General features: G+C 42.6%; 1 protein-coding gene across 4 annotated transcripts; it reads left to right on the top strand.

The window, feature by feature from the left end:
- Positions 1-25,178: 25,178 nt before the first annotated feature.
- SPTSSA (serine palmitoyltransferase small subunit A) lies at positions 25,179-67,857 on the top strand. Of its 4 annotated transcripts, none has more exons than XR_003795859.1 (3): positions 25,179-25,386; positions 25,989-26,167; positions 67,797-67,857. XR_003795859.1 is itself a non-coding variant. In XM_029237641.1 (2 exons), the coding sequence occupies exons 1-2, from the start codon at positions 26,986-26,988 to the stop codon at positions 46,123-46,125; spliced, it is 207 nt and encodes a 68-aa protein (XP_029093474.1). In that variant the 5' UTR covers positions 26,940-26,985; the 3' UTR covers positions 46,126-47,171. The 4 variants fall into 4 exon arrangements, 1 of the variants encoding a protein (XP_029093474.1); XR_003795857.1 differs by lacking the exon at positions 67,797-67,857 and adding an exon at positions 46,022-47,171; XR_003795858.1 differs by lacking the exon at positions 67,797-67,857 and adding an exon at positions 26,325-26,462.
- Positions 67,858-71,884: the final 4,027 nt, after the last annotated feature.

Here is a 71,884-nt window from a genome sequence, read left to right as displayed (position 1 = left end):
CCTGTTGTGGTATCCACTTCCTAGCTGTGTAGGCTTAAAATTGAAAATTGTTCTTTGTTTCCCACTTCCACTTAGTTATCGAGTCTTTTTTGTTTTTTTTCCATCTTCCTTTCAAATGTCCCCTACTTATCTATCATTTTCCTCTAGTCACACTGAGTCCAGGTCATTTCCATCCCTTTTGGACCATTACAACCACCTGCCAACTGGTTTTCTTGCTGCCAGTCTCCCCTTCATTCATTAGTTCATCAACATTAACTGAGCTCCTCTCTGCCTGGGATTGTGTCAGGTGTTAGGAATTTACAGGCAGGGGCCTGCTCTCAACGAATTGAAATGAGTGGCGAAAACAGGTAAACAATCACAATGTTGTGTGGTGTCGGCCATGGCACAAATGTAACACCAGGTGCCACCAGAGTATAGAAAAGGAAGGACTCGGGACAGCTCTGGAGAGGAGGAAATTTTTGAGCTGAGTCTTACACGATTGGTATGAATTGGCCGGGAGTTCAGCCCTCTGAGGTTTTAACTCTTTGTGAGATCAAACTCTTCTTTGGGAAAGTTTTTTCTCTGAATGCAAATTTTCCATATATCTTATTTATTTATTTATTTATTTGTAGTAGACTTTAAGACTCTTTAAGTGCAGTTATCACATTTCAATCTTTGTAATTCAAGCGTGGAATCAAATTTCAAGCTAACAAATGGGTAGATGTACTAAGAAACTAAACCTCAGGTACAAATCCTTCCCTCTGCCACAGCTGTATAGTCATATCCCAAATACTATCTAGATTGTTACTATAGGATTCTGGAAATCAAAAAGACTCTCATAGATTATGATGCTGTCTTGGCCCATCCACAGACCGGTCATGTGACAAAGTCAGGTTTATTAACCCATTACAATGAGGGAGGCTACTCACCAGAGGACCAAACAAAGTATAGAGTTAATACAGGACCTGAGGGACCTCCCTGGTGGTCCAGTGGTTAAGACTCCACGCTCCAAATGCAGGGGGCCGGGGTTCGATCCCTGGTCAGGGAACTAGATTCCGCATATCACAACCAAGACCCCTCGTGCCACAACTAAGACCTGGAGCAGATAAATAAATTTAAAAAATTTAAAAAATACAAGATTTGAGGGAATGGTGGAGATAAAATTTCAAAGAAGCAGTGACAGGCTGAAAGCAAAGCAGGGCTCACGTGGTCAGTGTCAGGCTTAAACTGTTGAACTGAGCTCAGAGTGATGTTTCCTTGGAAAGTAAAAGTTTAGGTGTGGAATGTTGTGTCCACAACTCCTTTTCTGAAGCTTTACACCTGGGTTGTAAATCAAGGCTCCTGCTCTATGTCAAAGTGGCTTGGATTCTCAATCAGGAATGGAATGTTTCATTTTTATGGATATAATTTCAAATAGGAAAGTTTCTGATAATCTATGATTTTAGAGAACAAATGCTTTCAGTGAGTTAGGAAAGCAGGAGTCATGCAAAGAAGGGTGTGATTTTGATACTTTACAGCTGTAATGTGTCACGGGGAGAGAGGTTTTTCTTGTTATTTTGCAGCTGCCTTTAACTGTGTCTGTTATCCTAGCCTGGGTAATGCCAAGGCAGATTTTAAATTTTCTCAGTCCTACCAAATTTTGACTTTTTCAGTGCTCACATCACAGTAAGGCAGGATCTGTCGACAAAAGGCAGAGAGGGGTCTGATAAAGACGGGTGCTCCTCTGTGAAGCCTGTGATTAATAGGCCTCCATGCTCCCGGCCTCAGCTGCTTACCTCTGTAAAAGACTGGTATGTAATCATGTGTTATGAATCTGGGCTGTGAGCTTCTTGAGTACCGGGCCTTTCAAAGATTCCCTTTGTCCTCCCAGTTCTGGCACACAATGTTGAATGGACTCACAGATGAGTCATCAGGGTTGCTCACCCCTAAGTTTTTACTGATCTGCCACTCTTTCAACACATCCAAGGTGGAGGTAGTAAGCACCAGCAGTCACCTAAGCGGTGTGTCCTTAGAGTCCCAAGGACTGTAAAAGTGCTTTTGACTCCCAGTGTTGCTTGATCAGTGAAGGATGGCAGGGGAAGTTATTTGCATATGTATCAAAATCCGATGACTTCACACAGATGCTTAAGTCATGTTCTGAGCTTCTTGCAGAATCCCTGGCCCAGCCTTTACGAACAAGGCCTCTTCTTTAGCTGTGCAGGTGTAGTACCAAACCTCTCTCCAGGCATAGGCTGTCATGGGAAAGTGAGATGATCCTCTTCTGGAAGATCCTTAAAAAAAAAAAATGCAAACAGGTACGCAACAGTCATGGATTTTTCAACTCACAGAGTTTAAAAGGAGCCGTCTCATATTTAAATGAACTCTTAGCCTCAAACTAACTTCATTGGTGTGTAATCCATCTGTGTTGTCATAGGAGTAGCTCACATGAATTTCTTTAAAGGCGTTCAAGTTAAATCACTTTTTCTTGGGTTTTCAGTTGCCCGGTGTTTGACCTGGGATTCCTATGCATGCGCAGAAATGTCAGCTTTTACAGGGTCTCTAGGTGCTAGGGCCACAGTGATTTCCTTTCTCCTTTTACTGTAGTAAGCTGCTTTCTAAAGTAACTTCAGCTTCTGGTTTAGAATTATTTTATTGAGTCAAATATAGCAGTCCCTGCTTATTAACCATCTGTATCCACAATGTAACCATGATATACCAGTTGCCAGGTAGTTTTCCACTATATAAAAATATGATAAATAATTCATAGGGAGAATCATTATCAAAATATAGCTTGTGCCTTCGGTAGCTTTTACCTGGAGATCTCAAGAGAACTCTACACAGATGATCCAGACTAGCACAGAAGGTACCTTTTGCCATGTGTCTTGAATAAAAGAATGGTCTTCGGGGTTCCCTGGTGGCACAGTGGTTGAGAGTCCTCCTGCCGATGTAGGGGACACGGGTTCGTGCCCCGGTCCGGGAGGATCCCACATGCCGCGGAGCGGCTAGGCCCGTAGGCCATGGCCGACTGGGCCTGCGCGACCGGAGCCTGTGCTCTGCAACGGGAGAGGCCACAACAGTGAGAGGCCCACTTACCGCAAAAAAAAAAAAAGAATGGTCTTCATCTTTAGGTAATGCATAAAGCTTTGCTCTTTATCACTGCAAATCTTGGAATTTTTTAATTTTAATCAAGTTATTTTTATATAACTTTTTTTTTTTTTGCGGTACGCGGCATGCCGCGGCATGTCTTGGAATTTTTTAATTTTAATTTTTATCAAGTTATTTTTGTATAACTTTTTTTTTTTTTTTTTGCGGTATGCGGCATGCCGCGGCATGTGGGATCTTTCTGAACCGGGTCACGAACCCGTGTCCCCTGCATCGGCAGGCAGACTCTCAACCACTGCGCCACCAGGGAAGCCCTCTACATTGTATTTTTACTGGAGGTATAATTTGCCTTTACTTCCTGTTTCCTGCAGGGTTGGGAGAAAGGGAAAGTCGCTTGGCTTTCTGGGGTGGTGATGACACCTGGTGTCAAACAGCTTCTTTTTTTTTTTTTTTATAAATTTATTTATTTATTTTTGGCTTCGCGGGGTCTTTATTGCTGTGCGTGGGCTTTCTCTAGTTGCGGCAAGCGGGGGCTACTCTTCCTGGCGGTCCGCAGGCTTCTCACTGTGGTGGCTTCTCTTGTTGTGGAGCACGAGCTCTAGGCGCACGGCTTCAGTCGTTGTGGCACGTGGGCTTCAGTAGTTGTGGCTCGCGGGCTCTAGAGCGCAGGCTCAGTAGTTGCGGCATGTGGGCTCAGTAGTTGTGGCTCGCGGGCTCTAGAGCTCAGGCTCAGTATTTGTGGCACACGGGCTTAGTTGCTCCACGGCATGTGGGATCTTCCTGGACCAGAGATAGAACCCATGTCCCCTGCACTGGCAGGCGGATTCTTAACCACTGCGCCACCAGGGAAGCCCCCCCAACAGCTTCTTAACCAGCCTTTTAACCAATTCTCTTGTCCCCAGCCTCTCCCGTCACTCCCTCAGCCCTCCAGCAGAACCCAAGATTCCCAGTTCCTGACGTGGCCCCAAATTCTCATCTTTGGCTTTTCCTGTGTACAGGATTCAAAGAGAAATGACTGAACTGAGGAAATCATTGTATTAGAAATATTTCAAGATTTTAAATACTGAATACAGGACTGATTGCTATATCTTATATTGCTATATCCTAGTTCAGAACCTCATCATCTACTACCTGAACTACATTTCACAAGCTATACCCTGTTTAACGCTAGGGTCTTACTGAGTATTAATAGATGTTCTACAACCACCATCACAACAAAGATGCTTTGGTCAGATGAGTTTGGGATACACTGCGTTGTGCAAAGTTAGGTTTTTGCTGCAGGACATCTAAGAGCACCTAATATGCTAATATGCATTATGACTCCCCAGGAAGACTGTCCTCCCCCGCCTTTCTTTTGAGAATACCAGTGTTCCTTGGAACATGTTGGGCAACCCTGAACTTGGTCATTTCAATAACTGCCTAAGGGGTTTTTCCCTGTCTCCAGTCTCTTTCATCCTAAACCCGTGACTTACATTGTTGCCACACTTTTCTTTCTAACTCACAAAGCCAATCTTGGCACTTCAGTTCTCAGAAAGCTTCCCCATTTTCATGAAAAATACAGTCCATCCTCAAGATCCTTCATGTTTCAGCCCCAACAGATTTTCCTACCCACTCTTCCAACCCTTCCTCACGCACCTGCACGTTTCAGCCAAATCAATCAAGAGTTTTACCTCAGGCTCACAGAGTAACGGCAAAGTCCTGTTCCTGCTCTTCCTTCACCCAGAATGTTCTGTCGTTACTTTTTTTTTTTTTTACTTCTTTATTAGAGTATAATTGCTTTACAATGGTGTGTTAGTTTCTGCTTTATAAAAAAGTGAATCAGTTATACATATACATATGTTCCCATATCTCTTCCCTCTTGCGTCTCCCTCCCTCCCACCCTCCCTATCCCACCCCTCCAGGCGGTCACAAAGCACCGAGCTGATCTCCCTGTGCTATGCGGCTGCTTCCCACTAGCTATCTATTTTATGTTTGGTAGTGTATATATGTCCATGCCACTCTCTCACTTCGTCCCAGCTTACCCTTCCCCCTCCCCGTGTCCTCAAGTCCATTCTCTAGTAGGTCTGTGTCTTTATTCCTGTCTTACCTGTCGTTACTTCTCATCGTCCTCCACGAAGGCCTCCCTGATCCACTTCCTTCCCTGGGTGCCACACACATTGGAATGTAAGTCATTCCCTCCCCTGTGCTCCACCGTTTTGTCAGTGATTCTGTTAGACTTAGTGCATTCAGCCTTGTAGCTTGTTGTCTCACTGGTGGAATCTAAGACCCCTCAGGACAAGACAATGTCTTTTTCATTTCATAATTCTAGCATGTGTCTTGTACTGGGTAAATATTCAATGAAAGCTTGTTAAAAAAAATAAGAAACAGAAGCACTCTTTGGAGATCTAACCTGAAGCAGTAAGAGATGGCTATATTAATATTATTGAGGAGTTGATTTCTCAATTTCTAGGTTATCTGGCACGTTATCAATTCCCCCCCCCATCTTTTCAGTAGCTTCATCTCTTGAAGATCAGGGTAAAAGGAAACTGACAGTGAGATTACTGCAAGATTTTCTGTATTTATTTAGTAATTAAAAAAATAAATATTTAATTGGAAAAAAGGTTGAACTTGGGGTTTTAGGTTCCATTAATTTTATTCGTGTATTCTTACCCCTCACTGGCAAAAGTAATCAAGATCTAATTTCATGTTACTAGATCTTTTGTTTATTAAGCCACTGAAATCCTAGCTCCAGACTCTTTCCCTCTGATACTCTAAACTGGGAGAGCATTGTGACACTGAGGCCTAAAATGAAACTGAGATTAGGTAGAGTTTATCTTTTAAAATCTGAGTGTCATAAATGAAAACACCCACAAAATCAAACACTAATTGCTACTCAGATCAACCTGGTTAACTCTGAAGTAGAAAATTCGTTAGGAAGAAAGGTTTTATACTAATTCAAAATGAAAAAAACAGTAGTTTGTTTGTCCTATAGGAAGCTTGTGTAGTCAGTCCAGGCTGCTCACTTCCCAGCACTGAGGAGATGTGGGCGGCAAGAGGATGGGCCTCCTGGTCAGTCTTGGAAACTGACTGGCTTCTTCTTGAAAAGCTTTCTTCTATGACATATCCTTTCCTCATTTTCTGCCTGTGTCTCTGGCCTCCCCTTATTAGTCTTTCAATGGTTTTTCCTCCTCTTCCTGACTTACGTGTTGGAGTTGGAGGCCCCCTGGCTGTGGTCCCAGCCTTTCTTTCTGGGCTCCAGACACATACATTCAATGCACCACCTGGTTTCTCTATCTTGATGTCTCATTGGCACCTCAAACCCACCATGGCCACTCAGCTCCCCTGCTGTCCCCCTCTCACCTCTGCCTACTTTACCTGGATAACTTCTATTATTTTTTTTTGGCTGCACTGCTCAGCATGAGGGATTTTAGTTCCTTGACCAGGGGTCGAACCTGTGCCCCTTGCAGTGGAAGCATGGAGTCTTAACCACTGGAACGCCAGGCAAGTCCCTGAATAACTTCTATTTATCTTTCATGCTTCACTTCTATTTATTCAACAAATACTGACTGAATGTCTGATAGGTGCTTAAATGTCCCATCCTCAGGGAAGCCCTGTCTGATGTCACAGATCAGGTTGAGGAGCTCCTGTTATCAGGTAAACCATGTTCTTCCCATTAGAGCACTTATCACCATGGAAGTTACATAATTAAAAAATATGTCTATCCCACTAAAATTAATATCCATAAGAGCAGAGATAATGTCTAATTATCACTGTGTCCCCAGTGCCTAGAATAGTGCTTGGTATATAGTAGGTGCTCAATAAATGTTTGCAGAGTGCACAGACATAAAAGGATTTAATGGAATTGCTTATACTCTAGTTGAAGAAAGACAACATTTTCACATGCAACAGATGTTTACAAAGCAATGTTAACAAGGAAGTGGTTAGAATATAAGAGTTTTGAAGTCCTGTTCTGTCTGGATACTCTATGATTCTTTTTTTTTTTAATTTAAAAATTGATAAAAGTTTACTAAGTCTTTGCGTTACAAAAGATTTCATTGGTATTACAAAAGAATTCATTGAAGCATTTTTTTTTTTTTGAGTATAATTGCTTTACAATGGTGTGTTAGTTTCTGTTTTACTCTATGATTCTTAACCTCACATTCAAGTTACCATAGAGCACTCTGTACATTTTGGGGTAATGCAAAGCAAGGGCATGTTCAGAGTCGGGTATGGTTAATTTCAGGAATATTTCCTAATCCAAATTTAGTATATGTGCTGCCGAACATTTCCCTAATCCAAATAGATGAATTTAAAGCTCAACTTAAAGCAGAGTTTCTCAGTCTGGGTATACTGTTGACCTTTTGGGGCCAGGTAATTCTTTGTGTTGGGGGCTGTCCTATGCATTATAGGATATTTAGCAGCGTCCCTGGACTCTACCCATTAGATGCCAGTAGCAACTCTTAGGTTTTTTTTGTTTGTTCTTTTGTATTTTAATTAATTAATTTTTTTATACAGCAGGTTCTTATTAGTTATCTATTTTATACATATTATATACATATACATGTATATATGTCAATCCCAATCTCCCAGTTCATCCCTCCCCACACCCCGTTTTCCCCACTTTGTGTTCATATGTTTGTTCTCTACATCTGTGTCTCTATTTCTGCCTTGCAAACCGGTTCATCTGTACCATTTTTCTAGATTCCACATATAGCAACCCTTGGTTCTGAAAACGAAAATGTCTCCAGATATTGCCAAATATTCCCTGGGTGGCAAAATCACCCCTAGACGAGAACCACTGACTGATAGGAAGAGAATACATTGGATTGCCTGAGGGAAAAGATTTCTAGAGGATGGCATTCATGGAGGCTCTAAGTTGGGAATGAACAAATCATGCCTAGGAAAATGCCAAGATTCTCTTGGTTGGAATGGGAAGTACCAGGATAGAAAGTTGGTCAAGTTGAGGAAGAGAGCTGAATTCTGTTCATGAAGGGTTGTTTGGGGGCATCGATGTAAGTTTGAAAAATGCACGTTCTGTGGAAGTAATAAGTAATGAAAGTCAAGGGCAGCCTGAGCTCCTTGGGGAATGGGTGGTGTTCCTCACTGGGCTGGGTGCCTCCTGCCTGGGCCTTTTATCAGAGCAGTTACAGTTACATCCAGGGGATGTCTCTCAGACTAGAGTGAGTACTCCTCAGGGTCAGGGCATGGGGTGGGGGTAGCACTCACAGGGCCTGTGCAGCACATTGACGATGCTCATCGAATGAACTTTTTTTTTGTTTTGTTTTTTAATAAATTTATTTATTTATTATTTATTTTTGGCTGTGTTGGGTCTTCATTGCTGCACGCCGGCTTTCTCTAGTTGTGGCGAGCAGGGGCTACTCTTCGTTGCAGTGTGCAGCTTCTCATTGCTGTGGCTTCTCTTGCTGTGGAGCACGGGCTCTAGGCGCTCGGGCTTCAGTAGTTGTGGCACTCGGGCTCAGTAGTTGTGGTGCACGGGCTTAGTTGCTCCGTGGCATGTGGGATCTTCCCAGACCAGGGCTCGAACCCGTGTCCCCTGCATTGGCAGGCGGATTCTTAACCACTGCACCACCAGGGAAGTCCCTCGAATGAACTCTTAGCTGGGCTGACCTGAGAAGGAGGAAGGAAAAAGCCGACAGAGAAGGCAAAAGTCTTCTAGTTTGTTGGTTTGATGTATCTCTTATTAAGTACTTAGAATGATATCAGTACGTCAGACATTTGCTTTTTTTTGCTAGTCATCAAATTTTTATACCTTCTGATTTCTATCTTTACTTCAGGCTGGAACAAGAAGAGGAAGGTGATCATTTCTGTCTTAGTTAGTCATGGCTATTAGGTGTTTAAATATGACACATTTTAAATATCTTTCAACATCAGGAGATGATATCACTGAAACCTTTGTATTAAAAATAAAGTCAAAACATGACTTTCCTCCTGCAACATCCAATGTAATTATAACATGCCACTATATTTTTTAAAATAAATTAATTTATTTTATTTACTTATTTTTGGCTGTGTTGGGTCTTTGTTGCTGTGCACGGGCTTTCTCTAGTTGCAGTGAGCGGGGGCTACTCTTCGTTGGGTGTGTGGGCTTCTCATTGCAGCGGCTTCTCTTGCTGTGGAGCACGGGGTCTAGGCATGCGGGCTTCAGTAGTTGCGGCACATGGGCTCAGTAGTTGTGGCACATGGGCTTATTTGCTGCACGGCATGTGGGATCCTCCTGGACGAGAGATCGAACCCGTGTCCCCTGCACTGGCAGGCGGATTCTCAACCACTGCGCCACCAGGGAAGCCCCGCCACTATTTTTTAAAATAATTTTTTTTAACTTTTTTTTTTGGCCATGCCACACCATGCAGCTTGCAGGACCTTAGTTCCCCGACCAGGGATTGAACCCGGGCCCTCGGCAGTGAAAGTGCAGAGTCCAAACCACTGGACCACCAGGGAATTCCCTAAAAATAACTTTTAAAAATTAATTTTATTCTTAATAGCAGTGGCTTTGCAAAACTGTGTGCTTATTTTTCTGATGCTTTTGTTGCTAAAATGTTCTCGCAGCTCTTCATTCTTTTATTTATTCTTTTGACAAACATTTGTTGAGAATCTATTTTGTCTCAAGCACTGCTAGAGACATAAAGATGAAGAGGCCTAGGGCTGGTCCTCCAGGAGCTCACTGAATGGTGGGGCGACAGTTACAGTGCAGTGACAGTGACAATGCAGGTAGAAGGTGCTCTAGGGGAGGGGGTGTGAGGTGCTGGGTCCTTATGGGGGGAGGGAGGGAGCGCTGCTGGGGGTCTAAAGGAGACAGTGAGGGCACCTGCAGGAGGAAGCCGTGGAGCTGGTCCTTGAACGGTGAGCTGGAGTTCGCCAGGAGGGGCAGGAGTGGGGACTCAGGTGCTTCCTGGTAGAGGGAATAAAAGTTCTCTTATGGGCTTCCCTGGTGGCGCAGTGGTTGAGATTCCGCCTGCCGAGGCAGGGGATGCGGGTTCGTGCCCTGGTCCGGGAGGATCCCACATGCCGCGGAGCAGCTAGGCCCGTGAGCCATGGCCGCTGAGCCTGCGCGTCCGGAGCCTGTGCTCCGCAACGGGAGAGGCCACAGCAGTGAGAGGCCCGCGTACCGCAAAAAAAAAAAAAAAAAAGTTCTTTTATGTAGGCATGGGAGTGAGAAAGAGTGTGCCACAGAGAGAAGGAATAGCTCAGCATGCTTGGGGGAGAGAGGGCAGAGCAGAAGTGTGCAGAACTCTGCCCCCCATACTGAGGTGATGAAAAGTTGTGGAAAGATTCTTGGCAAGTTGACTCTGGCAGTAGTGAGGAAGGACTGGATTTGGGGGCAAGACAGGAAGATGGGGTATGAGGCTAATACTACTTATCTGCACAAATGGGGGGGGTAACCGAGGGAATATGCACCCTCCTCCCTGCATTCCTAGAGGCACCTGAAGTACTTTTTTTTTTAATTGAAGTATAGTTGATTTACAATGTTGTGTTAGTTTCAGGTGTACAGCACAGTGATTCAGTTCACATATGTATATATATATATATATATATATATATATATGTAAAATTCTTTTTCAGATTGTTTTCCATTGTAGGCTATTAGAAGGTATTGAATATAGTTCAATATATTGAACTATATATAATTCAATATATATATTGAACTGTGCTATACAATAGGAGCTTGGTGATCTGTTTTATATATAGTAGTATGTATCTTATACACTTCTATAACTCTCAGAAACGTGATAACTATCCAATTGGTGAACCGTACATGTACATGGTGAAATGTAGCCCACAGTTCCATGTGTTCTCCGGGAACAAAACAATTGAACATTTTTCTTCAAGATAGAAAATGACAGCTTGGTTTCCCCCATCCTCCTCCCAATCAAAAAACCTGTCAGTCATGCTGCACGTTTGGTCCATCCAGGTCAGAATCAATGGTTAACCTAAGGTAGGGACTGGGAAGGAAAGGAGGGAGATGGCCAGGACAATGGAGTCATTCAGTGGTTGGGCAAATGATTACAGATCTTGGCCAGTAATTTAAGGTGAAGGTAGGGGCTAAAGGAGTAGTCTAGGATAATTCCTATATTTCCAGCTTGGTCACTAACTTTTAAAATTGCCTTCTGAGTCCCTTTATGGGTCAAGATCAGTTTCATTACTTTTAAAAAAATTTTTACTGACCGTTTCTCATTTTGTTTTCTGGTTCAGAATCCCCATATTGGAATGCTAGTATGGGGTATGTGCACGTAGTTATAAGGATTCAGGTTCTTAGGACCTTTCTTAGAATTTGACTCATGATTTTTCTTCTATCCTTCTGCTGGCAGTTGCCCTAGGAATACCTGCCATTTAATCTTTTTTTCTTTTTAATATATCTTTACTGGAGTATAATTGCTTCACAATACTGTGTTAGTTTCTGTTGTACACCAAAGTGAATCAGCCATATGCATACATATGTCCCCATATCCCCTCCCTGTTGAGTCTCCCTCCCATCCTCCCTATCCCACCCCTCTAGGTCATCACAAAGCACTGAGCTGATTTCCCTGTGCTATGCAGCTGCTTCTCACTAGCTATTATACATTCATTAGTGTATATACGTCGATGCTACTCACACTTTGGCCCAGCTTCCTCCTCCCACCCCATGCCCTCAAGACCATTCTCTAGGTCTACATCTTTATTACTGCCCTGCAACTAGGTACATCAGTACCATTTTTTTTTTAATTCCATATATATGCGTCAGCATAAGGCATTTGTTTTTCTCTTTCTGACACACTTCATTCTGTATGACAGACTCTAATTCCATCCACCTCACTACAAATAACTCAATTTCATTTCTCTTTATGGCTGAGTAATATTCCATTGTATATATGTGCTGCATCTTTATCCATTCATCTGTCGATGGACATTTAGGTTGCTTCCATGTCCTGGCTATTGTACATAGTGCTTCAATGAACACTGTGGTACATGACTCTTTTTGAATTATGGTTTTCTCAAGGTATATGCCCAGGAGTGGGATTGCTGGGTCATATGGTAGTTCTATTTGTAGTTTTTCAAGGAACCTCCATACTGTTCTCCATAGTGGTTGTATCATTTACATTCCCACCAACAGTGCAGGAGGGTTTCCTTTCCACCACACCATTTCCAGAATTTATTGTTTCTAGATTTTTTGATAATGGTCATTCTGACCAGCGTGAGGTGATACCTCATTGTAGTTTTGATTTACATTTCTCTAATAATTAGTGATGTTGAGCATCTCTTCATGTGCCTCTTGGCCATCTGTATGTCTTCCTTGGTGAAATGTCTATTTAGGTCTTCTGCCCATTTTTTAACTGGATTGTTTGTTATTTTGATATTGAACTCCATGAGCCGTTTGTATATTTTGGAGATTAATCCTTTGTCAGTTATTTCATTTGCAAATATTTTCTCCCATTCTGAGGGTTGTCTTTTTGTCTTGTTTATGGTTTCCTTTGCTGTGCAAAAGCTTTTAAGTTTAATTAAGTCCCATTTGTTTATTTTTGTTTTTATTTCCATTACTCTAGGAGGTGGGTCAAAAAAGATCTAGCTGTGGTTTATGTCAAAGAGTGTTTTGCCTATGTTTTTCTCTAAGAGTTATAGTATCTGGTCTTACATTTAGGTCTTTAATCCATTTGGAGTTTATTTTTGTGTATGGTGTTAGGTAGTGTTCTAATTTCATTCTTTTACATGTAGCTGTCCAGTTTTCCCAGCACCACTTACTGAAGGGACTGTATTTTCTCCAGTGTATGTTCTTGCCTCCTTTGTCATAAATTAGGTGACCATATGTTCATGGGTTTATCTCTGGACATTCTATCCTGTACCATTGATCTATATTTCTGTTTTTGTGCCAGTACCATACTGTCTTGGTTACTGTAGCTTTGTGGTATAGTTTGAAGTCGGGAAGCCTGATTCCTCCAACTCTGTTTTGCTTTCTCAAAATTGCTTTGGCTATTCGGGGTCTTTTGTGTTTCCATACGAATTGTAAAACTTTTTGTTCTAATTCTGTGAAGAATTCCATTGATAGTTTGATAGGGATTGCATTGAATCTGTAGATTGCTTTGCATAGTATAGTCATTTTCACAATATTGGTTCTTCCAATCCAAGAACATGGTATATGTCTCCACCTGTTTATGTCATCTTTGATTTGTTTCATCAGTGTTTTTTAGTTTTCTGAGTACAAGCCTTTCGCCACCTTAGGCAGGTTCATTCCTAGATATTTTATTCTTTTTGTTGCAGTGGTATGTGGGGGTGTTTCCTTAATTGCACTTTCTGATTTTTTGTTGTTGGTGTATAGGAATTTCAGAGATTTCTCTGCATTAATTTTGTATCCTGCAACCTTACCAAATTCATTGCTTAGTTCTAGCAGTTTTCTGGTGGCATCTTTCGGATTTTCTATGTATAGTATCATGTCATCAGCAAACAGTGACAGTTTTACTTCTTTTCCAATTTGTATTCCTTTTTCTTCTTTGATTGCTGTGGCTAGGACTTCCAAAACTATGTTGAATAATAGTGGCGAGAGTGGACATCCTTGTCTTGGTCCTGATCTTAGTGGAAATGCTTTCAGTTTTTCACCATTGAGTATGATGCTTGCCGTGGGTTTGTCATATATGGCCTTTATTTTGTTGAGGTAGGTTCCCTCTATGCCCATTCTCTGGAGAGTTTTTATCATAAATGGGTGTTGAATTTTGTCATAAGCTTTTTCTGCATCTATTGAGATGATCATATGCTTTTTATTCCTTAATTTGTTAATGTGGTGTATCACATTGATTGATTTGCCTATACTGAAGAATCCTTGCATCCCTGGGATAAATCCCGTTTGATCATAATGCATGATCCTTTTAATGTGTTGTTGGATTCTGTTTGCTAGTATTTTGTTGAGGATTTTTGCATCTATGTTCATCAGTGATATTGGTCTATAATTTTCTTTTTTTGTGATATCTTTTTCTGGTTTTGGTATCAGGTTGATGGTGGCTTTGTAGAATGCATTTGGGAGTGTTTCTCCCTCTGCAATTTTTTGGAAGAGTTTCAGAAGGATCGGTGTTAGCTCTTCTCTAAATGTTTGATAGAATTCCCCTGTGAAGCTATCTGGCCCTGGACTTTTGTTTGCTGGAAGATTTTAAAAAATGGTTTCAATTTCATTACCTGTGATAGGTCTGTTTATACTTTCTAATTCTTCCTGGTTCAGTCTTGGAAAATTATACCTTTCCAAGATTTTGTCCATTTCTTTGTGGTTATCCATTTTATTGGCATATAGTTGTTTGTAGTAGTCTCATATAATCCTGTGTATTTCTGCACTGTCAGTTGTGAGTTTTCCTTTTTCATTTCCAATTTTATTGATTTGCATCCTCTCCCTTTTTTTTCTTGATGAGTATGGCTAAGGGTTTATCAGTTTTGTTTATCTTCTCAAAGAACCAGCTTTTAATTTTATTAATCTTTGCTATTGTTTTCTTCGTTTCTATTTCATTTATTTCAGCTCTGATCTTTATGATTTCTTTCCTTCTACTGACTTTGGGTTTTCTTTGTTCTTCTTTCTCTAGTTGTTTTAAGTGTAGGGTTAGATTGTTTATTTGAGATTTTTCTTGTTTCTTGAGGTGAGATTGAATGGCTATAAACATCCTTTTTAGAACTGCTTTTGCTGCATCCCATAGGTTTTGGGTCGTAGTGTTTTCATTGTCATTTTTTTCTATGTATTTTTTTAATTTCTTCTTTGATTTCTTCAGTGATCTCTTGGTTATTTAGTAGCACACTGTTTAGCCTCCATGTATTTGTGTTTTTTACAGGTTTTTTCCTGTAATTGATTTCCAATCTCATAATGTTGTGGTCAGAAAGATGCTTGATACGATTTCAATTTTTTTAAATTTTCCAAGGCTTGATTTGTGACCCAAGATGTGATATATCCTGGAGAATGTTCCATGTGCACTTGAGAAGAAAGTGTACTCTGCCACTTTGGGGTGTAGTGTACTATAAATATCAATTAGATCTCTCTGGTCTATTGTGTCATTTAAAGCTTGTGTTTTCTTATTTATTTTCTGTTTGGATGATCTGTCCATTGGTGTAAGTGGGGTGTTAAAGTCCCCTACTATTATTGTGTTACTGTCGATTTCTCCTTTCATGGTTGTTAGCATTTGCCTTATGTATTGAGGTCCTCCTGTGTTGGGTGCATAAACATTTACAGTTGTTATATCTTCTTCTTGGATTGATCCTTTGATCATTATGTAATGTTCCTCCTTATCTCTTGTAACAGTCTTTATTTTAAAGTCTGTTTTATCTGATACGAGTATTGCTACCCCAGCTTTCTTTTTTTTTTGCAGTACACGGGCCTCTCACTGTTGTGTCCTCTCCCGTTGCAGAGCACAGGCTCCGGACGCACAGGCTCAGCGGCCATGGCTCACGGGCCCAGCCGCTCTGCGGCATGTGGGATCTTCCCGGACCAGGGCAGGAACCTGTGTCCCCTGCATTGGCAGGCGGACTCTCAACCACTGTGCCACCAGGGAAGCCCTCCCCAGCTTTCTTTTGATTTCCATTTGCATGGAATATCTTTTTACATCCCTTCACTTTCAGCCTGTATGTGTCCCTAGGTTTGAAGTGGGTGTCTTGTGGACAGCATATATATGGATCTTGTTTTTGTACCCATTCAGCCAGTCTGTGTCTTTTGGTTGGGGCATTTAATCCATTTACATTAAGGTTGTTAGCGATATGTATGTTCCTCTTACTATTTTCTTAATTGTTTTGGGTTTGTTTTTGTGGGTCTTTTTCTTCTCTTGTGTTTCCTGCCTAGAGAAGTTTCTTTAGCATTTGTTGTAAAGCTGGTTTGGTGGTGCTGAATTCTCTTAGCTTTTGCTTGTCTGAAAAGCTTTTGATTTCTCCATCGAATCTGAATTAGATTCTTGCTGGGTAGAGGAATCTTGGTTGTAGGTTTTTCTCTTTCATCACTTTAAGTATATCCTGCCACTCCCTTCTGGCCTGAAGAGTTTCTGCTGAAAAATCAGATGATCACCTTATGGGAATTCCTCTGTATGTTAATTTTTGTTTTTCCCTTGCTGCTTTTAATATTTTTCTTTGAATTTAATTTTTGTTAATATGTGTCTTGGTGTGTTTCTGCTTGGATTTATCCTGTATGGGACTGTTTGAGCTTCCTGCACTTGATTGTTTCTTTTCCCATGTTAGGGAAGTTTTCAACTATAATCTCTTCAAATATTTTCTCAGACCCTTTCTTTTTCTCTTTTTCTTCTGGGACCCATATTATTCAAATGTTGATGTGTTTAGTGTTGTCCCAGTGGTCTCTGAGATTGTCTTCAATTCTTTTTTCTTTATTCTGTTCCTTGGAAGTTATTTCCACCATTTTGTCTTCCAGTACACTTATTCGTTCTTCTGCCTCTGTTATTCTGTTTTTGATTTCTTCTAGTGTATTTTTCATTTCAGTTATTGTGGCATTCATCTCTGTTTGTTTGTTCTTTAGTTCTTCTATATCTTTGTTAAACATTTCTTATATTTTCTCAATCCGTGCCTCCATTCTATTTCTGAGATTCTGGAGCATCTTTACTCTCATTACTCTGAAAACTTTTTCAGGTAGATTGCCTATTTTCTGTTCATTTATTTGGTCTTGTAGGTTTTTACCTTGCTCCTTCATCTGTGACATATCTTTTTGCCGTCTTATTTATTTATTTATTTTTATCAGTGGGATTGTTTTCCTGTCTTACTGGTTGTTTGGCCTGAGCCTTCCAACACTGGAGTTTGTAGGCTGTTGGGTAGAGCTGGGTGCTGAGATGAGGACCTCCGTGAGAACTCACTCTGACGAATATTCCTTGGGGTCTGAGGTTCTCTGTTAGTCCAGTGGGTCGGACTTGGCACTCCCACCACAGGAGCTTCAGCCTGACCCCCGGTTCGTGAGCCAAGATCCCACAAGTCACGTGGGGTGGCAAAAAAAAAAAAAAGAGAGAGAGAGAGAACAGTAACAAAGTAAAAAATAAAATTAGACTAGGAAACTAACATATATTTAGAAAGAATATAAAAATAAAAATATAGATGAATCAACAACTGGAAGGTACAGCAGTACCACAATAGTAAAAAAGTGGAGGAGCTAAAAGAAAAAACAAAAAAGGGGAAGGAAGGGCCTTGGCTGTGGGGGGTGGGGCCTAAGCAAGGGCGAGGTTTGGGTAGTGGGCAGGGCCAATGCTCAGGACCCACAGGGCTGGAAAAGGCCCTGGGGGTGTGGGGGGTGGTGCTTAGGCTCAACTGAACAGAAGGGGCCCAGGCGTGTCCCCCATCCCTGGTCTCAGAGGGTGGGGTCCTCAGCTGGGAGCCCAGCAGGCTTCCTGGGCTTGAGTGGGTGAGGCAAATTTCCCCCCACCCCACCCCATCCTCCCAGAGGGCCCCTGCTGTCTCCCTGGCTTCCCTCCTATGCCCTCAGGACCCACATGGCCTGGAGGGGGCTTTGGAGGGCAGAGGACCTGCCTGGGAGCTCAGCAGGCTCACTGGGCCCGAGTGGGTGGGGCAATCCCCCCCAACTCCTCTCCAGCTCCTCCGGAGGGCCCCTCCCACCTGCCTTTCCTGACCTTCCCCCAGGCTCAGGGGCACTGATCCTCTCTGGCCTCCACTTCTCCTCCCCACTCAGTTCCCGCATATCCTACTGGTTCACTTGGGGGTTCCTCCTTTCTCCTTGGGCATCAGGGTTCCCCGCCAGTGGCCGGCAGGAGCCCTAGTTACGGGGAGACGCTAACTCAGCGTCTTCCCACACCACCATCTTCCAGTTTCATTACTTTTTTACTCATTCTGCACAGCATGAAAGATAACTCATTTGGTCATCTTCTTTTACTTATTCCATAGAGCATGAACCAGTTTGATAATCCACATGAGTCACTGGGTTATCCTCTGATTGAAACTGACCTCGGGTTATTTACAAAAAGGATTTACTTTCAAAGGGTAAGGTGTACCCTCAGTAAGGATCTGCATGAGAACAAGCCCAAGTTCTGTCCTGTAAAATGTTTTCTTCTTTTATCTAAAATTGGGAAAACATTTCATAATTGGAAAAATTTGGTAAAAACTCCGTCTTTAACAGCATTGGTGTACTTGGTATTCTGAAGAGACTGCAGCCTTTCATGTCCTTAGTGCCTTTGGCTCAGGCAGTTTCCTGTCTGGAAAGTCTCCACATGTCACCCTCCTCCCCATTACTAACTGGGGAATCAGACACACACTTTGAGGCCCAGGTTGAATATCACCTCTTCTGCCTTCCTGACAGCCTCACATCCCAGGCAGGAAAAGCACTGCCTCTTCCAGACTGTCTTCTCCAGTTGACCATGCACTCTTAATGGAGGCCCCACATGCCCGTATTTGAGTCACCATCATTCACACATCTGGATTTAGCGTAAGTTTAATTTATTTGGTTAAGCTGTAGAGGATTCAGAAATGTGGTAACGAATGTTCCATCTGCCTGGGAAGGTTGGAACCCAGAGCCCACCATGAGGAGGCTATGTGAGGGTGCCCAGCCTGGGGGCAGAACCTCTTGGCACCTGGCAGTAGCAACAGGTGGGCACCAGGGAGAAGTGAAATGAAAGCAGGATGGGGGTGGGGTTCAGGGCCAGGATTACTGCCTCTGGAAGGCCTGGAGAGGCAAGGACTTGGTATTGATTTTGGGGGAGTGGGAGGAGGAAAGGGGCTACTGGGATGGTTTAGGGAGGGCACTTAAGGACCAGAGTGAAGACATTACCCAAAATGTGAGAAAAAATCATGTGATGGGACTTCCCTGGTGGCACAGTGGTTAAGAATCCACCTGCCAATGCAGGGGACACGGGTTTGAGCCCTGGTCCGGGAAGATCCCACATGCCCCAGAGCAACTAAGCCCGTGCGCCGCAACTACTGAGCCTGCGCTGTAGAGCCTGTGAGCCACAACTACTGAGCCCGTGTGCCGCAACTATTGAAGGCTGTGCGCCTAGAGCCCGTGCTCTGCAACAAGAGAAGCCACTGCAATGAGAAGCCCTCACACCGCAATGAAGAGTAGCCCCCACTCGCCACAACTGGAGAAAGCCCGCGACAGCAAACAAGATCCAACGCAGCCATAAATTAAATAAAAGAAAAAAAAGTCATGTGATGAGCCCAATGGCTGGCACAGACTGCAGCTGTTACTGCATTTTGAAAGAGCAGGGGATCATTATATTTGCGAAGGAAAACTTAAGCTGGGGCTGGAAAAACATGATTTGGATATTTATAGAGGCCAGTGGGAAAGAAATTCCAGGCATAAAGGTGGGAGCGAGCATGAAGTGTTTGTGAATGGAGAGGCCATTTGTGAGGGTGAGGCCACCAGCAGGTGTGGAGACTACAGTAACCAGGAGGGTGCAGTCCAGCTGTGGAGATTCTGGAAAGCAAGGCAAAGGAGCCAATATCAAATGCAGAAGGAAATAGGGGCCTCCTATGCTTTCTGAGCAGAAAGAAGAGGCCAGCCATGTGTTTAGGAGATGGTGTAAGTTGTTGATTGAAGCCTGCAGATCCTGGAATTCTGGAATTGCCAGACTTTGATAATCAAATCTGAGTTGAAGGTAAGGTGGGAGAGGCCTGTGGCCAGGTTTTCAAACTTGGATCTCAGTTGGTGTGTGTGCTGGGGATACTTGAAGCCACTATAGGTACAATTCCCATCTTCCTGAAACATTGGATTCATTGGGGAGATTTGTGGCGGGGGGGGGGGAAACAAGTGCAGATATATATTTCTGGAGTAGAATGCCAATTTAGAATGATGTTTCAAATAAATGTTGTGCCTGTTCTGGCTGGTCCCTTCAGCCTGTACCCAGCCCCCAGCCTCAGGGGAAGACTCATTCCCCTGCCTCTTGGGGTACCTCAGTGGTAATGGGTCAAAGGACCAGCTGAGATATTCTCCATGGTGGTGATGGGAGAGTTAAGGAGACTCACGGCCTTTTCATTTCTATCTACTATGGATAAACCACAGTTTGTTTTTCCACTCACCTATCGACAGACATTTGGGTTGTTTGCAGTTTGGGGCTATTACAAATAAAGCACCTGTAAAAGTCTTTGTGTGGACATATGCTTTCATTTCTCTTGGGAAAATACCTAAGAATAAAATGACTGAATCATACGGTAGGTGATTGTTTAACTTTTTAAGACACTGCCAAAATGTTTTCCTAAGTAGTTATATAATTTTACATTTTCATCATCAATGTATGGGGATGGCATTTATATCCTTGCCAACACTTGGTATGGTCAACCTTTTCAATTTTAGTCATTCTAAACGGTGTGTAGTAGTATCTCATTGTGGTTTTAATTTGCATTTCCCTAATGTGTAATGATGTTGAACATCTTTCACTTGCATCTTTTTAGATGAGGGTCTGTTTAGCTCCCATTTTTATTTCTTTTATATAGTTAATTTTTTATTGGAGTATAGTTGATTTACAATGTTGTGTTAGTTTCTGCTGTACAGCAAAGTGAGTCAGTTATACATATACATATATCCACTCTTTTTTAGATTCTATTACCATATAGGTCATTACAGAGTACTGAATAGAGTTCCCTGTGTTATTCAGTAGGTTCTTATTAGTTATATATTTTATATATAGTAGTGTGTATATGTCAATCACAATCTCCCAATTTATCCCTCCCCCCATTTCCCCCCTTGGTAACCATAAGTTTGTTTTCTACATCTTGACTCCATTTCTGTTTTGTTAATAGGTTCATTTGTACCATTTTTTTAGAGTCCACATATAAGCGATATCATATGATATTTGTCTTTCTCTGTCTGACTTACTTCACTCAGTATGACTCTAGGTCCATCCATGTCGCTGCAAATGGCATTATTTTGTTCGTTTTATGGCTGAGTAATATTCCATTGTATATATGTACCACATTTTCTTGATCTATTCATCTATCAATGCACATTTAGGTTGCTTTCATGTCCTGGCTATTGTAAATAGTGCTGCAATGAACATTGGGGTGCATGAATCCTTTCAAATTATGGTTTTCTCTGGATATATGCCCAGGAGTGGGATTGCTAGATCATGTGGTGCTCTATTTTTAGTGGGGTTTTTTGGCCACACTGTGGCAGCATGTGGAACTTCCCGTGCCCCCTGCAGTGGAAGTGCAGAGGCTTAACCACTGGACCACCAGGGGGGTCCTATTTTTAGTTTTTTAAGGAATCTCCATACTATGCTCCAGAGTGGCTTCTGAAGCCTTTCTTATTTTTGAATTTTGGGAGAAAGATTGATTGATTGATTTTTTTTTCTTGTCTTACTCTGCTTATCTAAAGACTTTGAGAGAATTCTGACAGGTCTTCAGAGTGTGTTGACACTGGTTGAATTTCAGTATTAGTACTGGGCCAGCATAAAGATTTGTTTTAGGAGAGTATCAGAGACACCAATTCCTAGAACTTGTTAGGGCAATGTCATGTAATCAATCCAGCTTTTATTATATATATAATTTATAAAATTATAGTGAGATAATGAGATAACATGTAAGGGCATTCAGGGCAGCTGCTCCTGAATCCCTGGCCTGTGTGATATATGTTCCAGATGGGATTGGAATTCAGCAGTAGGAAGCATAGAGTTCTAGCATTAATGACAGAAAACACTAATTAGTTTTAATGAGTAGATGTGCAATTTAAGCACATAGTTGGAAACCACCTCCACCTTAAGTTTTGGATGATCTCTTCCAGAACCTTAAGTTGACTTAATTATGTCTAGAATAAATAGCAGAGTTCAAAACTTATTTGGCATAATTTTCAAAGTCATACAAGGGAGGTTATTTTACCTTACCAAATGATTATTTTGTAGAATTCTGCCTCATAGGTGAACTGCTGATCAGTTCAAATATCTCCCTAAAGTAGCCAAATCTCTTGCGTATGAATTTTAGACTTGAAAAGTTCAGCACCCGAAAACTGATGATCACCTGCCAGAATGATTCACTTTTCACAGCAAAGTTTGGGGCTTTAAAAAAATATTTATTTATTTTCCATATTGGTTTTTTTGGCTGCGTTGGGTCCCGGTTGGCAGCACACGGGATCTTTGTTGAGGCATGCGGGATCTTTTTCATTACGGTGTGCAGTCTGCTCGGGTTTCTCTCTAGTTGCGGCGTGCAGGTTTTCTCTCTCTAGTTGTGGTGCACAGGCTCCAGGGTGTGTGGGATCTGTAGTTGTGGCCCGCGGGTTCCGGAGTGCGTGGGCTCTGTAGTTTGCCGCAGGCAGGCTCTCTTGTTGAGGTGCGCGAGCTCAATAGTTGTGGCACGCAGGTTTAGTTGCCCCGCGGCATGTGGGATCTTAGTTCCCTGACCAGGGATCGAACCTGCGTTCCCTGCATTGGAAGGCGGATTCTTAACCACTGGACCACCAATAGAGTCCCCACAGCAAAGTTTTAAGATAAATTATATTTCTATATTTCTATAGAGGTTATTAAAAAGGCTACAAAGAATGACACCACAGACAAGGCCAGCTATTTATTTGCAACATAAAGGAAACTAAACATGAAATCACTCTTGTATTTGTACTCGGAAAGCAGACTGAGTTAGAGGAAGTAGGAGCTGTTAATGTGAGACTTAAGTGGGGCCTCTAGTTTACATTCATTTGCTAAAGAGACAAGCAGCTTTGCAGCTGTGGGTAGCTGAAAGGGTACCTTTAGCTCTTGCACTTGGATCTACCTGCAGGACCCCACACTTCCAGCCAGACACTGCTCCCTGCCGTCTTCTTCTCCCAGCAGCCTATGTGCCTCTGTCCCCCCAGGCTTCTCTGCTTCCCCAGCCTCCTTGCCCCCTCAGCCTCAGACTTCTCTATGAGCAGTCTCCTCTATGGCTGCTGGTGCAGGAATATCATGAGAACCTAGTGGGCAGGATGAATCCCGTGTTTTCCTTGCCATTAAGTGTGGCTCTCGGTGACCTGCCCTGCCACTCCTACAGCCCCTGGCGAACGAGGCACTCACAGCAGTTTTAAACCTAATTGTAACATTCTTTCCATGGGACACGGGGACATGTTTCTCATTAGACCATAGACTCTTAGGGCAGCGACCATGTTGCATTGGGCTTTCTGTAACCCAGCCTTGGCACAGCTGCCATACTGTGGGTGGTCGGGGAATGGATTGGTGAACTCCTGGGCCATTTTAACTGAAAAGATGATTCAAGTGAAAACTTTCAGGATGCACACAACATGGGATAGTTTCTTGAAAATCTGTCATCCTCTTCTCATAGGCTGCAACTATTTTCAGGATGAAAGTTTTCAAGCAGGAATAGGCAGTGGTAGCTGATAAGCCAAGTTTGGATGACAACAGCCAGCTCATTATCTTGATAAGAGTGAGATGATGGGGACTTCCCTGGTGGCGCACTGGTTAAGAATCCGCCTGCCAATGCAGGGGACAGGGGTTCAAGCCCTGGTCAGGGAGGATCCCACATGCCGCAGAGCAACTAAGCCGGTGCGCCACAACCACTGAGCCTGTGCTCTACAGCCCGCAAGCCACAACTGCTGAGCCCACGTGCCACAACTACTGAAGCCCGTGCACCTAGAGCTTGTGCTCCTCAACAAGAGAAGCCACCGCAATAAGAAGCCTGAGCACTGCAATGAAGAGTAGCCCCCGCTTGCTGCAACTAGAGAAAACTCGCGTGCAGCAATGAAGACCCAACGCAGCCAAAAATAAGTAATAAATAAAATAAATAAATTAAAAAAAAAAAACAGAGTGAGATTATGGGCAGATCTTACCAAAGGAGGCAAATCTAAGATACTTGGGAGAATGAATCCATTATCATTTAGGGAGGGAAATCAGGAGTGGGGAGAAGACAAGAGAATTAAAACTGGTACATGGTTTCTGGCCTGGAGTTCAAAGTACTTTTCACCATTAATAGAGATAAGAAAAGTGAGTTTTGGGTGCAAGATTAGTTTGGACTTGAATATGTCTGAACTCCAGTGTCCATAATTATTAAATAGGGATTGTACTTGCTCTCATTTCTGAGGACATGAGATAATGGATGTGAGAGCACTTTGAAATTTGAAAGCTGGGAAGGACAAATTATGTAAAAATAACTTTTATTCTTTTTTTTTTTTTGCAGTACGCGGGCCTCTCACTGTTGTGGCCTCTCCCGTTGCGGACCACAGGCTCTGGACGCGCAGGCTCAGCGGCATGGCTCACGGGCCCAGCCGCTCCGCGGCATGTGGGATCTTCCCGGACCGGGGCACGAACCCGTGTCCCCTGCATCGGCAGGCGGACTCTCAACCACTGCGCCACCAGGGAAGCCCCCTTTATTCTTATTTTAATTATATTTAGACATATTCTGCCAGCAGTTAGAAAAAAGACTCGAGGTGAAATTTGGAATCCAAAGGGAAGTTTGCATGCATGAGTAGAGAAGGAAGCAGGCATGAGTGGAGAGAGCTAGAGGGGCCAGCCAGTCCTTACGGATGGGGAAGAAAAACGGGTTGAATCAAAGGAGTAGTGAGAACTCCAAGTGAGGGTTGGATAGTGTGGGGTGGTAGAAACCAAGACTATGGAGAATTTTTAGAAGCTGGAAATGTTCAACAGTGTCAAATGCTGCAGAGAGGTTGAGTGAGAAGAGAGATGATTAAACTCCATTGAGTCTGGTAAACTTGAGTAAATGGTTTCAGGAGGGGGTTGAGGTAGAACCCAGACTTCATGTGTTTTGAAGTGGCTGGGACTAGGTGCTAAGGTCCTGGAGGAGAGGAGGTGGCAGCTGTGGGTATCACCACAACTATAGGTGCTTAGTGGCAAAAGGAAGACAGTTTGACAATTTTTTTTATACTTTCATTTCAAAAAGGATTTGAAGGGTAAAGTAGGAGCAGAAAGATTGGCTGAGAATGTATTGAGGCTGCAGGGAAGTATGGAGGGAGAGAGAGGAGATTCTTGAGGAGCTGGACAAAGGGATAAGGAGGCCCCAAGTGAGCGTGGTTTATATATGTCCCATTTACAGTTTCTACCTCTGTAAGGTCTCCAACTGGATCCTCTTTTCCTCCAGGCTATTGCTCACTCCCATGTCTTGTCCAAAAAGCGAATCTTATTAAGACGTTGGCTCTTTTTTTAAAAAATAAATTTATTTATTTATTACTTTATTTATTTTGGCTGCATTGGGTCTTTGTTGCTGTGCACAGGCTTTCTCTAGTTGCAGTGAGCGGGGGCTACTCTGTTGTGGTGTGTGGTCTTCTCACTGCGGTGCCTTCTCTTGTTGCAGGGCACGGGCTCAAGAGCGCAGGTTCAGTAGTTGTGGCGCACGGGCTTAGTTGCTCTGCGGCATGTGGGCTCTTCCTGGACCATGGCTCGAACCTGTGTCCCCTGCATTGGTAGGCAGATTCTTAACCACTGTGCCACCAGAGAAGTCCAAGCCATTGGCTCTTTTAACTTTTGGACAGTAAGTTAAAAATTCCTTAGCTCCTCACACAAGGTCCTTCAGGATATGGTCCCTGGTTACTATCTAGCCCCATCTCTTGCTGCTGCCTACACATTCTTTTTGCTTTAGCCACGTGAAATTCTTCCAGCTCTTTAAAAGCACCAGGCCTTCATATAGGGGTTCCATACTCCTGTGATGTAATATACTCCCCACCCTAACCCCATTCATTCTGCCATTTCTGCTTTTCCTTCAATACTCAGCTCAAGCACCATTTCCCAGAAGACTTTTACAACCCTAATCTGATTTTCTCTGGGCTATCAAGGCATCCTACACATAACATAAAAATACCCTTTACCGCATCTCACTATAATCATTTAACTTGCTTCTCTTCCCTGGTAGACTGGGTACATTATGAAGGAAGATCTCAGTCTATCTGGCTTTCTATCCCCAATGTTTTGCTCATGAACAGTACTTGATATTTCTAAATAAATAAATAGTGATCAACCATCAAAGTTTTAAAGTTTAAGCAGAAGGCTACTTAACCTAGAAACCGTTTAACATTTAAATAGCAGGCCATTAATTGTGTCATTTCACACGCTAATCGTGCATCTTCATTCCTGAAGGTGAGTGCAATGTTGCTGGCCCATTTGCCAGTGGGAAAATCTGGACTTTTAAGAGTGCATCTCCAGGAGGTATCTGTCCCACAGACGGATCTCAAGCAGTCTGTCATCTGCAGAACCGACCAGATCCGCGTCCTTCTCCCGGTCTTGACCTACACGGCACCTTTCGGCCACTAAGAGAGGTGGGCAGATTGACATATTTATGGTAATCTCTCTCTTGTCTTTAGGTTAAGGAGTGCACGGGGTATGTTGGTTTATGTGGGTGTGCTTTTGTGTGTGTGAGCCCGCGTGTGGGTGGGGAAGGAGGAAGAGGGCAGTGTGTGCATCACTTCTTCACAGATGCCTTTCCTGACCTGCTTGACTGGGCGATGCTCGCCTCCCCACCCTCTCCGAGCACCTTACTCTCCCCCTCTGCACCGATCACAGCTTTTCTGGCATTTGTGAATGCCTGTCTCCTCCCCTAGATCGTAAACTGCAAGAGGTAAGGATCCTAATATGCTCCTATTCACCCCGTAATCCCCCAGCCCAGGAGGACGCCTAAGGCGTCACTGGTATTCCACAAATATTTCTTCGACTGGCGTTTCTGGGCCCGACTCGGGGGACCCACCGCGTAAGGGAGCCACGGGCGACCCCCGCGGCAGGACCCCAGCGGGCACTACCGCCCCCCAACCAACTGCCGGGCGAGGCGGGGCCGGGCGGGGCACTCTGGCGGAGACAGTTCTCGGGCTCGCGTGGGCGCAGCCCCGTGAGGGGGAACAGCGGGAAGAGAGCGGGCGCGGCGCGAGCCCGAGGCCTGGCCAATAAACGCCGGCCGGGCGGGGCTCGCGGCCGGCTGCCCGGGAGCGCGCGGGGCTGGGCGTGCTCACGGGTGACGCTCTGGGCCGGGCCGGCCAATGGGCGCGGGGCAGGCGGGCCTGGCGGCCAGGGGCTCTAGGACGCGAACGGGAGGCCGGCCGGACAGACTGACGTTTGGCTGCAACGCGGGAGGCGCGTGGCAGGGATGGCGCTGGCGCGGGCCTGGAAACAGATGTCCTGGTTCTACTACCAGTACCTGCTGGTCACGGCGCTCTACATGCTGGAGCCCTGGGAGCGGACTGTGTTCAGTATCCTGCCCGGGCCGCGGGCGCGGGGTCGGGTCGGGGCGCGGGGGCCCGGGCGGCATCCTCCCGGGCCCAGGGCCTGGCGGGCGCGGGGCGGCGGAGAGGCGGCCCCGCGGGAACTGCGCGCGCAGACTCGCCTCTTCGCGGCGGGCATGCGGGACCGAGGTCTCGGGGCCGAGGGTGGCGCTCCCGCGGTTGGGGGGTGGGGGACGAGAACTCTTTTGAGATCTGAGGTCGCCGGTGAGTCACTGGACCGAGGTAGAAGCGCCTTTATTGCTGGAGGAGATCCCCTAGGGCGATGTCTACCTCGTGTGCCCTCGCCTGCACTTCGGCCGTGCCAGCCTTTGATTCAATCTCCTGTTCCCGTGGGAGGCAGGGACCGTGTAAGTGGAGCAAATCGCTCCCGGCTTGGACGCTTTTGACCTTTAGCTGTCCCTGATTTAGCTGGCTTTGGTCCTAATAAGAATGCTAACCAGTTTATCGGCTTTTAAGTCAGGTTGTGAATGTGTGCTCATGGCATCCCAATACAGTTTTTGAAAGCAGTTCGTTAATCATCCCTTTTTGGTCTTCAAGATGGTTTAAAAAGTCTGTTCTACTCATTAATTTGATGTTTGCACAGTCCGTAACAGTCGAGCCCGAAAAGGAATATGTGGTTAGTTGTAGATAGTGTTTGAAGCTGTGTTTTCGTAGATGGCTAATAACTACTCGTTAACGACTATAGAGCATTTACTACCAGCCAAGCAACTGTGCTAAGTGCTTTGCCTGTATCTTAACTCATCTAACTTTCATAAGCTCAATAACTCAAGGTTGTGAAGAGAGGCTTCCTGAAGTCTGTCTTCATTTGTCCATGTTGACATCCCTTGATATTATTCTTGCAGAATAAATACTAATGAGAGATAACTTTTTTTAAAAACTTGAGGGCCAATATGAAAGATATTTTATACAGCATGCTTGCTTCATACAGGGCCTCTCGTCTTCAGTGTGGTTTAGTTTGGAGTAGCTTCAGAACAACTTTGCAAATACGTGGTAGAGTGACTGAGGTAATTTCATTCCAAGCCTTAATAAGTGTGTTTATTTGTCTTGAACAAATAGGATTGAACAAATAGCATAGGATTGTACTCAAAGCTGAGTCTTTGGTCTCAACACTTTGAGGCATCTTAGCTGCTTTACAAGGAAATTTAGTTTTATTATTGTTGGCATTTCTTTCCAAACCTGGAGTTTAAGAAGCAGAATGCAGAGTTTGGATTTAAAGTCTGAATGTAAAGTATGCCCTAATTTCCTGCACCATTTACTTGTAGCTGCAGTTTAGTTTCACTCTAAGTTCTATAGGTTGGAACTCATGAGGTCATCCCTGTAAAATGTATACTAAAATATATACCACCTCTTGACTCAGTTAAAGTTATTAAAAAGTGAATTTAAACATAAACAATGTTGTGCTAAATTGAAACTCTTTAAATCAGAAGTTGAATGTAGTGCCCCAGAGTCCACACTCTAATTTTACTCTTAAAGGTTTTTGTTGGCACATAGATAAATGCTATGGTGTCAGTGGTGTTAAGGTTTTTCTGTATTATATTGCAATAGTAATAGTGTCATAAATACCTCCGTGTTTTTCTTGGGGGGGATGGAGAAATAAATTATGAAATGATATGTAGTACCTCTGTGGGTTTTTGCCTTTGAAGCATTAGACTTCTCATTGGTTTATGGGACCACATGATTTCATTAAAAAACACACACACACACACTAGTGAGATTTGCAACCAACCTGAAAGAGACCTGCTGGGACCTGTTGGCATCTACCTCTGGAGGGGAAGTTTTAACATGTTTCGAAAGTCCCCTTTCCCTATTGGCAGCCATCAGTGGGAAAGGAAAAGACCAGGTTTTGTAACCAAGACATGTTTTGTAACCAGTGAGACACTCCCTGTAGTGCCTTACTGGGTAACATTGTAATCATGCTGTTGAGGGGAGCTAGAAAATTAAAAATCTTTGTTAAAATAATTGGAAGCATAAGTAAAAGTTATTTTAGCGTTGTTCTTTTAATTAAGAAAACAAAGGTTTATTCTGTAATGGCTTCTTATGTTTCCATGACATTTTATATTTGTATTTATTTTAAGCAAAATGCAGGCAGTTTTTTTGGTTTATGTTTAGAATTAGATTCCCCCTGAAAGACAGTCCATGTCTCTTCAAGGAAAGAGTTTTTTTTTTTTCAACCACAGTGCTGGGCACACAAATAATGCTTGACAAACATTTTTTTTTTTATGACAAACATTTGTTTATATGTTGATTTGTCATTTCAAAGAAATTGCAGAAGCACTGATTTTAAGCCACTTTTAGAGTAGCTTTGGAACTTGACTGTTCCTGATGAACGACATTCAGTTCTTGTAGAGAATTCAAACCTAAAGAAGTAGAAAAGGCTATAGATTGAAAGAACTCCTTTGATTTATTTTGGAGATGTTAACAAAATTTGCATTGCTCTGTCTACTCATTTATAAAATATGTACATTCGCTGAGTTCTGTATTCCACAAGTATTGTATACTTTCTAATTGCCAGATACTATTCTAGATAGTAGGGATTTACCTGTGAATAAAACAGATAAAAATATTTATTCTAATCCCACTAGATAAATAAGTAAAAAATTAGATTATTAGACTATTATAGCTGTTATGGGGAAAAATAAAATGGAGAGGAGGATAGGAACTAAGAAAGAGTCCATGTTCTTTGATTTTTAGTTAGAGTGGTCAGGGAGGGGACATTTAGAAAGATTTAAGCAGGGGAAAAATTCCAGAGGATCGAGCATTCCAGGCAGAAGGAACAGTAACTAGGAATACCCTGAAGCACCAGCGTATCTGGCTTGTTTCTGGGATAGCTGAGTGGCTGGTGTGTCTGCGGTAGAGTTAGTGGGGGTGAGTAGTAGGAAAGGAGGTCATATCTGTTCCCATAGGGCCTCCTAGGCATGGAGTGAGAGTTCTGGAGATGAAGGGAGGTGCTCATACCTTTTGAGTAGAGTCACTCAAATCCAGTAACAGTTTTCTCACTGACATTTAAATACAGTAAGTCCCCTACATACAGACGAGTTCCGAGAGCGCATTCGGTTAAGTCCAATTTGTTCGTTAAGTCCAACAAAGTTAGCCTAGGTACCCAACTAACACAATTGGCTACATAGTACTGTACTGTAATAGAAAACAAATACAAAAAATAAAACATTTTTAATCTTACAGTACCTTGAAAAGTACAGTAGTATAGTACAACAGCTGGCATCCAGGGGCTGGCACTGAGTGAACAGACGAGAAGAATTACTCACTGGAGAAGGGAGAGGAGGTGGGAGATGGTAGAACTGAAGGGGACTAACTGTATTTAATAAAGTAGGAAAATAAACCACAGGAATATACATTTTTCCTTTCCCCATGAGACTCAAAGCTCTTTTCATTTTGAATGGGAAAAAAAATCCTAGGAACAGGGTTTTAAAATTTATTTTAATTAAAAAAATTTTAAACATCCTGAGTTCTGTTCTAAGTTTCCAAGAAGATGGACTTCATTTCTTCAAGGAAATTAGATCCAAGTTCAGGAAAAATTAGAATCGACACATGTTCTCAGGTAGATCCCTGCCCCACCCCTTGTTATTCCGCTGAAAGAGCTGGGCAGTGAGTGATTTGGGATGCAGGGCAGGAAGAGCATGGTGGACTCAGAGAACTTTCAGGGAGGTATTTGAGTTCTTTGCTTTATTTTCTCCTAGGTGGGGAGAAGGTGTGGACTGGGGTGCAGAGATGTGTTGGGATGGTGAGTACGCCAGGCTGACTTGGCTGGAGCAGGGATTCTTTAAGGCAGAGTGGGTGGGAAGTAAAGTTGAAAAAGCAGGTTGAGACTGTTTTTTAAATAAACAGACACGTCTGTGCGTACCTTGTGCCAGATGCTGGCCTAGATGCTTGTGATGTATCAGTGAGCACATGAGACAGAGATCCCTGTCCTTGGGAAACTTTGATAATGAGTGAAATATATAGTGGGAATTCCCTGGCAGTCCAGGGGTTAGGACTCTGTGCTTCCACTGCAGGGGGCATGGGTCTGATCCCTGGTCAGGGAACTAAGATCCTGCAGGCAGTGAGGTGTTACCAAAAAAAAAAAAAAAAAGTGAAATATATAGTATGTTAGGTGGTAAGCATTATGGAAAGCAGAAATGTAGGTCAGGGGGATAAGAAATGTGTGGATAGGATGGAGTTACTGTTTTTAAAGAGGATATCAGGAGAGGCTTCATTGCAAAAGCATATTTGAGTAGAAAGATAAAGGAGGTGAGGGAGTTAGCAGGGTAGAAATCTGAGGGAAGAGCAGAGCTGGCAGAGGGACTAGCCATTGCAAAGTCCCTGAGTCCAGAGCCTGCCTGGCATGGATGAAGGCCATGGATGAGGCAGGTATGGCTAGTGCAGAGTGAGTGTGCGGGAGAGTCCTAGGCGGTGAGGTCAGACTCTTTGGAGGTCCTGGTAAGGACTTTAATTTTGGTAAAAAAGGGTACTCTTGGGCTTCCCTGGTGGCACAGTGGTTGGGAACCTGCCTGCCAATGCAGGGGACACGGGTTCGAGCCCTGGTCTGGGAAGATCCCACATGCCGTGGAGCAACTAAGCCCGTGTGCCACAACTACTGAGCCTGCGCTCTAGAACCCACAAGCCACAACTACTGAGCCCGCACACCGCCATGAAGAGTAGCCCCCGCTCACTGCAACTAGAGGAAGCCTGCATGCAGCAACGAAGACCCAATGCAGCCATAAATAAATAAACAAATTTATAAAAATAAAAAAGGTACTCTTGGAAGGTTTGATAGAGGAGTGATCCAATCTGGCTTTTTAAGTTTGAAAAGGTTTACTTTGGTTGCAGGATTTGGAATAAATTAAGGGTGGCTGGAGGAGGCAAGGGTAGAAGCAAAGGTAGATATTTTGGATTGAGATAGGCTTTGAATGATAATGAAAAAAAGCATTCCTTTTTTTAAAATTAAAAATTAAAAAAAATTTATACAATTTTAAAGATTACTTTCCATTTACAGTAGTTACAAAATATTGGCTATATTCCCTGCATTGTACAATACATCCTTGAGCCTGTCTCACACCCAATAGTTTGTATCTCCCACTCCCTTACCCCTATGTTGCCCCTCCCCCTTCCCAGTGCTACATTTTAAGCTGTATGTTCTTTTCAGTAGCGACTAAGTTATTTTCTCAGATTTTCGCCGTACCCTCAAATGCTTAAAGCTAGAATTGAGAAGGATTTTTCTTCACCTGTCAATATACTAGAGTAATTAACATGTTTGACAGTTTATTTTATTTATCTTTTATAAGTTTATTTATTTATTTATTTTTGGCTGCATTGTGTCTTTGCGCATAGACGGCGGGGGTGGGGGGCGAGCAGGGGCTACTCTTCATTGCGGTGCGCAGGCTTCTCATTGTGGTGGCTTCTCTTATTGCAGAGCATGGGCTGTAGGTGTGTGGGCTTCAGTAGTTGTGGCACACGGGCTCAGTAGTTGTGGCTTGCGGGCTCCAGAGGGCAGGCTCAGTAGTTGTGGCGCTCGGGCTTAGTTGCTCCGCGGCATGTGGGATCTTCCCGGAGCAGGGCTTGAACCCGTGTCCCCTGCATTGGCAGGCGGATTCTTAACCACTGCGCCAACAGGGACGCCCTATGCCGTTTCGTTTGATCTTCCTTTTGTAGAAATGAATGCAGTTTTCCATTACCAGGGAGGGCTAAATGAGGAAAGCTGAGCTAGGAATAATTGTAACTGATAAATTATTTTTAATTAAAAAAAATTTTTTTTGTAGCTGAGTTGTGCAGCGTGCGGAATCTTACTTAGTTCCCCAACCAGGAATCAAACCGGAGCCCTGTGCAGTGGAAGCGTGGAGTCGTAACCACTGGACCGCCAGGGAGGTCTCTGTAACTGATAAATTAATACTTCCAACCCTCCAGCCCAGTGGTATTCAGACTTTTCACTTGTGCATTCCCTAAAAGAACAAAAAGCACATACTGTGTATCCTCTCACTCATTTGACATCTGAAATCTTTCATAGTGAATTTAGACAATTACAAAAGATTTAATTTTTTGCTTTTTAAAAATTATTGTTTTTGCTAAAACCTTAAAACTATAATTTTTTTCTTATACAATTCATAGAACACATTCATCACATGACCTGATTGGCAAAGCTGGTCCTCACTATGAAGCCAAATAGGCAAAATCAGTCTTAATTTCTGTCATAAGAAGCTCAGTGTCATTTTTCTGTTAAAATAATTGTTATATAAACACCTTCAGTCCTGTCTCACTTTTTTGTTGTTGCTGTTTTATAATTTTATTTGACAATCAGTGGTTAGTTCTCATCCACATTGACTATAGGTTTTTCAAAGTGGTGACAGGTACTTAGGTAACCAACGTATAGAGCTTGTTTGGTGAATCTTCAGTTTCATGCTTTCTGGACAACCGCACAACCACATGTGGATACAGTATGGGACATTCCATAACCCTTTGGCCAAGACAGCTTTGTTGAAACTGTTGTCACTGTGCACATCTGGAGTTCCTGTCTCCTTCATGGCAGATTTCTGGATCTCTTTCAGTGCCTGAGGGGCACGCTTCTTGAAACCCACTCCGTGGGTGCGCTTGTGAATGTTGACAGTGGATTCTCTGGTCACTACCTCAGTGATGGCAGAACGGCCCCTCTCACCATCCTCTTTGCTGGAGGCATTTTGCCGGGCCCAGATTGTAAAGGTGTCTCATTTCCAAATTCACATGATTAGATGGATAGATAGGTGAGGTTTGGAGCTGTGCCAGGAGTCTGTTACCTGAACGAAATAAAGTACAAGGTAAGTTAGTTACTATTCCTTTGTTTGCTATCCCAGAGGTTATTTTATACCCTGGGGAAATGCGTAATTGTAAGATTCTGGAAGTAAAGTGAGAGAAGTGAAGTTGTAAGGACGGGGGGATGGGAAGGAGAACTAGCAGATCACAGTTCTCAGATCAGCTTGAGGAGAGAGTACACTGGAAGCTGAAGATTTGTAAACTGATTCCCCTTAACCGATTCTAATCCTCTGAAAAGTCTTGTTCCTCCAGGGCTCCTGTGCTTTAGTTTGAAAACAGCTGCTCTAGCCTGTTTGACACTGCCTGGATATTTGGCTGGCTGTGTGAGAATGTCAGACTATCCCTTGTCTGTACTCCTTAGGATATTATAACTTTTTCTTTAGCAGGAAAAAGTTCTTTTCTTTCAGGAAAGGTGGAAGAGAAAAACTATGCTACACAAGAACTAGGTGATCTGTACTAGGATGTCAGGGAAAGTCATGGGAGGTTGATGGCAGTGGGGACAAAGCGCATACAGATGATCTACAGTGTTTCTGCATGTGATACCAGTGATTTTTCAGTAGAGCTGAATGTGGATCCTGTCTCCACTGCTTCATATTCTTAAAGACCTTGTGACCTCCTCCACCCCACACCTCGGCTCAGGGTTTGATTGTTGTAACATTTGTGGTGCTTAGGAGCAGGGATAAGATAAATTCTTTTTCTTTTTTTGGCTACGTTGGGGTTGGGTCATCGTTGATGTGCACAGGCTTTCTCTATTGGCAGAATGCGGGGTTACACTTCGTTGGGGTGTGCAGACTTCTCATCGCGGTGGCCTCTCTTGTTGCAGAGCACGGGCTCTAGGCACGTGGGCTTCAGTAGTTGTGGTGCGTGGACTCAGTAGTTGTGGCTCTTGGGCTCTAGAGCACAGGCTCAGTAGTTGTGGCGCAGGAGCTTAGTTGCTCTGGGGCATGTGGGATCTACCCGGACCAGGGCTTGAACCCGTGTCCCCTGCATTGGCAGGCGGATTCTTAACTACTGCGCCACCAGGGAAGTTGAAGGTAAATTCTTTAGATTAAAAAAACCCCCAATGCTCAATTTTAATAATTAAAACTCTATGTTCTAAAAGATCTACTTAAGAGAGGATATATACTTTTCATGAATTGGAATGCTTAAAAAACAGTAGTTATGGGGGCTTCTCTCGTGGTGCAGTGGTTGAGAGTCCACCTGCCAGTGCAGGGGACGCAGGTTCAATCCCTGGTTCGGGAAGATCCCACATGCTGCAGAGCAACTAAGCCTGTGTGCCACAACTGCTGAGCCTGCGCTGTAGAGCCCGCAAGCCACAACTACTGAGCCCAGGTGCCACAACTACTGAAGTCCGTACTCCTAGAGCCCGTGCTCCGCAACAAGAGAAGCCAGCAGAATGAGAAGCCCACTCACCGCAACGAAAAGTAGCCCCTGTTCGCTGCAACCAGAGAAAAGCCTGCGCACAGCAACAAAGACCCAATGCAGCCAGAAACAATAATAATAAAAAAAATAGTAGTTATGGAATGATAGTATTGTATTTATGATCAATAGTTATGAAAAGTAGAATTACTACTAATACGAGAATTTTGGCCATCATATGTTGTATGCGTTCCTGAAAAATTCTCAAATAAAAGAGTTTATGGGAAAATATCATTAGCCCCTCAAAATCTATGCAACTTCGTAAGCAGGTGCTAATGAAAACAATGATTGGCATCTTGGGGGACAACTTGGATAACCTGGGCAGACAGGCTGGGCGCTGCCCCAGGGGCATTAAAAATGCATGGACAGAGTTGACTGGAACTGCTGAAGTGATGGAGATGGTGTGGGCTGCCGTCGAGGAGATGCAGGAGGCAGTGCAATCCTGCCATTAGTTGGGAGCTGTTCTAGCCTGGAGGTATACCTTTCTGGAGAGGGAGCCCGGGTACAGATGCTAATTTTTAATTTTCTTAAAATAGAGCTAAAAGGACTGCAGCTGCTGAGCTGAGGGATGTTTCTTGCTGAAGATTATAATTCTTTCCTCACTAATCTGGCTCCCCTAATTTACAAAAAATCCCATATGAAACCATGCAGCTCCTGTGCTATCCTAGTCACATATGGGTTAATTGATGTTCCAGAAATGTGTTACATCAGAACAGATTATATTTTAGAGCAGACAGGTCATTTTTTCCCCTTGACCCCGGGACTTCAGATCTTCATGTGATTAATAGAAGCTCTAATTATAAAGACATATAGCGATACATAGCCTTGGTGTCTCTGGGTTCAGAGCTACAAACCATTTCTAGGATTTCAGCTCAGAGTTGAACATGATCATTGCTGGTTCCAGCAGCAGGCTTTTTTGTTTGTTTAGTTTTTAAAGAGTTCATCATCAAGTTGTTCTAAAATCAATTTCCGTACTTAAGTGTGACCAACACTACAGAAAGCTCAGAGAATGGGTTTTGCTTGCCAACAGTAACCTCTGATACTGATGTGATATCCTTTACTATGGCCCAAGAATATCAAATTGGCTGACTTACACAGGACTATAACCATATTATTATCTTCTACTTGCTTTCATTTATGGCAACTAGGAAAGCATCAAAAGTGATATATTTGGTAAAAATAAGCTTTCATTTTTTTTTTTTTTTTAATTTTTGGCCGTGCCACGCAGCTTGCGGGATCTTAGTTCCCCAACCAGGGACTGAACCCGTGCCCTCGGCAGTGAAAGCACGGAGTCCTAACCACTGGACCACCAGGGAAGTACCACCAGGAAGTAAGGAAGTCCCTTATTATTGGTGATGGTCTCTAGTTTTTCAAGGTCAAGGGACAAAACCTGCAGTAATAAGAAAGGGTCCTTTTTGGAGCATCATTCAGCAGCTGACACCTGCTTTCCCTTAGAGCTTTGATGGCTTTTCACCAAACAGCCTATGGTAATACTTTGTCAGATACTTTGTTTTCTTTTTCATTAAGATGGTTTCTTAAAAAAATTAAATTTTTCAAAACTTTTGAATATTTCTGAGGATAAAAGTAGCTTTTTAGAGTTAGTTTTACAAAAGGAATTTGACTAATAGAAGATTGGATTGTTTTAGATGACATTTTAGCTTTGTTTTTTAATGTGACCAGGGACATCAGAGACTGAAAACATTGAAATTAGACTAGTGAAGAGGAATAAATCATACCCACTGGAACAAAGGCCCCTGCCCTTCTCCCAATGAGGAGCTACTTTTGGTTTCTCCAAAGTCTTGCGAATAGGTTGCTAAGGTAGGCGGTGATAGTACGGGGTTACTGGTTAGGGCAGGAGATGTTAGTTACCGTGGTCTTACTTCTGATGTACTGTATTTAACTTTAAAGCATTTCCTTTTTTTTTTAAAGTTGCTGGGAAAAGGACTGGGGATGGCCAATCCCTTGTATGGGCAAAAAAATCTTTATTTTATTTTTTTCCTGCCTAACTGGGAACTTATCAGCTCATGATTAGCTGGGGATCCCTGTTAAAGAAAACAGCAAACAGCACACAGATACATGGTTTCACATCTATTTGCTTTTTAATCCATTGGACCCATAAAATATTTATGTTATGTCCAGGTTATAAATAACCTCTGATTGTTCACTCAGGCCTTGAACAAACAATTTTCGGCAGTGCCTGCACAATCCTGGCACATTATCTGCTCAGTTCTTGAATGGTTGATGCAGTGCCTGCTTTGTCTAACAATGCACTACGACTGGAAGCAAAGCGCAGCCGAGGCGTTCACTCTCAAGCACTTAAAATTCAGTGGTAGAGACAGGTACATACACACAAAACAGAAAAGACATATTTTTTAATTTTTGAGGTTTTTGGTTTGTTATAGTCTGGATTTCACTAGCTTTATTCTATATTTCTTGAATCATGGTTCCCCCTCTAAAACATAAACGTGATTAATCTTGGTACAGCTGCTGATACTTATACAAACAGCAGTAAGGGCTTGGTAAATGGAAAGATTACTCTATCACTTTGTGTATTACCTTCCAATATGTGTGTATTATATAACACTGAATATTTACATTTTCTGTGTTTGTGTGTGCGCGCGCGCGCCTCAGTGTCTCAAAGAGAAGATTACATTAAGGATGATTGAGAACTGGTGCTTAAATCTCCAAGCAAGTGGGATCCTAACATTAATCCAGGAAGGGATTTCATTTTATGGAGAAGAAACTCAGGTCCAGAGAGGTTGTGATGCCTTAGGATTATACTATAAATAACAAGTTAATAGCAGGGTGACCTTGGGCAATTTCCAAACAGAGGTCTGAGTCATAATGTTAAGTGCCCAAGCCCTCAAGCAATAATTTCAATAAAGATTATATTACCTTTTGTTGCAGAATAGATTTGATTCCAAATATTTATATCAACCCTGAAAGGTAGGTGTTGTGTGTCCCCAAACCATAGATAAGGAGACTAGTGATCAGAGAGTTTTTGACACAACCAGGGATTGGCAGAATTGCAGCTCAAACCTAGGTTCTCTTCCAGTGCCATGGTGATTCCAGTATCCATTTCTTGTACTTCACAGTGTGTCAAGGATACTTTAAACTTTGAGAGGTGTGTTAAAGAACGCAGTGGATTGAGAAATCCACTCAAGTACCCAGATAGCAAATAATAGCTGTTATATTCTAAATGGTGTATGTTTAGGTCTGTTTGTGAGAACATTTCTAAGAAGATGAAGGTCACAAGTTCCCCAACCTTGCAAATGTCACAATAAAACTGCCCTTTGGAATGGTGCCAAGCATAATCTCAGGGAGTATTCAACTCAGTGTATTGGAGCTATTTCAGCTACATGGCTAAAATTGCTTAAATTGCATTTGTAGAAGGTTACTTATTAAAAGGCACTGTTTTGCATGTTTTGCAAGGTGATTATTAAGGTTAGTGGAAATTCCTCATGGTCCCATTGTTTACTTGTTCATTTAATATGAGTTTCACTGTATAGTTAAGTCAGTTTTAAATAGTCTCTTATTGGGGGGGGAGGGATTAATTGGGAATTTGGGATTAACAGATCAACAACAAGGACCTGTTGTGTAGCACAGGGAACTATAATCAATATCTTGTAATAACCTATAATGGAAAAGAATCTACAAAAGAATATATATATAAATCACTTTGCTGTACACCTGAAACATTGTAGATCAACTATACCTCGGTAAAAATATTCTCTTATGGTTGAGAGCTTTAGGATAATTTGGGGGAATAATTTTGAAATTTAATTGTATAGAAAACTTACTTTTAAAGGCTTATTATTGTGATTCTGGAAATACTTAGGAGAAGTGGGATTAGAATACAGAAACTTTTTTTTGAGGGAAATAGAATTAAAAGTTAAATTTAATAAGTGGCTCTGGGTAAAAGGTTAGGTTTAATGTTATTATTGTCATTATTTTGAGTAGCTAATAATTGGCATTTGCATCTAGGTGCAAGTGACTTTTGGTAATTTTCCGTTTTCTTGGTCAGAATTGAGAGTTGTTTATTCTGTTTCTGAGAGCTAAGATTTTCTGTTTATTTCCTAGTAGCAAATAAGGTCAAGTGATGCCTAACCCAAACTTTGCCAGGGAAAAAGATCCTTCAAATAAAACAGTTTTTAGTCTACTACTATATGCAGTTCCATTTTCCTTTACAGTTCTTACTTATTAAAAAAATAAGTAAGACTTATTAACTATTCAGGCATACAATAAAAAACCCATAAAGAATAATATAATGAAAGTGTGCCCATACCAACTACTGAAGAAAAACATGCATTTGAAGACCCTTTGTGCCCCTTCTCACTTGATCTCCCTTCTTCCTCTTCCCAGTTCACCCCACTAAGTAACCACTATCCTGAATTTAGCATATATAATTGCCATTTATTTGTTATTACTCCACATGTATGTATCACAGCATAATGCTGTAGAAAGTCATGAACTCTAATGTCTAATATTTTAACCAGGCAAAACATCTTTTCAAGTTTTGATAAGTTCTGGGGACTTCCCTGGTGGTCCAGTGGTTAAGAGTCTGCGCTTCCATTTCAGGGGGCACAGATTCGATCCCTGGTGGGGGAACTAGGATCCTACATTCCTTTGGAGTGGCCAAGAAAAAAAAAAGTTTTGATAAGTTCTTGTTTCACTTGGAAAGATGTCCTGATTTTATATGCATATAAAAGATTAAAGGTTTGGCAATTTAGTGTTCACAAAATTGAGCCTAAGTTTCAGGTTCCTGTCTTATAGTAGAGCAATCTCTGTTAAGCTAATTTATGCATGTTAACTGATACATTCTCCATACTAAATAGAAGAATTATAGTGCCATAAAGAGTACGTAATATAATCATTCAAATGGCTGTTTTTAGTAATTCTTACTTGAATTTGAGCCAATGACCTGAAGATTATTACTATACCATTTCATTTGCTTTGTGTATACATTCGTAAGTCTTACATAAAAGCTGTTAAAAAACCCAAAAAGCATCTTGAAAATATAGTATTGCTTAGAAACAGATTTTGGTTTTCTTTGCTGTATTGCTTTAGAGTTTGTTGGTCACAGTAATATGTGGAATACGTAGAAAGCACCACAGTGAATCTAGAGTCAAATAATGTTTCTTAAGCAATTCCTTTATTCATCAAATATTTATTAAGCGTGTGTTACGTTAGATGTTGGAGATACAAAAATGATTGGACATTGTTCCTGTGTTCAAGGAGTTGATAATCTGGATGAGATAAATATCAATACATCTACAAATAGGTAATGTCAGGTGATAAGCTCTGTGTGATATGAGTGAAGAACTTGATGAGCATTAGGGAATAGTTAATTCTGCCAGGACGTTGGGGTAAGAATAGAAAAAGTATGAGTGCTAGGGAGAGCCTCATACGAGAGGAGATGACTAGCTGAGCTCTAAGAATGTTTAGGTTTTACTTGGAGGAATAGGACTTTTCGTACATAGGAAGATATTATAGTGTAATGGTGAAGAACACATTTTAGGAGTTTGACTTGGTTTGGAATTGGCTCCATTGCTTACTCTGATTTCGGGATATTACTGTAGGGCTTAACACAGTGCCGTGCGCACACTAGACAAAATGAAAGCTGCCACTGCTGTTATCCTTAGTCGCGTTATTAAGCCGTAATCAAGGGCAGAGCAGTATGAAAATAGAGAACATTGTTTTCGGAGACTCGTGTAATATGGCATGAGTAGGATGTGTGTTTGTTGGGGGTTGATTTGGAGTGTTGGGAGGTATGATGGAAAAGCAGCATGGTACAGCTGACCCTTGAACAAGCAGGGGTTAGGGGTGCTGACCCCTGCATAGTTGAAAATCTGAGTATAACTTTTTACGGTCGGGCCCTCTGTATCTGTGGCTCCACATCTGCAGATTCAACCAACTGTGGATTGTGTAGTGCTGTAATAGGTATTTATTGAAAAGAATCCACGTATAAGTGGACCTGTGCAGTTCAAACCCATGTTGTTCAAGGGTCAACTGTAGATGCTTTTGGTCCCCACCTTGATCCCCTTTGCCAGCTGATGTACTTCTCCCTCGCTGCTGGGAGTGTTGTCTGCTACTGCCTTCTAGCTTCCCCCTTCTCCAAACTATTGCCCTTGGCCAAGGCAGCTGTCTCGCCCAGGTGGTTTTTCCTCAGCCTATCTACAGCCAGTGATTGACAGATTAAGGGATACAAAAGATCTGGCCTGTTGCCTCAAAGCAACACCAACATGTGGTACAATTCATGCTCCAGAGCGCCCTGTGGGAGCTGAGCTCCTGAACCTCCTCAGCTTTTCCCCCTGCTCTGTTCTGTTCTCCCCTTCTGATAAAACTCCCTTCAGAATAGCTTATACAAGAATCCCTGTTCCAGCCTCTCAATTCTTGTCTACTTCTTGCACTCCAACCTAAGACCAGGTGCTTGAGCTAGATTGGAAAGGTCCTCAGATGCTTGGCTTAGAATTCCAAGTGCTATCCTAGAGGCCTTGGGAAGCATGCATTTTAAAAGGATAACTCTAGTAAAGAGAGACATGGAAAATAGCCAGAGGCCTAAAGTGGGAGCTTTTAAGTGATTAAGTAAGGAATGATAAGTACCTCAATCATTTATCATTGATAAGGGTAGGGGAACATGAGATAAAAGTCATTTGTTGTGGTTGGAAAGAACCGAGAAGTCTTAAATAATTTGAATTTGGGGAGAAGGAATCAAAGCAATTTCTAGATTGAGTGACTAGGCAAATAGTTAATCTATAGTTATATCAGATAGTGTGTCAACTATTTTCAAATCGTTGGAAAAATAGGACTTATAGGAAGAAGTAGTTTTGGAGAAAGTTAATGAGTTCAGTTTTGGCTCTGTGAATTTAAGCCCGTCATAGGTGGAAATGTCCAGTATCATAGGAAATACTTGTCTGCAGTATAGAAGATGGGGTCAGGTCAACAACATTAAGGTGGCTGTTTAAGTTATAAGTGTGTGTAGGCCCAAGACAAATCATTGGGAACTCCCATTTATCATTTAGAATCCTTTCAACTGCAAGTATGGCAAAGAATATCTAAAGGTGGTTTATGGGTAAAGGGCGTATTTATTGGCTTATGTATCTGAAAATCCAGTGGTAGGGTGGGCCTCAGGTCATTTGATCAGTGTTCTAGCTCCCTTTTTCTGCGATTATTTTTGTTCCACCGCCTTCATCTGTTAACTTTGTTCCGAGTTTTGATTTCCTTATGGAGGCAAAGTGACTCCAGTGATTCCAGGATTCTATCAGCAAACTGCATATTCTGGAAGGAGAATCTGTGTTCATGGATTCCTGGCAGAACTCCTAAACTTTGAGCTGGTTGATCAGATTTGGGGGGTGGGCATTGTTAAAAAGAGAAGATCTTAACTGGTTCAGACCAGTCAGGGCTTATCCCTGGAGTTGGGATAGGGTTAGGCCCACCCAAAGAGCATGGCTGCTGTACTAGCAGGAGGGCTGGAGTGGATGTTTGGGAGAAAAGCACAAAATTAACTCTACTCATCTTACACATTAGTGGCAGACAGGGAAAAAGAGCCAGTGAACTAGGGAAATGGTGCGAGAGAAGGGAGGAGAGCACCAGAGAAGTACCTCAGCCCAGAGTTGAAGGAGTTTTGAAGAGGAAAGATGAAAATAGTGTCAATTCAGAGAGCCATTGGATTTGATAGGAGGTCGTTGGTGCCCTGAGAGCAGTGTCTATAGCCTGGAGAGGTAGAAGGCAGATGGTTGTGTGGGTGATGAGTAATGATATGGAAGCAGCAAATTTGTACTTTTTTTTTTTTTTTTAAAGAAATTAAGTGGTGAATACAAGGTGGTTGTTTAAGAAAGAACTGGATTAAGGGAGGCTAAAAAGTAAATTAAAAAAATGGTCATAGGGCAGCCCTGGTGGCGCAGTGGTTGAGAGTCTCCCTGCCAATGCAGGGGACACGGGTTCGAGCCCCGGTCCGGGAGGATCCCACATGCCGCGGAGCAGCTAGGCCTGTGAGCCACAACTACTGAGCCTGCCCCTGGAGCCTGCGAGCCACAACTACTGAAGCCCGCACACCTAGAGTCCGTGCTCCGCAACAAGAAGCCCACGCACCATAACAAAGAGTAGCCCCTACTCGCTGCAACTAGAGAAAGCCGGCGCCCAGCAACAAAGACCCAACTCGGCTAAAAAAAAAAAAAATGGTAATGGGAGAACTACCCACATCTGACGTCTGCATCTCTACCAGTGCACATCTCCTTCCTGCAGGCACCCTCCCTCTTGTGAAGTTCTTCACAGGGAGAGCAGCACCAACCCAGGTACCCCCAACAGGGTCACTGGTTTCGCCGCAGATGTGACACTGGCCTCTGCCGCCATATGCAGTGACCCATTTCCAAAGTCCTGTCCATCTTCTTCATAAATCCCGCTTCAGGATGTCCCTGGGTCCAAATTGTCCCGGTCACTATTCTGGGCACTGTGAGGGACACTGAAGGACTAAGAATGTCCACTGTGGCCGTCTCCCTGCCACCAAGGCCCTTCCTCCTAACCCCCTTACCCATCACCCAGCTGCTCCTCCTACCCCCCAGAAAAATGTAAATCACCAAATAATGGTTGTTAATCAGCAAGCACTTGCCCTCCCCACCTCGGGACCCACACTTGACCAACCTTAGTTTAAGAGCTAAGACTGAATGCAGGCTGACCTCTCCCATGAAGACTGTAAAATCCCACTATAAAATCAATATGATTTTTTTTTTTTAAGGCCGTGCTGTGCAGCATGTGGGAATCTTTTTTTTAAAAAAAATTATTTATTTTTTTGGCTGTGCCAGGTCTTTAGTTGTGGCATGTGGGATCTAGTTCCCTGACCAGGGATCGAACCTGTGCCCCCTGCATTGGGAGCGTGGAGTCTTAACCACTGGACCACTAGGGAAGTCCCCAAATCATTATGATTTTAATTTCATTTCAAAAAAAATTATTATGGGAGACTTTTCACCCATGTTTGCCAGATGAGGGGAATGAACTTAGGGTCTGAGTCAGGTTTGAGCTGTGGCTCTAAAGACAGCTTCTTGTGTGACCCTGGACAAGTCCCCTCAGTGTTTTGTCAGTCTCTGATGAGTACTAGTGAATAAACATTTCACAGGAAAACCGTAAAGGTCAAGCAAGATAATACATAAAAAAGGTTTGTCAACTAAACTGTTATACAAATATTAGCTGGTAGTAAGCACATTGTTTATTTAAACCCTATATTCTCATAAAGGTATGTAAGGTATTATAGAACTACTAGTATGTAGAGCTGAAGGTATGTAAGACAGGAGGTGGGGGAGGAGGGGAGAGAGAGAATATGAATGAATGAATGCATAAAACACAGTCCCAGTTCAGAAGTAGTTATTCCCCTTAGCATGACTCTGCAAAGCAAAAAGCCCTCAGGTTTTACATAATTTTTTTCTTTTTTGCGATACGCGGGCTTCTCACTGTCGTGGCCTCTCTCATTGCGGAGCACAGGCTCTGGACGCGCAGGCCCAGCGGCCATGACTCACGGGCCCAGCCGCTCCGCGGCATGTGGGATCTTCCCGGACCGGGGCACGAACCCGTGTCTCCTGCATCGGCAGGCCGACTCTCAATCACTGCGCCACCAGGGAAGCCCTTTACATAATTTTTGTTAGCAGTATTTCATGTGGCCTAAGAGGAGGGCTCCTTGTTGACTTGCATATATACAGTTTATTTTTTATAAATTTATTTATTTTTATTTACTTTTGGCTGCGTTGGGTTTTTGTTGCTCTGCGTGGGCTTTCTTTAGTTCTGGGTAGCAGGGCTACTCTTCTTTGCAGTGCAAGGGCTTCTCATTGCTATGGCTTCTCTTGTTGTGAAGCACAGGCTCTAGGCACGCGGGCTTCAGTAGTTGCAGCATGCGGGCTTCAGTAGTTGTGGCTCATGGGCTCTAGAGTGCAGGCTCAGTAGTTGTGGCGCATGGGCTTAGTTGCTGCGCGGCATGTGGGATCTTCCCAGACCAGGGCTCGAACCCATGACCCCTGCATTGGCAGGTGGATTCTTAACCACTGTGCCACCAGGGAAGCCCCCATACAGTTTACATTCCTTTTGGAATGCGGAGAACGGACCATAATGCAGAATGTTTATGGTTTAGGTTATCAAGGTGACTTTTATTTGATGTTGTTGCAAAGTTTAGTGATAATAATAATAATAATAATAAATGTTTAATAGTAGCAGCTATTATCAGTTTATGTCACTAGTATATGATTGATCTTATCTTTGGCTCTAAAGCCAATATCTTAGCCACATTCTAGTTTAAATAATTCTAAAATTCTTGGATCAGACAAGACTTATTGTTCAAGCTTGTAGACATTTTGCAGTCATTAAATATTGTACAATTTTATTCCTATACATTTCTGTTTCTTAGATTGAACAGAGTCACTTTCTCTGCTTCATTTTAAGCAGCCTGATGTTTTGAAATATAATAGGGAGAATAATAGTACGCACCATGTAAGGTGACGGTGAAGACAAAATGAGCTTAAAAAACAGAATGGTGTCAGGCATAGTTAAGGTTAGTGGCTATAATTATAGTTATTTGTTCTTTATAAATACTTGGTAGGTATGAGAAAGCATTAAATGAATGGGTACTTCCACATAGAACAATTGTTGAAAACATTTGGGGATTTAGTTTTGGATAAACTGAGAAAAAGTAAAGTAAATGAAGTTTCCTTAACTACAACTCAGATTCCATGCTGGTTTCCATCGTGGGGATGGCACTGTACACAGGATATGTCTTCATGCCTCAGCACATCATGGCGATACTGCACTACTTTGAAATTGTACAGTGACCAAGATGTGACCAAAATCAAGAGGTTCTTTAGGGAAGAGCCACTGTCTGAAGTTGGAACGAGACTTCATCAGATGTCATAAGAAACTCTACTAGATGTCAACATAACCGACCCTCTGAATATAAAGACTAAAATTTACGAGTAGAACAGGAAAACAATCCTGACTCATGTGTTGTGTTCTTTATTTTTAATTTTAAAAGAGGCTCTTGTATAGTAGTTTTTGTCTATTTTAACATTGTAGTCATTTGTACTTTGATATCAGTATTTTCTTAACCTTTGTGACTGTTTCAATATTACCCAGTGAAAGCTTTTCTTAATGTAACTTTGAGTACATTTTAATTGCCTTCTATTTCTAAAACCCAAAGTCATTAGTTGGGCTTTACGGTTCTTGCTATCATATGGCATACATATCTGCCTGGATATATTTCTACTCTTGACCAAAGTTTTGTAAGAAAAAAATTCAAGATTTGGGGCAGGGGGCTGGGGAGGGAGGATATTTTACTGAGCACTGTTTACAAAAGACTCGTCTGTAAGTTTGAACTCAGGAGTACAGTTTTAGCTACCTGGACTCTACTCTTAACAGCTTTCACTTTAAAACTATTAAAGTGTTTCTTAACAATGAAAAAGAAAGATCTTGCTGAAGCTAAAATAAGGAACATTTCACCTTTTAAATATTTAATTTGTGTGTGGACTCATTCCCAGAAAACTTTGGTGATGGTTCTTGTGACAAATGGTGGGGAAGTAGCATTATTATGTAATGCTTATATATAGTAAGAGTTTTTAATAGAAGGTAAATCAGTTTCCTCTGAGGGCCATTAGTAACAATGTACTTCCTTAAATTTAGTGTCATGATTGTGATGGGTGCTGCAAATGCATTTGCACATTGTAATATGATGAGATGAATTGTTAAAAACTATAGCAAAAAGAAATGTAAACTTGGTTAAAATCCTCTCACTCTTTGTATTGCTTTTTTTTTTAAAAAGATTTTTATTCCTTAAATGTAAAATGACTACCTAATTTTTTGATGTAAACTCATTAAATTCAAAGAGAGAAAAATCAGCTGATGTAGCAGTATTTTTTTTTTTTCCCGTTGGTTAAATGTTGATCTAATATTTATACTTCTGGATTGATTGCTGTGGACAGACAAGCAGTAAGTATATCTTAACATGTCTCTCAACATAAAAGTATTGCTAATTTAAAAAATTAGACATTTTTTTAACATACCTCCCAGAATGTTTTACTATTTAAAAAAAATGTGTAAGTACTTTTGGCCCCAAATTGTATGCATTAGACTTTTGAAGTGTTTTCTAGTCCAGAGGTACTAAGTAATATATAAAAGTCTGGTAGCTTTAGAGAATCAATTTATATCATTACTATTAGGGAGGGTGAGAATAATTTGTAAGTATTTAGTTTTGAAGTGCTTAAAAGTAGTTGGATATGGTTATGTCTGGTTATGGCATAATTACAGTATTCACACTATCTCAAGCAGAGTAATGAATATGAGGATTTAAGTCTGGAGTTGTTCAATTGATGCTTAAATCTGGCTTTCCTCCATTGACATCCCTCCTCCCCCCCCCCTTAACCATTGACAAGTAGCTTCTAATGTCTGGATCTCTGGTGAGCTGAAGACAGGAAAAGTCAAGAATCACTAGTTTAGATGGGTATCCAGATTATCTATCCTAGCCCTCTACTCAGAAATCTTTAATTCATCCTCACTCTGCTGAAATCCGTTAAATCACTGTTGTATTTAATGGTTGTTACGAAACACTGGCCTGTGAGATAGATAGAAGATAAGTTTAGCCTTACAGAGAATCTTGAGAAGAGTCAGAAAGAGAAATAGAAGCAGGTCCACTGAGAGGTAATCAGGGAAGCATATCCTCACCCACTGATGCAAGGGTCTGGTCTATTTGTCAGTAAACAACAAATGGGGAGATCATTTAACTTTATCTGTTTACAAGTGGGCATTAGACAATTCTCTATAGGTCGCTTATGTTTCAGTATGTCTTCCGAACAGAGATACTGACTGCCTTTTTTCTGGAATATTTTTCTAGGATGTTTGTATGATAGAGAAGATAGAGAAGAGATAATGTCTCCCTCCAGAACAAAGGGCAGGTTTGCTTAGAGCCTTGGAACATAAAGGTCATCTCCTTCTGAAGCAATGGGCACTATAAAAGATTTGGGTTCCCTGTGCTCAGGGTTCCTCTCCTGTAATGTGACCCTCTGCATGTACAGGTGTCACCTGGCCCTCTTTACATTGTCCTGTGGGAATTGGAGCTTGGAAACCAAAACAAGAAAATAGTACTTTGACTGTTTCTTTTTTTTCTTTTTTAATTAATTAATTTATTTTTGGCTGTGTTGGTTGGGTCTTCATTGCTGTGCGTGGGCTTTCTCTAGTTGCGGCAAGCGGGGGCTAGTCTTCATTGCGGTGCGCAGGCTTCTCATCGTGGTGGCTTCTCTTGCTGCGGAGCACAGGCTCTAGGTGCGTGGGCTTCAGTAGTTGTGGGACGTGGGCTTCAGTAGTTGTGGCTCATGGGCTATAGAGCGCAGGCTCAGTAGTTGTGGCGCATGGGCTTAGTCGCTCCATGGCATATGGGATCTTCCCGGGCTAGGGCTCGAACCTGTGTCCCCTGCATTGGCAGGTGGATTCTTAACCACTGTGCCACCAGGGAAACCCCTACTTTGACTGTTTCTATAAGTAATTAAGTCCTTTGTGTCTGACCCTGGAATCTCGTGTCTTCTGCCAGTACCCACAAAACTGTGCCAAACTAACTTGTTAGCTTGCAGACCCTTCACTGTTCTTGACAGTTTTGGTGGTGAGAATGCAACAAAGAAGAGACGTGGTCTCCTAGAAGAGAAAGGATGATGGCCCCACGGGGCAGATTCAGAGATGAGACATACCCTGGTGTCCAGTAGGAAATGCTCTTGCTCAAGTATCGGGTGGGTTAGGGGAACCAGGGTCCTCCGCTCTCCTACTTGTTAATTAATCATTAGAGGCTGAGTGGTGAGAAAGATGATTGAAACAAGCTGCCTACACAGTGCCTTAGTGGTTGGGCATGCTCCTCTGGGCAGGTGGAAGAAGGAATCTTAGGGTAATGGGACGGCTCTAAAGATAATGTAGCTGTGGCTGCTAAGCCAAGGAACCCCCTAAACAGAAATAAATGGTGACAGCAGTGAGGGGCATGTTATTCAGTAGAGACCTTTGGGTGGTCTGAAACACTTCACATTTATTCAGGTGAACTGAATGCAAAACCTTGCTAATGGGCTCAGAGCTGCTCTCTCCCTCTGTGCCCCCTTCTCTTCTATCCTGGCTTCAGTTTCATTAAGGAGGAAGATGACCAAAGGTGAGACTCAGTGCATCCTGCCTTAGTATGCTGGGGAGCTTCGCAGAGGAGAGAGAGTCAAACTTTCACGGCTCCGTTGGATATAGTTACCCAAGTCATTATCCTACCCATTCCTGTGAGAGGAGGGGCACCAGAATTCAACTAGTGGAGTCTGGGCAATTTTTGCAGTGGAGAATGGAAATTTATGTGACCCTGTTGGGTGCAGCCGTTTGGGCCTATTCAGTGTACTGCTGTAGCTTCCACTGGGGAATGCGTAATGGGTATTGATGTTTACATGTCTGTGCTATCAATGCCTGTCAGTGCTAGAGGTGACACTCATGTTCGGGAAGAGACGTATGTAGAGAAATACTAGTACCTTTGGATCCCCACAACCCAAATGACCCCCTTGAGCTACAAGTCTCTATGACTAATGGTCTAACCATTTAGAGTCTGGCAAAAAGAGGCATCTTCCATCTGAGGTGCTCCTTGGATATTTGGACTCCTGGGCCCCCTTGCCCCCTGGTAGTGGCTCTCCTTTTGTAAACAGCTAGAAACTTGCTACTGGGCTGTTCTTGGAACTGACTCATGGAAGCCTTTTGACTCTCCGGCATGACAGTTTCATTTCAGGGTGAATCAGCTGGACTCAAACAGGATGGGGAGGCCAAACCAGCCTCGCTGTCAGAGGGAAATGCTGTATTCCAGCGTGCAGCTGACCGGGCTCCTGTAGCGTCTCAGCTTTACATGAAAAAGGGGCAGCCCTCCCTCTGGGAATACTTTACCTCTTGTTCTGCTGCTTGAAACAAAACTGCTGGTTCAGTGGGGACCTCGGTTCACAGAGATGACCCTGAGTGCTAAGGTCTACTTCACTGGTGGTTTGGCTAAGCTTAAACCTGACGGTATCTGCTGAGCTTCTGCTACTATTCAGCCCCAGTGTCAGCTCTGCAGAACCAAACATGGGCATGCTTGTTCCATTTGCTGTTAAAACTCAAGGCTGTTCTCACAGCCCTGGCCAATACTCCCCTTGATACAACTTATCTTTTTACTGACCCCTGGGCTGTAGCCAGTGGTCTAGCAGTTTGGTCTGTCACTTGGAAAACTACTGATCGGTAGGTTAAAGACATCCTTCTTTGGGGCTGCAAAATGTCATAAATCACAGCTGCTGATCGAAGTGTCTGTGTCACTTATGTAGATGCCCATAATATGGGCCAGTTCTCTGGTACGAAGCTACTGTTCACGTCAAGACTGCGCCACCCGGATCGCCACCATTACTGCCTGGGTCCATTTTTGTACTGGACGTGGCAACACAGCTACCCTCGTAGGCTCTGTGCAAGGTGAAGGACTCCGTTTCTGACACAGAGGCTACCACTGCAAGCCAGACTTGTGACTCCTGCCAAAAGCATTTTGGTGAGGGGGGTGACGTAGCGTGGGCCCTCACCCCGACGTCGTTGCTCTTGGCCAATTGAATACATCAGAACTTTGACTTCCTCTTGGGGCTGTCTGTTGTGCCTCACGGCTGTTGGCATTTTCTGGGCTTATAATATGGCTGTTCCAGCCTGATCAGCTGATTCCAGCCACACTGTTGTGGCCCTTGAAACTGCTCCGTGTCATGTTTTCATGGCCCATCTGTAGCTTGACAGTGGTGTGCTTTTTTTTTTTTTGTAATCACAAAAGCTACTCAACCGTGCGCTGACAGTCAAGGTATTCGAGGGCCGTTTCATGCTCCCTGCCATTCACAGGTGTCTGATATCATTGAGTATTGGAATGGCCTCCCGAAAAATCAATTTAAATATATTTTTGACTCTTAATCCCTCATCTCTTCCTGGTGCATATACCTTAATAAGGCAGTTTGGTCACTGTGTGTGGCTGTGCTCAGAAAGGGACCATCTCTTCTCATCCACTTTCTGGTTAGTGATTCGGATGATCTTTTATTATTTTACAGTTTGGGATTCCTCCCTGACCATTCCTGGGCATGATGCTTTCCTGTTCACTCATGGCAACCCCAGGCTGGTAGGTTGGCCGCCCAGCCAAAAGGGGGCCTAGGGCTTTCAAACCGGCTCAGTCCCCTGGCTTCTCTTGTTGGACTGATATAGCTCCATATCATAAGGCTAATCGGTACTTGGTTGAGTGCACCACCTTGGGATTCACCCAGTGGTTCATGCAGGCCAAGGTCAGTGGCCTAATGAGTTTCTATAAGTTTTATAAAATGCCTTATCTCTTTTGTACCTGCCTCTTCCAAATGAGAGGTCTGGGTGAGTAGAGACGATTGGAAAAATGGTGAAGTTATAGCTACTGGAATGGGACAGACTGATTTTATGGTGATGGAGAGAAAGAACAACTCCAGTGCTTGAGGAGAGAACACTTTAAACTCCAGGACAGGGAGGAAGGAACTCTAATGATCTTTTGTCTTTCAGAGCCACCCTGGATCCTTCCTCAGGAAGGAAAATGCCCTGATATGGCTCTCCCAATGGTGCAAGGCCCTTAAATGGAACTGACTGCCGAATCTGCCATCCCCCTCCTGCACCTCCAGATGGCTCTGACCATGATTTTGATTGCCATTCCCTTTGACCTTACCAAGAAGTCTATCAAATAAAGCAGAGGATAGCCCCAGCTTCTTCATCTCCCATGCAAAACACTGGTTAACACCTCTGGATATGTTCCATTTCCATAGCCATCGCTCAGTCTCCAGGGGGTGAACAAATGCCACCTTCCTGCTGGCACTGGACAGACAGGACAGTTTGGACTGTCGGCCCTCAGGCAATCCCTCCAAAAATAGTGACTAGATTCAACTATTTACACTGAACTGGGAACCCTAACTAAGATATACCAGCTTGCCAGGAGGCCCCTTGGAGGAACTGTCAACCTACGCCCTTTGAATAATGGAGGTCTCACTTGAGGCCAACAATTGTAAAAACATTTTCTTTCCAGGGACACCACATGTGACCTCTGGACTTTATTTCTTGTGTGGAAGTCAGGAGTTAACTTGTCTCCTGAAAAACACCCTCTGGGGCAATCATGAGAGACCTGCAAGTGTTTAGAAATACCCCTGACAGATCATGTGGCCCTCAGATGACTGCAGAGATCTCTCCCACAAGGCTCTCCAGAAAGGTAACTGATTTGTTATTCATGTACACCTTATGGGCAGTGATCCCTATAACAGGAGTCATCCAATTAGAAACGGTGGTACAGAATTTCATGATTTTAGCTGAAGTGATCCATGGCACTGCCTTGGCCCTAGAAGGATTTCAGGTCAGCCTCAACTCATTAGCCAAAGTTGTTACGGATGAGAGAATTGCCCTAGACTTCCTCCTTATGGGCCAAGGTGGATTTTGTGCAATCTCAAGTACACCTTGCTGTGCCTGGTTTAATGCCTTGGGCCAAGTGGAAAGGTCAATACAGAAACATGGCTTTCTAAATTAGACCCTGATAGTTCTGGGGATTTGTTAAGCTGGGTTGGTTCTAGGATGCTGGGGGCCATGGTTGAGATCAAGGTAGGATGGCCTCATCCTGTTGTCAGAATCCTATTTGATAGTAGCCTTAATTAAATGCTGTGCTAGATAAGTTGATTTGGTTCCAGCCTCTGTTGGTTAGATTAATTAGAGTGGCTGATGGAGCGGCGTAATGATGTATAGAAACTGGGACTTCCCTGGCGGTCCAGTGGTTAAGACTCCACGCTTCCAATGCAGGGGTTGTGGGTTCAATCCCTGGTCAGGGAGCAAAGATCCCATATGCCAAGCAGCGTGGCCAAAAAAAGAGAGATGTATAGAAACTAATGTGTGCGTGGAGTGGATATTGTTGGGAGATAGTTCTCTGTGGGCCTCTCACATTTTCTGCATGTCTTATAACAGTGGTTCTGCTTGCCTTTGTTCCCGACTATCTTTCTAAGGATGTTTGTTAAAGGAACAGCTTTGGAAGATGTAGTGTCTCCTTTTAGGGTGAATGGTAGGTTTACTTAGAACCTTGGAAGATAACAGAGTGTTCATCTCTGGAGCAAAAGGCAGAGACATGCTTACTGTCCAGTATAAAAAAGATTTGGGTTCTCAAAGTTCAGGGGTTCTCGCCTGTAATGAAACCCATTGTATGTATAGATGTTACCTAGGCCCTCTTTATGTCTCTCTGTGAGAATTAGAGCTTGAGGATCCTTAACAAGAAACGCTATCCTCCAGCTACTGCTGTTGCTGAGGGCAATAAAGACCTTTGTCTCTGACCCTGGAGTCTCCTGTCTTTGTCAGCATCCGTCAGACAGTTAATAGGCTAACTTGTGAGCTTTCAAGCAGAATGAAATCTCGGTCCCTTTAAACTTCTTTACTTCATTTACCTTGAGTAATAAAATAGTACCATGGTTTTATTAAAGCATAATATTTTTTCTTGGTATTTGTTTTCTTGATTTGTCAGCTTTCAGTCTTTGGAATATATACAAAGCCTTGATCTTGTTATTTTACTTAATTTAATTTAATTTATTTATTTTAAAAAAATTTATTTATTTATTTATTTTTGGCCGCGTTGGGTCTTCGTTGCTGCATGCAGGCTTTCTCTAGTTGCGGCACGCGGGCGCTACTCTTCATTGCGGTGCGTGGGCTTCTCACTGAGGTGGCTCCTCTTGTCACGGAGCACAGGCTTCAGTAGTTGTGGCACGTGGGCTCAGTAGTTGTGGCTCGCGGGCTCTAGAGCACAGGCTCAGTAGTTGTGGCGCACAGATTTAGTTGCTCCGCGACATGTGGGATCTTCTTGGACCAGGGCTTGAACCTGTGTCCCCTGCTTTGGCAGGCGGATTCTTAACCACTGTACCACCAGGACAGTCCCTATTTTATTTTATTTTATAGTTTACATGGAAACTCTAGTTTCTCTGATTCTTAAATATTCACCAGGGTTTTTAAAAGCATATGTCAAATGTCCTTACACGAACATTTTTACAGTACAAAATTGAACTCTTTACTAATGGTTGGTCAAGCTATTCATGAGAACCATCTACTTCGCTCCCTCCTCAATGAGGAAAGGCTAGTTTAGTAGTCTAGGTGAGAAAAAGAGGGTAACTTGGATGATGGTGGTAGCACTGAGGTAGAAGCAAGATATGGTGACAAAGTAGATATAGAGAGTGAGGGGGAGGAGAGAGTCCAGGTTTCTGTCCTGAGCAACTTGGTAAGTGGCGACATTCACTGACATGGGGACTTGGGGGAAACGATCAGGTGTAGGGGTGATCCTGCAGGAGTCAGTGGGTTGTAGATGATAAAGGGCTTTGTAAGCCCTAGAGCAGTGGGAGTCATTGGAGAGTTTTAAACGAGGGCGTGATATCAGATTTGCATTTTTTTTTTTTTTTTTTTTTTGGCCACACCGCGTGCCTGTGGGATCTTAGTTCCCTGACCAGGGATTGAACCCGGGCGCTCTGCAGTGAAAGCACGGAGTCCTAACCACTGGACCGCTAGGGAATTCCCCAGATTTGCATTTTAGAAAGATCATTCTGGTTACAACGTTAAACACGGATTGGAGAGGATAAAAACTCTGGTAGGAAAACTATTTAAAAGGCTGTTGGAGGGCTTCCCTGGTGGCGCAGTGGTTGAGGGTCCGCCTGCCGATGCAGGGGACGCGGGTTCGTGCCCCGGTCCGGGAAGATCCCACATGCCGCGGAGCGGCTGGGCCCGTGAGCCATGGCCGCTGAGCCTGCGCGTCCGGAACCTGTGCTCCGCAACGGGAGAGGCCACAACAGTGAGAGGCCCGCGTACCGCAAAAAAAAAAAAAAAAAAAAAAAAAAGGCTGTTAGAGTAATTCAGGCAGCGCATGGTGGTCAAACTAAGTTTGTTGCAGTGGAGATGAGAAGTGGATAAAATTGAGAGATGTCAAGGGTAGAGGAGATTTGGAAGTCATGGTTGCTGACCAGATTTTTGGCTGACTCAGTTGAGTGGTTATTGAATTTTTAATGAAGTTTTGATGCATTAAAAATTAATATAAAGAGGGGAATGGGTTTGGCATAGGAGGAAATGGTTTACATTTTTGATGTGTCAAGTTTGATGTTGATGAAATATTTGAGTGGAGCTGTTTAGTAGCGTGATGAATATGGAGAGATAGTAATCAGGAAATGGATCTAGGGTTAAGAACCACTGTTATAATATATATTTGAAGCTTTTTGCAATGAACATGAATTAATAATTAAAAAAACCTATAATACTATACGATAGATTGGAACATGGCAAAATGGGGGAAAAACTGGCAGTATCTATGAAAGTATGTTTACTTTCCTAATCTACAAAAACATTTTGGAAATCAATAAGAAATAGAGTCCCATAACCCCTATTCAAAAACACTTGGGACTATAAATATTTCAGAATTCCGATTTTTGGGGGCTCTAGAAAGGTAAATGGCGTATATTATTTAATATTCCTAGTGAGGCCCAGGGCAATATGCAGTTTATCAAATATATTTTTAGTTCTGCATTGAACTGTATGAATATTCACAGTAAATGAGGTAAATAAAACTATAAATAGTTTTGCATCAGTCCAGAGAACGTTCTGCGGACAAAAGAGTTCATATCAAGCCAGATTATGCTACCAAATGGGTTGTGAACAGTTTAAGATTTTCAGAGTCTTTTTGATTTTGGGGATTGCAAATAAGAGATTGTTGATTTGTACCAACATTTCAGTAAAACATTGGGCAAGAGCAGAAACATGTCACAAAAGAAGAAATAGGAAATAACCAGAAAATATATAAAAAGGTATTCAGCTTCACTGGTGATCAAAGAATGCCAATAAAAATAAGATATTTCATTACCTGTCAGATGGGCAGAGGTTGATAACCTAGGATTGGCATGCAGAGCTGGGTGGGAAGCTTCATTGTGGGAAGCACCATTCTAAGATGGTCCCATGACCTTTGCCCTCTGGTGTTAAGTCCTCTAGAACCCCCTCCCCTTGACAGTGGGTAGGACATGTGATTTGCTTCAATGACAGCAGTGATGGGATGTCACTTTCATGATTATGTTACATTTTTAAAGACCCTATCTTGGCAGACTGGAGAGGAGAGATTCTGTTACTGGCCTTGAAGAAGCAAAGTGCCATGCTTTCAACTTACTATGGAGAAGGCCATGTGTCAGGGAACTGTGGGCAGCCTCTAGGTGCTGCGGGCAGCCTCTAGCTGACAGCTGGTAAGAAGCCAGATTCTCATTCATACAGCTACCAGGTAGAAAATTCTCCTTTAGTTGAGTGTCCAGATGAGAACACAGCTCAGCTGACACCTTGGCTGCAACCTTGTGAAACTCTCAGTGAAGAACACAGGGAAGCTGTACCTATACTCCCCAACCACAGACACTTTTATGCTTTTAAGTTTGTTTATTATGTAGCAATATAATACTAATACATTCATGCAGGTAGAAGTGTATATTGTCTCAAGGTGTATCAATATTTAAAAAACAAAAAACACAACAAGCAAACAGAAATATATATAGGACTCCCCTGGTGGCGCAGTGGTTAAGAATCCACCTGCCAGTGCAGGGGACACGGATTCGAGCCCTGGTCCAGGAATATCCCACATGCTGTGGAGCAACTAAGCCCGTGCGACACAACTACTGAGCCTGTGCTCTAGAGCCTGTGCCACAACTACTGTGCCTGCGCGCCTAGAGCCCGTGCTCCGCAACAAGAGAAGCCACCGCAATGAGAAGCCCACGCACCGCAACGAAGAGTAGCCCCCGCTCCGCAACTAGAGAAAGCCTGCTCGCAGCAACGAAGACCCAATGCAGCTCCCCCCCGCAAAAAAAAATATATATGTCTTTTGACCCAGTAGCTCTACTCTTAGTCTATAGACAGTTAAATTATATGTTCAAGGATATTAATTGAGATGAGGCTTAAACAGTAGAAAAGTGGTAACAAGATGAATGGCTGTTCATGGAGGACTGGTTAACTTATGGTGTATTTATACTTAAAAATGATGTACACAGTTAGTTTATGTTATGGAGAGACAGCAAATAGTAAACCGTATGTACTAGATACCATAATGGGCCAAAATCTCCACCTCTCCCCCTTTTTTACTGTCAAAGGGCATGATATACTTTAGGTCTGTTATTCAAAATGGTTTTGCTCATCTCAAAGCCCAGAATTAGGCAGAATTTCCCTATCAGTCACAGGCAGTGCTGGACCAGGGTGTGTGGGGAAGAGCCAGCCTCTGGAGGAGCAGACAAATTGGTCTCCCAGGGGGTAGCTCATTCCCAAGAAGATAGGTGAATATCTTGCGTTTCCAGTTCTTTCCAAATTTCCAAGCGGGTAAGTCATTTTACGTCCCCAAATGGAGAGGGGCTAGGAATGCACTGAAGGAAAACCTTTCCTCAAGGAAATCAGGAGTGAGAGCAATTCTTCCCTTGATGGCAACACTGGTCTTTGATTTTGCCATCCAGGAAGAAAGTGCTGGAGGTGACTTGTAGGCTTGGCCACAGAGGGGTCAGTGGTGGTGGAGACCTGACTTGAGGGGCATGTCTGAGTCCTCTGCCCTTGCTGTGGTGGCAGCAAGACGCACATTAGGATTGGGAGAGCTGGGCCAGTGTGAGCAGCCCTGAGAATCTTTGGGTATTTCTGGAGGAGAGCCCTGGGAAAGGATGAAGCAATTTAGATGTTCATGGAGATGTGGCCTCACTTTGCAGTTGGAGGAGATGGGGTCTGGGGACGTATTGATGACACATTGCTGGGGCGACCACTCCCAAATTGATAATGCAGTCCAGACCTTGCTTCTGAGTGCCTATTTCCTGCTATGTACTGGACACTCTGATTTCCTCTTCTTGGCCCCTAGGAACTGATCCTGGTTCAGTGCTTGCCATCTCAGTAGATGGTACCCCCAAGCATAGTTATGCAAATCAGAAACCTAGGATTTACCCTTATTGCTTCACTTTTCCTCATTTGCCATTTCCAATCCACCGTCAAGTTTTGTTGATTCCACCTCCTAAATAATTGATGAGAATTGTCTATTTTTCATTTTTACCTATACTGCCATTTTTCCATTAATTCCTACCTCCCCTCAATCCATTCTTAAAGTAAAACTCTTTTTCTGTACTCACAACACTTCTGAAACCAAATGTATGTTTTTCTTCCCCACGCCAAAACCAATTTTCTCACACCAGCTGGGTGTCCTACAATTCAATTAAATTCTGACACTGTCTACCTGGAGTTAGTGTCAGATCCCACAGGCTTGGGGCCCAGTCCCACAAGACTGCCCCTGCTTCAGACACCAATGGAAGGTCCGGACCATTGTATTTCTGACCTACTGGCTATAAATCAGGGGTTCCTATGATCCCCTCCTGGGGTTTGATAATTTGCTAGAACTCAGGAGAACACTTTACTTATTATTACTGGTTTATTATAAAGAATACTTAGAGGGACCTCATGGTGAAATGGTTATCATGCCTGACTCCAAGAATACTCAGGAGCAGACAAATGGAAGAGAGGTATCGGGCAAAGTATGTGGGAAGGGGCAAGGAGCGTCCATGTCCTCTTCAGGTGTACCACCCTCCCAGCACCTTGATGTGTTCACTAACTCAGAAGCTCTCCCAACCCCACTGTTTTATGGTGGTTCCATTATGTGGCATGATTGACTAAATCACTGACCGTTGGTGATTAAACTCTGTCAGTGGACTTTTAGGTTGCTTCCATGTCTTGGCTATTATTGTAAATAGTGCTGCACCGGCGTGCATGTATCTTTTCAAATTATGGTTTTCTCCAAATATATGCCCAGGAGTGGGATTGCTGGATCATATGGTAGCTCTACTTTTAGTTTTTTGAGGAACCTCCATACTGTTCTCTGGAGCGGCTGTACCAATTTACATTCCCACCAACAGTGTAGACTGTTTGTAGACTTATTGTTTGTAGACTTTTTGATGAGGGCCATTCTGACTGTGTAGTTTTGATTTGCATTTCTCTAATAATTAGTGATGTTGAGCATCTTTTCATGTGCTTTTTGGCCATCTGGATGTCTTCTTTGGAGAAATGTTTATTTAGATCTTCTGCCCATTTTTTGATTGAGTTGTTTGTTTTTTTGATATTGATCTGCATGAGCCGTTTGTATATTTTGGAAATTAATCCCTTGTCAGTCACATCGTTTGCAAATATTTTCTCCCATTCTGTGGGTGGTCTTTTCGTTTTGTTTCTGGTTTCCTTTGCTATGCAAAAGCTTTTAAGTTTAATTAGGTTACATTTGTTTATTTTTGTTTTTATTTTCATTACTCTAGGAGGTGGATCCAAAAAGATATTGCTGCGATTTTGGTGATTAAACTCAATCTCCAGCCCCTCTCCTCTCCCTGGATGGGTGGGACTGAAAGTTCCCACACTTTAATCACATGGTTGGTTCCCTCAGCCCCACCCTGAAACTATCTAGGGCCCTATCAAGAGTTCCTCATTCAACTCAGGTATGGTTGAAAATGACTTCTTATGAATAACACAAAACACTCCTGTCACCTCTGTCCACTCAGGAAATTGTAAGGGTTTTCGAAGCTCTGTGCCAAGAACCTGGGATGAAGACCAAGTATGTATTTCTTATTATATCACAACATCTCAGTGCTTCACAAAGCACCCATACTACTCTATGAAAGAATAGGTCATAAGATATCACTTCCACCTAAAACCCACCCATGGCTTTCCATTGTATTTGGGATCAAGTCCCAAATCCTTAACCTTTCCACAGGCCTGGACGATCTGCCCCTCTGTGCTTCACAAGCTTTTTCTTATGATTCTCAACCAACTACTGCTCCCTCTCCCACTCTTCTTTCCACCTCAGGGAGTTTACCCAGGCTCCTTCCTCTGCCTGGTGAGTGCTTCTCTACTCTTCTTCTAGATTTTCTCTTTTCTACCCAGCATAGGTATCCCTTCTTCAGGAAACCTCTGTGACCCTCCAGACCTGGTGAGGGGCCTTGTGACACAGTGTCACTTAGCACAATTCCAGTGATTTCTGTTATAAGTCGTTGCTTTCCTACTACTCCAGAAAGACTTTAAGAGTAGATCTTATGTCTGTCTTGTTCATTTCTATTTCAGTACCTGTAAATATAACTGGGATAAAAAAAGTTATGTTTTTAAGAGATGGAAATTATTTTTTTCCCTAGTTCCTATTCCATGAAACTGACCCACATTCCCCCTCCTCTTTAAAATTTTAATAGCAGGTTCTATAATGGTACTTAAAGGCTATGCTGTTGAAAAAGCAAGACCCATTAAAAATAGAAGGAGCTTAATTTTTTCCCCTAAGCATAAAAATAATATGAGCTTATTGTAAAAAGATTCAGAAAAATTGGATGGCACTTATCATCTTGTTAAAATCGTTATCTGATTATTATCATAAGTACTTATTGTTGAGAACTTATTACGTGCAAGTGCTTTACACCCAGAATCCTCAAACTAGCCCTTTGTGGTAGGCATCATCTCTGTCTTACTGATAAGAAAAGCAAGAGTCATAACGACTTTCAAAGTCACATACTAATAAGTGATGGGCCTGTGTGTGTGTGTGTGTGTCTGCAGATTTATGCCTTGGGCTATTAGGCTGAACCTCTGTGTGCCTCCTTCTCTTACGTGGTTCCTAACCAGGAGGATCATCCTTGATGAATCTGATTCAGGAGTTCTGCAATGGAGCCTGGAAACCCCTACTTAGTTGGATATCCTGTTCTGTAATCATAGTTCTACAATACCAGACAGTCTCTTTTTCTCACTTCAGAGACAAGTACACGCAGGCCTGAATTAATTACTGATTATTTCACTTGGGGGCCAAGTTATTTGTGCCCATGTTATTGACTCCTGCTAGCAAATAAGCACTAGTCGCCCTCCTCTATAGATCTACAGTGAGTCCCCTACATACGAACAAGTTCCGTTCCGAGAGCATGTTCGTTGAGTCCAGTTTGTTCATAAGCCCTACAAAGTTAGCCTAGGTACGCAGCTAACACAATCGGCTATCTAGTAGTACTTGCTAATGCTCTGGGTAAGTGCTTCTGTGGTTAAAATCTCAGTTTGTCTCCAGGGTTCCTTACTTCTCTGTTGCCCACCTTTTGGTCCTGGGGCATCTTGCCTCTGGGATTCTCAGGCTGTTGCAGAGCAAGGAAAGAGAGATCAGAACTAAGCTAAGCAATGTTGGGAGAGAGAAGGAAGAGGAAAGGGAAGGAGGAAAGAGAGGGGAGGGAGAGAGCGAAGAATCTGACAAATAAAGGAGTATTTTGTGATTATAGAGTAATAGGACTCATTTTTCTTACGTGGCTGATAATCCATCTCTGAAGGCAATTTTATTAGAGGAGTCCTAAACATATATTCTAAACATTTAAAATGTCACATAAAAGGAAACAGGACTATAATGCCACTAGAGGAGAAAGTTTGGAATAGTGCCAAGATGTAAGATTTTTTTTTTTTCAGTCTGTGGAATCAAGGTCTTCTTTGGCTTTGAGGTCTTTGCTTTTGACCACCACTCAAGCCAAAGCTTGAAAGCATGAAAGCCCTGAGGCGAAGTATCAAATGCTAACATGTTCAGTCAGAATGAAGGCTGGTGTAGGCACTTTCAAGCAAGGCTCTTTCAAATATTATCTAGCTGCAGGGTAAAGCTGCTAGTGCAGGGCAATGGTAACCCAAGAACACAGGTGTCCCATCTGTTTCAGAGGCACCAGGAGGACCACCAAGCTGATTGTTAGTGCCTACATGTGCAAAAGGAGAACCTGTACTGAATGGAATACTTTGTAATTTCTTGAAATAGTCATTGAATGACCTAACTCTTCAGATATCTTCTTACACATACCTGTCAAAAATGTCCTAAAATTGATAAAACCCAGTGTTAGTAAGTATGTGGAGAAATGGGAATTTTCACTCGTTATTGGTAGGAGTGAGAATTGGTATAAGCATTTGGAAGGTAATTTAGTACTATTCAATGTTCTAATGTTTGTATCATTTGATCCAGTAGTTACACTTCTATAAATTTATCCTTCAGAAATACTTGCTCAAGTTTTTAACAATAAATTACAAGAATATACATTCAGTATATATATTTTTTATTTTATTTTATTTTATTTTTTTTTTTGCGGTATGCGGGCCTCTCACTGTTGTGGCCTCTCCCGTTGCGGAGCACAGGCTCCAGACGCACAGGCTCAGCGGCCATGGCTCACGGGCCCAGCTGGTCCACGGCATGTGTGAGCCTCCCGGACCGGGGCACAAACCCGTGTCCCCTGCATCGGCAGGCAGACTCTCAACCACTGCGCCACCACGGAAGCCCTACATTCAGTATTTAAAGAAAAAATTTATTTATTTATTTATTTATTTTTGGCTGTGTTGGGTCTTTGTTGCTGTGTGCGAGCTTTCTCTAGTTTCAGTGAGCGGGGGCTACTCTGTTGTGGTGCGTGGGCTTCTCATTGCAGTGGCTTCTCTTGTTGTGGAGCACGGGCTCTAGGCGTGTGGGCTTCAGTAGTTGTGGCATGTGGGCTCAGTAGTTGGCCCCCCCAGGCTCTAGAGTGCAGGCTCAGTAGTTGTGGTGCACAGGCTTAGTTGCTCCGTGGCATGTGGGATCTTCCCGGACCAGGGCTCGAAACTGTGTCCCCTGCATTGGCAGGTGGATTCTTAACCACTGCGCCACCAGGGAAGTCCTTACATTCAGTAATTAAAAAAATTTTTTTGATGAAATAAAGCACATTTGAAAAAGCTCATAAAGTTCATATTATGGTTTAATGAATAATTATGAAGCAAACATTCATGTAACCAACACTCATATCAGGAAAGATAATAATGCCAGTTCCCCAGAAGTCCCCAGGGTCCTTCCCAATTACAATTTTACTTCTTTCCTATAGGGGTAACTTCTTTCCTGATTTTTATATCTGCTAGAACTGGGTTGTCCAGTATGGTAGCCACCAGCCACACATGGCTAATAAGCACTTGATATGTGGCTAGGTGGAATTCACATGTGGTGTGAGTATAAAGCTCACACTGGATTATGAAGATTTAGTATAAGAAAATGTAAAGCACTTCATTAATAATTTTTAATATTGATTACATATTGAAATGACAATATTTGGAATGTATTGGGTTAAATATATATTAATTTCACTGTTTTTTTAAAAAATAAATTATTTATTTTATTTATTTATTTTTGGCTGCATTGGGTCATTTCCGTGCGTGGGCTTTCTTTAGTTGCATTGAGCAGGGGCTACTCTTCGTTGTGGTGCATGGGCTTCTCATTGCGGTGGCTTCTCTTGTTGTGGAGCACAGGCTCTAGGCATATGGGCTTTAGTAGTTGTGGCACAGTAGTTGTAGCTTGCGGGCTCTAGAGCGCAGGCTCAGTAGTTGTGGCACAGGGGCTCAGTAGTTGTGGTTTGTGGGCTCTAGAGTGCAGGCTCAGTAGTTATGGCATGTGGGCTTAGTTGCTCTGTGGCATGTGGGATCTTCCCAGACCAGGGATTGAACCTGTGTCCCCTGCATTGGCAGACGGATTCTTAACCACTATGCCACCAGGGAAGTCCAATTTCACTTTTTTTTTTTTGCGGTACGCGGGCCTCTCACTGTTGTGGCCTCTCCCGTTGCGGAGCACAGGCTCCGGACGCGCAGGCTCAGCGGCCATGGCTCACGGGCCCAGCCGCTCCGCGGCACGTGGGATCCTCCCGGACCGGGGCACGAACCCGTGTCCCCTGCATTGACAGGCGGACTCTCAACCACTGCACCACCAGCGAAGCCCCCAATTTCACTATTTTTAAAAAATATTTATTTAGGCTGCATCGGGTCTTAGTTGCGGCATGCGGACTCTTAGTTGTCGCATGTGGACTCTTTTTAAAAATATATATATATATATTTATTTATTTATTTGCTGCATCAGGTCTTAGTTGTGGCTCGCAGGATTCTTTTGTGGTGTGTGGGCTTCTCTCTAGTTGTGCGCGGGCCCGGTTGCCCTGTGGTGTGTGGGACCCTAGTTCTCCCACCAGAGATTGAACCCAGGCCCCCTGCATTTGGAACACGGAGTTTTACCCACTGGACCACCAGGGAAGTACCTAATTTCACCTCTTTTTTCCTTTTGTTTAATGTGACTACTAGAAAACGTAACATTACATTTATGGCTTGCTTTCGTGGCTCACATTATATTTATATTGGATAGCACAGCCTCTACAAGTAACCACTATCTTGACTTTTTGCTAATAATGTTTTTCCCTTTCTTTAAATTTTTATCGCCTGTGTATGCATCTGTAAAATAATATAGTTTTGCCAATTTTTGAAATTTATATAAATGGAAAATGCTTTAAGTATTCTTTCATGTCTTGCTTCTTTTTTATGTAATTAATCCTGCTCTTACCTATAACTGTGATTCATTCATTTTCACATATAGTGAATATTCCAGTTTATGAATATATGCTACAATTTGTTTATCCATTCTGCTATGCTAATTTATACCCCTACGAGCAGTGTTTGAGAATTATAGCATTGTTTTTAATATTAAAAAATGGGAAGCATCACAAATGTTCATCAGTAGGAACTGATAAATTATAGCACATCTACGCAGTGAAATGCCACACAATTATTGAAAAGAATGAGCTACCTCTCTGAAATGACTTGGAAAGGTGTCCAGAATACATTGCAAAGTAAAAAAAAAAAACAAAGAACACATAAAAAGTTGCAAAATAGATTTATAGAATCATCCCATCTAGGCACACAAATGCAAAAGTCTAGAAGTGCAAAAGAAGTTTTCGCAGCAAAACAATAGGCTGGAGAGCCGTGGATTGTAGGAGAGAGAAGGGTGAAGAGTGAAGTGGTTAGAGGGGTGTCCTCAGAGGTTTTGACCTGGAGATGGGGAGACATGTTAGATCAGCTGAGGGGAGCATCGAGGATGGGCGGGCTCTGGGAGACCACCTCCTCTCAGGCTGTGCATTGCCAATTTGGGGCATTGCCACAACGAAGTATACTCAGCAGTGAGCAGCAGAGGGAGGCCTTGAATTTGAGTCCTTAGGAAAACTTTTTTTTTTTTTTTTTTTGCGGTACGCGGGCCTCTCACTGTTGTGGCCTCTCCCGCTGCGGAGCACAGGCTCCGGACGCGCAGGCTCAGCGGCCATGGCTCACGGGCCCAGCCGCTCCGCGGCACGTGGGATCTTCCCAGACCGGGGCACGAACCCATGTCCCCTGCATCGGCAGGCGGACTCCCAACCAGTGCGCCACCAGGGAAGCCCCATCTTCTTTTAATGCCATTGTTTCTATTGGAAAATCAGATTTAACTTAAGGCAAAACTTTTAGGTAATAACCTGCTGTAGGAATAAGCATTACATGCATGTTTACTTTATCATAATCTACTTTCAATTAATATCAGACTATTTCATGAAGAGTATAAGGACATTACAACAGCACAATTCCATTGACCTACTCCGCCTTTTATGTTCTCATTGCTGTATACACTATAAGCTTCTCAATTTCTTAATTTTTGCTTTAAAAATCGATGGTCTTCTATAGAAATTTGAGAAGAAAATATATAAAATAAAGGTACTAAATTTTTTTAAACATTTACTCAGATAATTTATCCTTTCTTTTGCCCTTTATTTTTTTTCTGCAGTACTAGAGTTCTGTCAGTTTTATTTCCTTTTAGGCTGAAGAACTACCATTCACATTTCTCATAGTAAAACTTGTGGAGACATATTCTCTCAACTTTTATCTTCTAAGAATATTTTTATTTCCTCTTCATTTTTGAAAGATATTTTCACTGAATGTGGTATTCTAGGTTGACCTTTATCTTTCTTATATTACTTTACAGAAATTTCTCCATTGTCTTCTGACTTACAGTATTTCTGGGGAGAAATCAGCCTTTATGTGTGTCCTTTCCTGCTTGTATATAATGTATTTCCCACCCCTCGCTCCTCTGGCTGCTCTTTTTAAGATCTGCTTTTTATTTTTTATTTTTGGAAATTTGATTTTGCTATGACTAGGTCAGTTCTTTGTGTTTATTCTGCTTGGAATTCACTGAGAGTCTTAAATCTTTGGATTGTAGTCTTTTATCAATTTTGGGAAGTTCTTGGCCAGTGTATCTTCAAATATTTCTTCTATTTCACTTTCTCCCTCCTCTGCTTCTGGGACTCCAATTACATTAATGTTAGACCATTTGATATTTTCCCACAGATCTGTTCTGTTATTATTATTATTTTTTTCTCTCTCTCTTTTTCCTCTGTTTCAGTTTGGATACTTATATTGATCTAAACTTGGCTCTGTGATACTATCCTCTACTTTGTCCGATCTGTGGTTACACCCATCCAATGAATTCCTTACTTCTGATATCATATTTTTCATTTCTGGCATTTCCATTAGATTCTTAAAAAAAAAAGTTTCCATGTTTCTGTTGAAAGTCTTCATCTCTTCAAACATATTTTCATCTTTCCCATTAGGTACTTCAGCATTTTTACCACAGTTATCTTAAAGTCCTAGTCTGATAATTTCAACATTTGGGTAAGGCCAGGGTCTGTTTCTATTGATTATTTTCTTTTATGACCATGGGTCCACATTTTCTTGTTTTTTCCATATGTATTTTGATTTTTAATTGCATTCTGGGCATTTAATATAAAAGAATAGAAGAGACTGAAGTAAATATTGTTCACCTTCAGAAGGGTAAATACCAGGCTACTAGAGTGGACGAGTCAATCTGATCTGTCACTGAGCTGACTGTGCACTTTTACTGCAACTTGTTTTAGTTCATCACTGGCCTCAGATGTTTTCAGAGTGGGATCTGGACTTTCTCTCTAGCAAGACCTGTATGTATCTGAGTCCTGGTGAGATTGCAGGGATTTTCTGGGACTTCACAGCTCACCTCTCATCTTGTGGAACCATTGGATATCTCTCCTTGCTTTACAGACCAGCTGCCCAACTTTTGGGTTGCTGGGAACTTGCCTTCCATTCCTGACATCTCCCATACTTAATTTTTTTTTAAAAAGAGTCTTCCTGAAACATCAGTCCTTTAGTTAGGAGCCTGGAAAGAAAAAGCTTTATTATTTACCGTGAAAGTTTAGCTAGCAGAAGTATCTACATTTCCAGGACAATTTTTCCCTTATAGTTACTAATTTGTTTTTGCTAAATCCTCAGCATAAATAACGTAAAAATGTAATTAAATCTAGAAAGCTTTTATACTTCCCCAAATCTTCTAAAACTTATTATAATTAGCAGTGTAACCAAGGTTTTGTTTTATTTTTAATTTGACACAGTAGTGGAGGATCCCAGCATTTTGAAATACAAGATTCTGGTCAAAAATTATACTTAAAACTGAAAGATTACTAGAACAAACATTGTCACTGAGTAATTGCAACTATGTTAGGCTAGTGGGACTCTGAGATGTAGTAGCAGATGATAAATCTAGCATTTCCAGTGGATCATTTTAGGAGATAATAGTGTCCAATGATAGTAATACATGTTTAACCCTTTAAAGTTGTCATACCGGCGAGCGCTGGAGCTTAAGTGACGTGGGAGTGTGAAAATGGCAGCGGCTGAGGAGGAGCCGAAGCCCAAAAAGCTGAAGGTGGAGGCGCCTCGAGCGCTGAGGTGAGCGCTACCTGACATAGGGTGGAGGGTGACGGTGCCTGCCGCTAACCAGGGACCACGTGGGGTTGCGCGACCGAGGCGCCCGGCGGTATCTTCACCGCCGGCATGGGGCCCACGCACGGGACCGGTTGCTCGGGTAGCTGCCCGCCTGGCTGCGACGCTTTGTCCAGCGCCCGACCATTTTGGCCGAGTCGCTGCCGGCTCCGGAGACGCTCCGCCGCCCTTGGCCAATCAGAGCGCTGGCCGGGGGTGTAGAGCCGGCTGTGGGCGGGCTACGGGCGCCACGTGGGAGCCCGCCCGCGCACGCCACGTGGGATCCTGCTCGCGCTGGGCTGGTGCAACCTGGGAGCGCCGGAGCGGCTCTGAGGAGAGACAGTCGCGGGCACCTCTTCTTCCCTGGGGGATGTCAAGGAGAACGCCCAACGACTGCTCCACCCTGGGGCAAAGGCAGAATTCTTGGGAAATTTTCGTAAAGGTCGCGGAAGGGCGCCTTGACCTTCCTTTTCGTACATACGTCGAACTGAATGATGGTATCTTTGGAGACCCTCTACCAGGGACCAAGACCCCGCCTCCGAGGTTTTGCGGACGTGGCATTTGCCTGAACGGTTAGCAAAGCTTGATTTTTCTTTTTTTCTTTGCACTTTTCGCAGCAGTGGAGATAGTTCTGCACCTAAGATTTGCTTCACGTATGATTTGATGTTGCAGCTTTTACTTGCAAAAAGTTATTGGTTAAAGTATTCCTTCCTAATAAGTATAAAGTGCAGTATGCACATTCCTTGATGATTTTGAAATGTTCCTTGGAAGGCAAAGATTTTTCTATCTAAAAATAGACATCAAACTGATTTAAAACTATTGGGACATTGGGCTTCCCTGGTGGCGTAGTGATTGAGAGTCCGCCTGCCGATGCAGGGGACCACGTGCCGCGGAGCGGCTAGGTCCGTGAGCCATGGCCGCTGAACCTGCGCGTGCGGAGCCTGTGCTCCGCAACTGGAGAGGCCACAACAGTGAGAGGCCCGCGTATCGAAAAAAGAAAAACAGAAAACTATTGGGACACTCCTGATTATACAAGACAAATCTCATGTCTTCCAACATTACCCTTCTTCACCTCTGAAAGAACGAATCATTCATAATTGAAAAGGAGAGATCACTTAGGGGTTTCGTGGTGTGTTAACACCACTGTTTTGAATGGATGGTGACCAAATCCTTGCCAGTACCTTTAATGTATCCCTGTTATTTTCAAAGGGTCAGAGGGTTAGTGTGCCTACCTTATATGTGAAGAAAATACATTTTTTTAAAAGTTTACATTGTCATACCGATGTGTTTCTGAAGCTTCCTGCTTTTATCTCTATGGAAATCTATAGAAAAATTCAGTTTTGATTTAAGCTAAATTTGATTTAGTGTCAAGGATTGTTCAACTAGCTGAAAATTCAGAGACAACTTTGGGTGTACATTTTTCATGTTTCCATTTCTGGGCCTGTAGAATTTATCAGATTCATTCTCATTGCCCATTGTTTTTTTGTTTGTTTTTTAGTTTGGCTAGAAGATTTCTTTATTTACTTATTTTTAAAAAATAGATCTTTATTGGAGTATAATTGCTTCACAATACTGTGTTAGTTTCTGTTGCATAACAAAGAGAATCAGCTATATGCATACATATGTCCCCATATCCCCTCCCTCTTGAGCCTCCCTCGCATTCTCCCTATCCCACCCCTCTAGGTCATCGCAGAGCACCTAGCCAATCTCCCTGTGCTAAGCTCCTGTTTCCCACCAGCCAACTATTTTACATTCAGTAGTGTATATATGTCAATGCTACTCTCACTGCGCCCCAGCTTTGCCCTCCCACTCCATGTCATAAAGTCCATGTTCTATGTCTACCTCTTTATTCCTGCCCAGCAACTAGGTTCATCAGTGCCTTTTATTTTTATTTTTTTAAGATTCCATATATATGTGTTAGCATATGGTATTTGTTTTTCTCCTTCTGACTTACTTCACTCTGTATGACAGACTCTAAGTCCATCCACCTCACTACAAATAACTCAATTTCATTTCTTTTTATGGCTGAGTAATATTCCATTGTATATACGTGCCACATCTTCTTTATACCTTCATCTGCCAATGGATGCTTAGGTTGCTTCTATGTCCTGGCTATTGTAAATAGTGCTGCAGTGAACATTGTGGTACATGATTCTTTTTGAATTATGGTTTTCTCAGGGTATATGCCCAGTAGTGGGATTGCTGGGTCATATGGTAGTTCTATTTGTAGTTTTTTAAGGAACCTTCATACTGTTTTCCATAGTGGTTGTATTAAATTACATTCCCACCAACAGTGCAGGAGGGTTCCCTTTTCACCACACCCTTTCCAGCATTTATTTCTAGATTTTTTGATAATGGTCATTCTGACCGGTGTGAGGTGATACCTCGTTGTAGTTTTGATTTGCATTTCTCTAATAATTAGTGGTGTCGAGCATCTTTTCATGTGCCTCTTGGCCATCTGTATGTCTTCCTTGGTGAAATGTCTATTTAGGTATTCTGCCCATTTTTAAACTGCATTGTTTGTTATTTTGATATTGAGTTCCATGAGCTGTTTGTATATTTTGGAGATTAATCCTTTGTCAGTTGTTTCATTTGCAAATATTTCCTCCCATTCTGAGGGTTGTCTTTTTGTCTTGTTTATGGTTTCCTTTGCTGTGCAAAAGCTTTTAAGTTTAATTAAGTCCCATTTGTTTATTTTTGTTTTTATTTCCATTACTGTAGGAGGTGGGTCAAAAAAGATCTAGCTGTGGTTTATGTCAAAGAATATTTTTCCTACGTTTTCCTCTAAGAGTTTTATAGTATCTGGTCTTACATTTAGGTCTTTAATCCATTTGGAGTTTATTTTTGTGTATGGTGTTAGGTAGTGTTCTAATTTCATTCTTTTACATGTAGCTGTCCAGTTTTCCCAGCAACACTTATTGAAGAGGCTGTCTTTTCTCCATTGTATATCCTTGCCTACATTGTCATAGATTAGTTGACCATAGGTGCGTGGGTTTATCTCTGGGCTTTCTATCCTGTACCATTGATCTATATTTCTGTTTTTGTGCCAGTACCATACTGTCTTGGTTAGTGTAGCTTTGTGGTATAGTTTGAAGTCAGGAAGCCTGATTCCTCCAACTCTGTTTTGCTTTCTCAAGATTGCTTTGGCTATTCGGGGTCTTTTGTGTTTCCATACGAATTGTAAAACTTTTTGTTCTAATTCTGTGAAGAATTCCATTGGTAGTTTGATAGGGATTGCATTGAATCTGTAGATTGCTTTGCGTAGTATAGTCATTTTCACATTATTGATTCTTCCAATCCAAGAACATGGTATACGTCTCCACCTGTTTATGTCATCTTTGATTTCTTTCATCAGTATTTTACAGTTTTCTGAGTACAGGTCTTTTGCCTCCTTAGGCAGGCTCATTCCTAGGTATTTTATTCTTTTTGTTGCAATGGTAAGTGGGAGTGTTTCCTTAATTTCTCTTTCTGATTTTTTGTTGTTGGTGTATAGGAATTTCAGAGATTTCTCTGCATTAATTTTGTATCCTGCAACCTTACCAAATTCATTGCTTAGTTCTAGCAGTTTTCTGGTGTTATCTTTCGGATTTTCTATGTATAGTATCATGTCATCAGCAAACAGTGACAGTTTTACTTCTTCTTTTCCAATTTGTATTCCTTTTTCTTCTTTGATTGCTGTGGCTAGGACTTCCAAAACTATGTTGAATAAGAGTGGCGAGAGTGGCCATCCTTGTGTTGGTCCTGATCTTAATGGAAATGCTTTCAGTTTTTCACCATTGAGTATGATGCTTGCTGTGGGTTTGTCATATATGGCCTTTATTATGTTGAGGTAGGTTCCCTCTATGCCCATTCTCTGGAGAGGTTTTATCATAAATGGGTGTTGAATTTTGTCAAAAGCTTTTTCTGCATCTAATGAGATGATCGTATGGTTTCTATTCTTTA

Source organism: Monodon monoceros, unplaced genomic scaffold, assembly GCF_005190385.1.
Source record: "Monodon monoceros isolate NGI ecotype Baffin Bay Population unplaced genomic scaffold, NGI_Narwhal_1 Super_Scaffold_21, whole genome shotgun sequence".
NCBI classification, from domain to species: Eukaryota; Metazoa; Chordata; class Mammalia; order Artiodactyla; family Monodontidae; genus Monodon; species Monodon monoceros.
The sequence above is the reverse complement of the archived record's forward strand: the minus strand, read 5'-3'. Positions and strand labels throughout refer to the sequence as shown.

Bases quoted from the DNA above. Each gene is read 5' to 3' on its own strand.
- SPTSSA (XM_029237641.1), top strand. From the start codon at position 26,986: ATGGCGCTGGCGCGGGCCTGGAAACAGATGTCCTGGTTCTACTACCAG. The intron at 27,089-46,021 runs GTATCCTGCCCG...ACTACAACTCAG, and splicing joins CTGGGAGCGGACTGTGTTCA to ATTCCATGCTGGTTTCCATC.